Source organism: Notechis scutatus, chromosome Z (genome assembly GCF_049901735.1).
Source record: "Notechis scutatus isolate UNSWTSFEM ecotype Mainland chromosome Z, rNotScu1.2, whole genome shotgun sequence".
NCBI lineage: Eukaryota > Metazoa > Chordata > Lepidosauria > Squamata > Elapidae > Notechis > Notechis scutatus.
This window is the reverse complement of record NC_142025.1, coordinates 97,475,835-97,536,782: the sequence shown is the minus strand read 5'-3', so window position 1 is coordinate 97,536,782 and position 60,948 is coordinate 97,475,835. Positions and strand designations below refer to the sequence as shown.

At 38.2% G+C, this 60,948-nt stretch overlaps 1 protein-coding gene across 2 annotated transcripts; it reads right to left on the bottom strand.

Moving 5' to 3' along the window:
• Positions 1-745: 745 nt before the first annotated feature.
• On the bottom strand, positions 746-50,418 carry KPNB1 (karyopherin subunit beta 1). Of its 2 annotated transcripts, XM_026669805.2 has the most exons (22): positions 49,837-50,418; positions 48,369-48,427; positions 42,670-42,852; positions 42,165-42,365; positions 41,277-41,429; positions 30,335-30,394; positions 29,591-29,680; positions 29,078-29,188; positions 25,033-25,134; positions 23,474-23,698; positions 19,339-19,530; positions 18,521-18,651; positions 15,751-15,898; positions 15,196-15,267; positions 14,483-14,627; positions 11,589-11,671; positions 7,891-7,998; positions 6,079-6,222; positions 5,477-5,582; positions 4,234-4,348; positions 2,299-2,460; positions 746-1,928 (listed from the first exon to the last, which is right to left on the bottom strand). In XM_026669805.2, coding segments are annotated over exons 1-22 (2,631 nt in total). In that variant the 5' UTR covers positions 49,877-50,418; the 3' UTR covers positions 746-1,927. The 2 variants fall into 2 exon arrangements, with proteins under 2 accessions (XP_026525590.1, XP_087803999.1); XM_087947873.1 differs by lacking the exon at positions 746-1,928 and having other exon boundaries at positions 2,295-2,460; positions 49,837-50,052.
• Positions 50,419-60,948: the final 10,530 nt, after the last annotated feature.

The following is a 60,948-nucleotide window of genomic DNA, read 5'->3' as shown; positions in this document are numbered from 1 at the left end:
GAACTTTCTGCTTAACTACTTGGTCTTATATTTTGTTTTTGTTTTGTACACTGGTTCAAGAAATCGGCACTTGGGGCTACAATTCTGAACCTGGCACTGAAAGGCACAACATCAGATACCCTGTATAAGAAACTGGCTTATTTGCTTTCCAATGATGGGCAGCCAAAGAGAATCCCATGATGAGCCTGAGAAAGTACAGGGAAGTGAGGGTTTTTTTTTTTTTAGTTTTTTTTTAAAATGCTTGTTGAAAGGATTAGATTCCCTATTTTACAAGGCAAGCATGAAAAGCACCCATCTTTTAAAAGCCCCTAAGCATCAATAGCTGCATAGATAGAAGCTGGTGTGTCTCATTCTCTCTGCTTTTATGAATTCTTAATATCTAGAACAGTTGACTCTGTCCATTTGTTATAACACAACAGAATATTTTTTTAAAAATATTTGAAACTACAGGTTTTTAACTGATATAGTATAGATAGCATACAGCTGCTGAATTGCTTTTGGGAGTGAAAAGAGGATTTCCTACTACTGGAAAGAGTAATAGAAAAAATAGTTATTAGGGGAATGTTTGACACCATTTTTTATTAATCTTCAACTGCAGTGGAAAAATATAACCTTTTACAAGTGCCATCCTGTGTAAGCTCAAGTCAGTATATATATATATATATTTATATAATTTTTTCCTTTTTTGAAGTGTAGCAAGACTAACCCCATATCAGAACCAAATAAAGAGAACAAATAGGCCAAGCGGTTTCCAAATTGTACTTTTATCTTTTTTTTTTCCGTTGCTTTGTTTGAACATTGAATGTCAATCTCATTTTTGCAATCCAAAATATTTCCTGAAAGGTTTCTTGTTTGTTTAGGCTTTTTAAAAATTCTTTGGCACAATTATGTGTGGTTCGGGCTATTTTGTTCACACCAAAAGGGGTTTTGTCCCTTTTGGTTGTTTTTATTATTACGAATTAAAAGCAAAGTTATATTGTTTCAAAGCTTCACATCCCATTTGGAAAAACTGATCCTAATCTCTCCACTAACATGTGAGAGTCTTCTGGACACTACCCACCTCCCACCCCACCCAACCCTGGGTTTCTACATTCACAGTTGAACAAAATTCATGAAGGAAAGGCGCTTTTTAATAAACAAGATTGTGAAAAAAGTGTCACGACGGGAGCTTTGAACATCCCAGCTAGAATTCCCTAAAAAGAAGCCCTACATGGGGCAACTTCTCTTCCCCCCTCCCCCTTCAAATCTCTTGCTTTTCTGCCACTTCAAGTAGACTGAACTTGTTAGTTTATGAAATGCAACTGCTAATCTCTTCAGTGTTTCTTGTGGGAAAGATTAACTGCAATTGAGAATGTAGATACTGCCTCATTCACACACACTCATTCTTGAAATAAAATTCTTCACCCCTCCTATTTTTCTTGTGCACTGACAGCGTTGTGCAGCTAAAAACTCTCCTCCCTCCCAAGAGGTTAAAAGGTTATGGGTTGGGGACCCCCCCCCTTCTCCTCTCTAGCAACGAAAGCCAGACCTTATTATATGAGTACTCAAATTGAACCTGAAGCTAGCTTTTCTCTCTCCCAGACTAAGTAATCTTCCTCTTCACTGGCCAAGACACAGAATTAGTCCTTGTCTCTTGTCAGAAGAGACTGCACTGAAGTATAGAACTCAATCATTTTCTACTTCCTGGAGGCAAGCGATGACAAGGTTTTGTTGCTACGCAAGTCAGTGATTAGCTCCATTAACAGCGGTTCTGCCATTTGCCGTGGCTGGATTTTCACCGTGGTGTGTTTAAGCCTCTCACTCACTCATCCTCTCATTCCCAAACACTCAGCATCCGTGCACACTCCTCACTTCGGGTTGGGTTTTTTTCCTCAATAGATTGGAGAATTCCAGTGGGGGTCTCAGGTGTCATCCCAATGGTAACAGATCTGTAAGTGAAGAAGAATAAGACAATGTAGTGTAATATAAAAAGAGACACTTGCATTTTCTTCAGTAATAATAAGATTGCTTCATTACTAGTTTTTTTTCTCCCTATTAGAAAACTTCAATTTGTCGTATTCTGCATATTTCTTGCAATTTTTAAAAGAATTTAAAAACTTTTAAAAAGAATTTTTGAACTGGAGGACACTGAAGACAAAGGCCATGGAGATGACAATTCATATGCTAATTCTTGCACCATTTAGAAGCTTGTTCGGTGGGAATTAGCATGTATGTACCTTACATTAGTTCTCTGAACTTCTAATACAAACTGAATAGCTCAGTTTGCTTTAAAGAACAAGAAAGTTGGAGCCTTCTCACCAAGCTTGATTCTTCAATTTTCTCAACTCTTTAGTGGCCCAGGTAGAAAGGGTTTTTGTTTTGGTCGTCTTTGATCTCCTTCCTTCAGTTAGTAGTTCATGTATCATGGGCCTAGCTTCTACCATCTTGAGGACATCTTTCCCAAATGCTGTGCACAAATCCCTGTAAAAAACAAATATAGAGAAACTCGCAGTATGTGTTGTGGGTAGTTCAAAGTTTCTTGACTCTTTCAAATTACGAATGCTGCTCATTCCACCCCCCTGCAGTCACATTTCAGATGCTTGGCAATCAGCTCACATTTACAAGTAGTTGCAGGAACCTGCTGATCACAATTTGCATTTTTTTGCTATTTCCCAGCAGAAAGTACCTATTGAGTATGGTGGACTTGCTTAATTACCATGCAGTTTGCTTAAAAACTGCAGAGATTTGCTTTATGACTGTGTAAAAACAGTAGTAATACCATATCTGGTCTCAATGGTGCCTCAATCTGTGACCAAAGTTCTGGATCCATTGTGATAATAAATCAAAAATTATTTCCATCCACAAAGTAAATTACTGCAATGTACTTTATTTGGGGATTTCCTTGAAGACCCTCTGGAAGTTGCAACTGATCCAGAATGTATGCTCAATTACCCCAGAGACTCAGGCAAGGGAATGGTAAGACAAAAAAGGCACAGCCTGCAGCAGGATAGTAGGCAGGGCAAGATGCTCACGAGTAGGGCTCCTCCCTGGTTTCTTGGGTTGTAAAGGAGATTGGGGTGGTAGTAAGTACTGTACTTTCAGATTCTGTCAATGTAGCTTTACAATGAAGTAGCTCATCTGCTTGTTTCCCTACCTGCTTTGTTCTTCAAGGCCACTAGCCAGCTATATTGGCTTCTGGGTGGAATTCAGGATGCTGATTATCACCTCATGGCATGGGGCTGGGTTATTTGAAGGACTGCTCATCCAAGTAGACTTGATAGGAAGAACTCACTCTGAGTCTCATCAATTAAATAATGCATCTAATGGGACCTAGAATGTAGGTCTTGTTCAGCACATGAACTCTGAACAACACTGCTCTCCCCCAAGATTAGATTTGTGGTAACCTTGCAAGCCTTTTGGCAAAGCACTGAAAAGCTAGATGTTTTCCTGAGCATGAGGGTGGGAAACCAGGGTGACTGGAGCACTGCCACTGCTTGCATTTGACATACATACATCTGACATACATTATAGAATCTATAGCATATGAATCTCATAACAATGATATTGTTTTTATTGGTTTCATATGTTGTGAGCCACCAGTTTTATATCTGTGATATGTACAGCATATAAATTAATTGAATAAATAAGTGCAGGAGGGCCTTGATTGAAAACCACTTGTTCAGCAACTATTCAAACTTACAATAGCGCTGAATCAGTGGTAGGTATTATCAGTCCTCGAAATTCTGGCTGTCAAAGTGCCCCATGATAGTGTGATTATGATCTGGTTGCTCAATGGCTTGGATTTCCAAACATCATGGCATCTTGCGGTAATGTCAACATGATTTACTAACTTTCCTGTTGATTTCCCAGAAGCAAAGTCAATAGAGAAGCTGGCAGGAAACTGCAAGTCATGGTCACATTAACTCTTCACTTAATATACCCATAGTGATTCACTTAATGACTAGTGATTTGTTTAACTATGAGGGGATGCTAGAACTGTTTCTAAGCAGCAGTCACATGCCTCACTTTACAACCGTATCACTTAGTTACAAATCACAGTCCCATTACTAAACAAGGACAAAAAGAATTTAACAGAGTAGTGTTATGGCAATTTAACAGATTTAAATTTTGATAGTGGGCCAATATTAAATAGTGTTAGAGGTTTGATAAGGTTAAAAAAGCTCTTGGTAAAGTATATCATCTTCATAAGAGGCGAGACTGTGACCCAATACATCATAAATCTTCAGCATTTACCCTATCAGTCCTGCTGCACAGGCTACAACTCCATCACTATGATCTTCATCTGTAGCAATGTGGTCAATGAAAGACAAGATGAATTCTACTCTAGGCTGCACCAGCATCACATCCGCTGGAAAGAAAGCATAATTTAGTTTTATAGTGTTATATTATGGGCTTATTTATTTCTTCCTATCAATAACAACAATTCTGGAAGGTTTAAAATTCTGTTCAACGGATAGACCTAACTTGTATCCTACAAAAATTACATTCTTTTCTCCGACATTGCTTTCATACCTTCCTTCTACCTGCTATCTTAAAACTGTTTTAGTGCTCATATAAAAATTGATATATGTCTTACATAAGAAGTACTTGAGAGACAAGGGAGATACAGCTTTGTGACTGAAAACTCAAAAGCTTTTAACCACATAGAATATTTTCACTAACATTTATTGGTTAGTGCACTAGAACAGATGACATTCATAAATTTGTGGGGTATAGGAATATAGCACTGGGGTTTGGTTAGAAAACATGTTTCTTTTGCCTCTAACATTATCTATTTCACATTCACAACTCCTTATCTTATGTCAATTGATTTTAATGCAGGTTAACAGTTGAGGAAAAGAACCTTTTAATTTTTAAAAACCTGACATACCCTATTCCAAAAGTAACCGTCTAAAATTGTGTATTGTATGCCATTTTAAAGTAAATTGAAGAGAAAGGGGGAAAAACTCAAAGATATTAACCTCTACAAATCTCACAACTCTTGTTCACCCTGTAATATCTCATTTATTATTCTGAAAACTTCTGATTTCTTAGAATGGGCTGGGTACACATCAAACTATTCCTAAAATATATTCTTAAACAGGAAACATTAAAGGATGAACTCAGGCAGAGGTTCTAAATGAAACCTAAACTAAAAGTAACAACTGTGTATGTACATGTTTTATTTCAGAAAAGATTTGGTTTTTTTAAATAAAAATATAGATGCAAACAAAGGCCATCTGGTAACTAGGGCACCAGTTGTAAAAATATAGTTAAATGCCACCAAAACACCCTGAAACCTCATACAAGGAGCAATAAAGAATGCAACCATGTTTTCTAAGGTAATAGCTCAATCTTAAAACAAGGCAAAATATGAAGCCTTGCACTGACAATTTCCCATTATTATTAAGAGGAGTTAAACATTGGCAGAAATTGAACCTCATGCACAAAGTTTTGTATCTGTAGTACTCAAGGAAATTTTTAAAAAGGAACTTACGATGTACATTCTCTTGATCTCCTTTCAGACCTTGAACAATGCCTGTATATGCTTCCAGACAGGTTTCCCGCAATTCATTCAGGTACTCTACCATGTCATAATCAGACTAAGAACAAACATAAGAGTTACCTGGGGATTATTGTCCTCCCTCTGCCTGTCCATCATCTATCTCAAACATATAGGACCCAAATATTACTCCAAAGGTGCTTTTTCCCCTTCCCTCTCAGAAGAGGGGGAGGGATACCTATCTCCTGCTTACAGCACAGTCCTTTCAGTAGTCCTAAGAAGGTTCCATACCCGTTTATACTCTGCTTTAAATGATTCTGTGGATACAGATAAACCCACAAGTGGCCACAACAACTCTTTGGGTGTATGACTGGATGACTGCAAAAAATATAAATCCTTCCATTCCCCATTCAATTAGGTAGAACTGAATAAGCTTCTTGGATGAGAAGTGAAGCATTTTCAAAGGAAAAAACCCAAGAAAGTCCAGTTGCTTTTTGAATATAAAGAAAAAGAAAACAAAAGAAAGCACTTTTGGGACAACCATGACCTGGATGATTGAGAATTTCCATAGACATTTGATCCAAAAGATTGTTTACCTTATCAACATGGGCTTGAGAAGCTTGCTGTAGAGTATTTAGTACAACGTCTAAGTATTTTTTAAATTCTCCTCCAATTGCAAGAGCAATGTCTCCAAACACTGAGAGAATTTGTGGCTTAACAGACCGATGTACATTTTCATTCTGTAAAATTTTATTCACAGCCAACAGTTTAGCTTTTAGAAATTACATTAAGTTTGATACTTATATTCTATCAGATATTGCCCCCAAAGTGCGAAGGGCTTTTCCCATTTTGTATTAATGAAACTAAAAAGTATTTCAGTTCTCAGCATATTTCTTACTAATTCAATGGACCTCAATTGTCATATACAGATAGGACTGTACCCCCAAGTCTTAGCAACCCAGTATTAACCCATTACTTTAATCTCATTAAAGATTAGCCAACATAATCCATTTAGTGAGCCACAGATGAAAATACATTTTTTTAAAAAGGTAGTAAATGGCATTGCAGATTTCCATATTTATAATTCAAGTGAGAAAACAACACTCATTGGAAAGGTCTTAAGGGAAATCGTGACATTTTAATAATTTAATAATTTTCATAATCTATTTCAGTTTTATCTATACTGCTTCTTTACTTCTTTCTTTGTCAAAAACAAGTCATAAGGTCAAAATCAATGTTTACATTGTTAGGATTTTTTACATACCTTTTACTAATACCCTGTTTCTTTCGAACCCCAATATAAGCGCTTGGCCTTATTTTGGGGTGGTCTTATTCCCCCGTGGGGGAAAGCTGCTCCTCTTATTAGCACTTGGTCCGCGGAACCTCAAGCTGCCGCCTAAAAGAATCCTGGCCACTCTTGCAGCCAATTGAGGCTGCAAAAGCAACAGGAGACCCCACACACTTTGTGTCCCCTTCAAGAACAGTCTTACCTCAACCACTGGTGGTGGTGGGGGCACAGAGCTGCAACCATTGGAGCTGGAGAATGAGGCTGAGGTGGTGGCGGGACATGTCAGGCCAGCACTGGTCAGCCGCTCGTCAGCAGGCCATTCTCCTGGCCAGCTGTCTGGTTGTGAGCGGCACTGGCAGGCAATGAGATGCGCGGCTGGCATGAAGAACAGGGAGGAGGTGGCAGCAGGCAACAAGATGCATAGCCAGCACGAAGAACAGAGAGGCAGCGGGACAGCATGGTGCAGAGTCCTGGGAAGCGTGCATGAGCTTCCAACCATGCTTCACAGGACTCTGCACCATGGCTATGCCGCTGGAACTGGATGTCCCATCACTGCCTCCCTGTTCTTTGTGCAGGCCATGCACCTTGTTGCCTGCCGGTGCTGCTTGCAGCCAGACCCAGCCAGGAGAGCAGCTTGCTGACAAACAGCTGGCCGGCACTGTCCTGATGTGTACTGCTGCCACAGCCTTGCTCGTCATTGGATTTGCTAGTTCCGATGGTTGCAGCTTCGTGCCTCCCACCACCACCCCTAGGTATGGTGAGCCCCAGATCAGGACTCAACAAGGTTGCCTGGTGCCACAGTGCGGCTGGGGCTGGCAAGAGTGTACAAGAAACATCTCTAGGCACTCAGAGAGATAGAAGGAAAGGCAGCTCCCAATCAGCTCAGTTGATTTGCGCGTCCCAATTAAGGGCCCAGCTGCCATTAGCTGATTTGGGGAACAGCTGCCTCCTCCACTGGCCATACCCACCCCCTTCACTAGGGCTTATTTTGGGGGGAGGTTGTATTTAGGCCTACCCCAAAAATCAGGCTTGGCCTTATTTTCAGGACATGTTATTTTGGGGGGAAACACGGTAGATATGAAATTTTATTTTTCTTTTGCTTTTAGAAAAAATTACTCACCCCCAAATTTTCTAATAGAAGCTGCATAACCTCATCACAAAAGGGTAAAATGTTGGATTGCAAAGCCCGGCACAGGTCACCCACTAGTCCAACTGCAGCTAAACAGACCTGCAAAAACAAATATAGCCAATACTTTCATGAGTCATTTTTCACCTCACCTGAGACACCAATCATTATTTCCTTGCCCTATTACAATCCTAGTGGAGCCTACAAGGCAATTCCTCAATTGTGGCAGCATGCTTCAAAGATGCTACAATGTATCTATTACAGATTATGTTACCTTTGCTGACTATATTCTCCAATTTTAGTTTTTCAATTTTGTATGATTGGCAAAGTTTTTCTTTTCCAATATTGTATGCAAATTTTACATCATTTTCCCCTTGTGCAGTAAATTTTATTGGTCTTTCCCATATCTTTCCCAATCTTTTGTACTGTAATTACTATCTTGAAAAACTACTTGCTGTGGTTGCCCCTGAAATAAAAGGTGTTTGACTGAAGAGAATAGTGAAGTCACAATCTTTCTTTTAGAAGATTCCATATTAACTAATGTTATCTTATAATGTTATTTCAAATTATTTTCTTCTTACCATAATCCATTTGCTAATTTGGCTCCTTCTATGATGAATATTCTCCTATTCTGAGATTTTACACATTTTGTTATCCATGAGATATCTTACAGAATAATGTAATTTAAAATTATAAAATGCAAACCTGCTTCTTCCTTTTGAATCTGCAAAAGTTTGAATATTTTGGTTTTCTTCTACTCCAACTAAACCTTTTAATTATTCTTTGCCAACTCTCAGCTTTTGTCTTAAGAGTACAATTAACACTATTTGGAATAAGTTCATCTTGAGTAGAATATTCATTTTTACAATCCCTATCCAAGGAAGTTTTAGATTTCTGTATCAAGCTATTGTTTCATTCCCCCGCCCCACCCACTGCCCAATGATTTATTATAGATGTTCTGATATATTGCATCCTGTGTCAAATAGAGTCCCAAATATTTCACTGGATTTTTTTGTTATTTCATAGTCACACTATATCGTGTAACCCTCTTAGGTTATATATATCTTGTTATCATCTTTCTTTCTTCTCATTAATTCCCTATCGAGAATTACTGAAGTTTTTAGAACTCTTTGGAGCTCATAGACATCAATGACTAACTACATTACGTTTCCACATAACATTTCATTGTATTCCTCCGCTTGAATTTTGATCCTAAATATTTGCTTGTCTTTCCAGATTTTATCTGCAAACACTTCTAAAGCAAATAATAATGGAGAAAGTAGGAACCCTTTTTCTTGTACTTTATTGGAAAACTTGTGAGTGTTCCATCTGCTATAATTTGTCACCAATAAATACTCTCCTCCAAAATTTTAAATTCTAATGTATTCATTTTGTTTAAAAATGGTTGTAAGGACACCCCAAATTTATCAAAAGCTTCTTCTGCATCTAGAAATATTACTGCTGCCTTCCCATTTTGTTGTTGTTGAAATTGATTCTTTGAGCTCTTAAACTGTTATGGGTTTCCTTTTAATTCAGTAAATTCTTTAAACCTGACTCTCCAACTAATGTTCAAATCTTCTTTATCAATACTATATTTAGAATAGAATCTCTTATAAAAATTCTTCAAGTTTTGTCATTTCTGATCTCATGTATAACAATTTATTTCCTTATTTTCTGATTTATTGCAAACCTCATAAGAAGTTCCTTCTTGTAAGCTACTTTGTCTCTCATGTGGTTATCTTTAATAGACACAGAATCATATTTATTTTTAAAAGTAATTCTTTTTGGCATATTTGTAATATGTTTCGAGGCGTTGTTCAACAACCTCTCATTCATCCTCCATTTAAAAGGATCATGGTCCATGTATCTCTACTTCCTTGAGAAATGGTGTAAGAACTTTAGAGATCGAATAGTCAATTCTTGGAAATGTTTGATGACTTGCTCAAAATAACAGCCTCTTGCTTTATGATTTTGTAGTTGGTCTGCTTTGTAACTGTTTTTAACTGATATATATATATTTTGTATTGCTTGCACTCTGCCATATTCATAATTGCATTTTTAAAAGGTTAATATTTTAAACTCTGTTTATACTTCATTTTATTTAGTATTTTGTCTTGTGATTGTTGGGAATTTTTATTTAATACTTTTATTTGTGATGCAATTTTTAAAAACATTTGGTTAAGGATATCTGACTCCTGATTTTTCTTCCTCCTCTCCTCTCCCTTTTTTCTCTCTTGACATCAAGGTTTTCTCACTTTTTCAATATGTTGTGAAAATCTTTTCCAAACACAATCTCCTATTATTGCTTTGTTGTAACCAAACAATTCATTGTATTCAACTTATTCTAAATAATGGGTAATCAATGAGATGACCATTGTTTCTAACAATTTCTCCTATACCAACAGTTTTTTCACTTGCTTAAGCCCCTTAAGTTCTCTTTTCTTTAGCCGCCTTAAAATCTACGAAGAAACCATTCAGGGCATGTTTCCTCTGTCCCTTTAGCTACCTCTCAGATTTTATAAAATTATATAAACTAACTCCATTAAATTAGTGCCATTTAAGTCTGTATGGTATTTGTGATATTTGATTCATAGCTTTTTGTTAACTATTAAATGCAGAACTGTTAGAGTGTGTGTGGGGGGGGTTGCCCAAGGTGGACGGGACTATTATGTTTATAGTCACAAAGAAATATTACTTTATTTGTGCCTTTAAATCAGTGTTGATTCCTGCCAATTGCCTAGACAAGTACTTACAATTTTCTTGGCAAAATGTCAGAAGTGGTTTGCCATTTACTCTTTCTGAGGGCTGAAATAAAATGACTGTGCCTAAATCAATCAATTGGCTTAATGCCTAAAGTTGGACTGGAAGTCACTAGAGCAAACTGGTTCTCTTATTCTTTGACTTGTTCTGTAATAAAATAAAACTCCATTGTTAATATAAAAGACCTGATTTATCTGGGATCATGGAGCCCAAAAATAAAAGCTCTTTAATTGGAGAAGAATTTGTCATTTCAATTTGTCATCCAGGCCTAGACATTACCTCCTTTGATTCCTGGGCATAGGCATTAGATCTTCAGATGTGGAAGTGATCTTTCATGCCCAATATTCTACAACAAATAGGATGGTTTTGGATAACAAGTGATTGTAAAGAGTGTTTGCCAGTTAACCTGAGCAGATATCGGGCTTAGTATGGCAGGAAATTTTATGCTTGCTGTTACTACTGAAACTAAGCAATTTTAATGCTTATGTATAAATTATTATTAAAATTCTTGTCTGCTGAAGAATTGTTGTAAAATATTTTTATTAAAATGTTTATTTTATTGTAATTACATAAATATACTTGAAAATATATATATTGGGGAAAAAAGTATAAATTGAAAAAAATGAATGATTTATACTGCAGCCAGAGAGGGGAGAGGGAGGGAGGGAGGAAGAGACAGAGAAAGAGAAATGTTTCAGCTGCTAACAGCTTCAAGATTCAGTGGTGAGGTTATAGGTTAAAAGAACTTTGTTATATTGACAGCTGTCTATTTTCACAGATCCTAAAATAAAATGACTCCTAGATAGTGAAAACACTACAAGAATAAAAAAGAATGATACCACAATTCTGTCCAAATCCCAAAAATATATTAGAAAAATATATACCACATAATACCAACCAATTGCTTTTTAAGACAAGGAAAAGGGCCTTACCTGATATTCAGCATAATTTTTTAAACCAATATTCAGAAAAGGTTTGAAGGCCTCCATGTACTTGAGAAACTCCCCTCCTAATACTGAACAAAATGAAAAATATGAGATATCTAAAATTAATAAATTAGTACCCATAGCCTAGATGAATTTGTAGCTCTCAAAACTCTAGGGATGTTTATTCACCCATCCTTTTCTTCTTTTGGTAAACCTAGGACTACAACTGGTTATAACAGCAATATTCAGTAAATAGGGGTTAATATAGTTATTCCCATTCCACAACAGGGAAAACATATATAAATTTATTAACATCTCTCATTTTTCCATATCACAACACTAGCAATAATCGCTGCCTCAACCACAAAAATGTTGAAAATTCTACACTTATACCATGTTTCCCCCAAAATAAGACCCACCCAAAAAACAAGCCCTAGCCTGATTTTTTTTTGTGGTAGGCCTAATATAAGCCTTACCTTGAAAACAAGCCTGGGGGGTTGGGCATGGCCAGCATGAGAGGCATGAGCACATGGGGTCAACTGTCCAGCAGCAGTTGCAGCCTGCTGACCCCTTGACGCAACGCAAATACTGATAAGTCCGAGCATGGAGGCAAAGGTGGGAGGGGGAGAAGACAGATGATACAGATGTGCTGCATGGATGCCGGATTCACGGGAGACTCGCAGGAGGCTTGCGCGGAGGCACTAACAGCAGGCAGAGGCATGGGGGGAGGCAGGTGGCCATAGGCAAGCCGAGAGATGGTGGGACGGAGGGAGCGGCAAGTTGGGAACATCTCTGCCTGGCTCTAGTGTGCATTTTTCACTCACAGGGAGACAAAACTTCATGTACTTGCAAAGGGGATGCTTTGAAACAGACCTAATTGCTCCATCTCAAAATGTCCCCTTTGCAAGCACACAAATTTGAGTCTCTGTCCAGGCAAAAAAATGTTTGGTCGCCTATGGAGTGTCTGAGAAAGGAGAAAATTGCTCCGTTCCCAAGCATCCCATAAGTAACCAAACAGTTTTCCCCCAGACAGAAGAATAGCACTTAAGACTTATACACCACTTCACAGTGCTTTCCAAGCCTTTCTAAGCGCTCTACAGAGTCAGCATATTGCCCCCAATAATTTGGGTCCTCATTTTACCCACCTTGGAAGGATGGAAGACTGAGTCAACCTTGACAGACATGACAGAGATTCAAAGCTTTGTTGCTTGCAAAGGGAATGGCTTGAAACGAACAATTAGCTCCATTTGAAAGGGTCCTCTTTAACAAGGAAAGCTTCGTCTCCCTCTACTACTGGTCCCACCCTCTTTGTCCCACTGTCTGCCAGGAGGGCAAAGAGTCCCTGCGAGGTCAGCAGCAGCATGCACAGCCACTTGGCAGGCTGCAAGTTGTCTGCTGCAGCCAAGAGGTGTCCCGGCAGCAGCTAGATCAGCAGGCAGGGCAGATGGAGGCCGGGACATCCCAAGAGCTTGGCCCATTGCAGCCGCAGGAAAGCAGACACTGAGACAAAGAGGGCAGGGCCAGCAGTAGCTGAGCTCCCACTCCCACAGGCCACTGCACTAATAAAAGACCTCCCCTAAAATAAGCCAAAGTGCTTATTTCAAGGCCAAAAGAAAAGAAGACCTGGTCTTATTTTCGGGGAAACATGGTATTTACCAATAAAAACCAAATATACAATCAAGTTTTGACAATGACCTCCCAATGTGTTTTTTTCAAAAATCAACTGCACTTTATTGTTCTAAACATTGTAAGAAAATTGGGAGCAGGCTAATATTTCTTCTGCCTATATGTCAACAATTCCCTTCCCATATTCAACTAGTTTATTCCCAGTCAATGAGATTTGATCAGGTAAAAAGAATAAAAGATTAAGCTGAGATCCAAAACATATTTTCATATCCAGTTTCAGCTCCATCCATTTAAGCTTAGTTGTGTTTTATAGAATCTTTTGCAAGAGATCAAAAACTGCTGCAACTAAGTACCATCTTGGAGGAAAATACAGTAGAACCTCGGGTCACGAACGCTTCTGTTCACAACCAGATTGGGTGACTACCAGAATTTTTGCTTCTGGTCATGAACAGACCTTCGTTGGTGACCAACAAACCCGAAAATCGCCACAGCAATTTCCCCTGCCATGGCGATTTCCCCTTCAGCGCCAATTTTTTGGGGCTTTGGGGGGGATTTTTTTGGTCCGCGCATATGCTGACGGTCATGCTTCTGGTCAGGACCAAATCGGGTTGCGACCATTGTCCTGGAACGGATTACGGTCGCGACCTGAGGTAAATCATAAAGATGCACCTGAATGGTTAGTCAGAAATTTTACCCTCTTTCACAGTAAAGCTCTACTTCAAATCTTATCACTTCACATCTCTCTATTAACTATTCTAAAAAATAAAATTCAAAAATAAAACATGCGTTTTATGTCTTGTATTACTAAATTGCACTATTAGGGTAATAAAATAAGATACATAAATCATTTTCTATTCATTTACTTCACATAATAATCACAGCAAAACAATTGTTTGGCAAAGCCTTCTGACTGTTATTATGCCTAAAACACTACATAACATTATGAACATTTTAAAGTATTATCTATTAATAATCAAAAGAAAACTTTGAGTCTGTTCTATAACAGCCTTCGCTATATTTTTCACTACCTATATTGGAATCTAATCATTAAAATGTCCTTATAATTTTCTGATATCATCTGATGTCCCTCATCCAAACCTTAGCTCACAAATCTCTTTGACATTTGTTATGTCAAGACCAATATATAAATCCTAAATGTATAGAATATCCCAATTGTAACATAAAACAAGAATATGAACAACCCAAACACTTATGTATTCATAGAGACTTCAATGTTAAAAAAATCCCCTTGACTAGCAGAGCAAAACATTTACCTTCTACCAGAGTACTAACAGCCATGAGGGCATCCTCTTGGACACCTCCTGATCCTGCTGTACTTTGGAACATTCTCAAAAGAGATGCCATCACCACATCTGAAATCTGCAAAGCATCCTGGTGCTGGACTTTGCGAAGGACATTCTGTTTGATGAAAGTTAAAGTGAAATTTTATCTGCAAGTTTTCTTCTACTCCCTACATTTCACTTTTAATTACATTTTCGTCTTATCATGTGAATAGGTATGAATTATACAATTGGAAAAATCTATAAGCAAGTATTTAATAATAACTATCTCTTATCTGGATAGATATTCTCCTCTAGATGCTAATTTAGTCTAGAAATAGGTACTAATTTCTTTATACCTATTTAGCAAAATACAATGGAACAATGATAGTTAACTTTAGCTGGGCATCTGCTAAATTAGTAAGATTCCATCTCTTTCTTTGACAATACTACTTCTGGGACCAGTTGGTGAGATTATTTCTTGTCTTAAACAACGCACCAATGTATTACTTTCTTTTTCTATATACCATTGATTTTCAAAAATTGCAAAGAAAAATTCAAATTTGAACCAAGAGGGCACTTGATCTGTAAAAAATTCAATACAGATTTGTTTTCTCCTAAATATTACTTATAGTCCTTATACTGAATGCTTTACAGTTTAGAGCTGTAAACACTTATATAATCAGTAATAAATGTTAAGTTTTTACCTGCAACGTAGCACAAAGTAAAGATTGAAGATCATTAAACTGGATTCTGTCACTTGTGCTCTGGATATGAGACTGGAGAAAAAATAATGTTTAGCATTTGAAATATTCTTTAAAACTGTTATCTCTATTGAAGATCTGACATATAAGTTGATTGGGAATAATAAGACCTACAACCAGAACAAATTCTGATTGTAAGTGTGCATTTGAATAAGGATATTCATTGGCCATCTTTCAGTCTGAGAAGGTTTAAAAACTTATACTATGTTTAATTAGAATCTAACAATGATCACCAGATCATAGGCACGTGCATGCAATGGAAAACCCCAGTATAGATAACAGTGTCCCTCACCCAATCCTTAGCCCACAAATCTCTTATACAATCAATATTTTAATTTCAATTTTGACTCAGTCAGTCCATTTAACATGAATCATAGAAAACATGCAAAACTTCCATGAAATATATATATATATACAACTCCCCAAGTTAAGCTTTTCTTTTTAGAGATCACACATTTGGGGGAATACTATCACATTTTTTTAGATTTCCAAACTAACCTCCATTTGGAGCACTTGTTGCAGCCGTTCCATGATAACTAAAGTTGTCTTCTGAACAGCAGGATAACAGTCTTTGGCACTATTTTTCACAATTTCCATCAGCGCTTCATATGCAGCACTCCTTAAGTTGTTCTGATGTCCATCAGGCCTAAAAAAAATATACAAATAGGAATTGTGAGATTATATTAGTACACAGACACAATTAAATGCCAATGAACTATCCAACACAATCCATTCAGCAGTTCCAAGAAAGCTCCATACCCATTTGGACTATTCAAGTGACCCAGAGGACACAGACAAAGTGGCCTCAACAACTCCCTAAAACAATGCAAATGACCAGCTGTCCTTAAAGAATATAAATCCTTTCATTCCCCACCATCCAGTCAGAGCAGAAGCATGGATGACTCTTTAAAGAAAAATTAAGTCCAGTTGCCTCTTTAAAAAGCACCTTTGGGACAACCATAATCTGGATGACTGAGAATCTCCATAGACATTTGGAAAAAGTCCAATTTTTTCTTTAGCTGACACAAGAAATGTGTGCCTATTGTTTCAGAGTGATGTATTTTACGCTACAGCATCCCAATGTATCCAAACTAATTGTTATATGGAAATCTAACCACAGATCCAACATAGTAGTTCAATAGTTTATAAGACACTGAGTAGTAAGACAAGATCTAGAATATGAAGGATCTTCTACAGCAAAACAAGTTAATAGTACAGGCAGTTCTTGGGTTGACAGAAATCGCCATTATTAAGTGAGATGATGCAATGTGCAATGTGTTGCTTAGTAGAGCAGTCTTGGCAGTCACCATTGTCAAGTGAGGATTGCAGATAGTTAAATGAGCAGCTTATGTGTTTATGAATCAGGCACATGACACACATGCTGACTTTAATGGTGATCAAGTGATCAAAGGACACTGTAAAGGTCATAAACAGGCTGTATTTAGTGTTATGTGCTATTTTTTCACCACTGTTGTAAGTTTGAATGACTGATGAACAAAAATTTGGTAGGTGAAGGATACGTGTACAGTAATTGCATTTTAAAGTAACTTGAAAGCTAGCACAGAAATATAATAAAATCACATTAAATTGTTTATCTACAAACATTGCAGAATTGCTTGCAAAATGTCAAATAGTGATGGAATAAGAGTATTCTCAAAGGGCTGTCAGCTTATAGAATTAGATAACATAGGACAGAATCTGAATTACTTTGATTCAGTTTGGAGGCAGGGATATTACTGAAACAAAATTAGTTCTTGTTGCAATAACCAGGTATGTATAAATTTACAACCTATAAGCATTAAGTAATAATAAAACAAAATTCTCTTGACCAGGGCATGAATGCAGTCAAGTCAGGAAATATGTCAAGCAAATAAATAGCTTATGTCAAATAACTTACATAAGATTCAATAGTGATTTAAATAATTCTACATTGGATATGATAGTTTTTTTAAAAATAATTGTCCTGGTATTTTGTAAATGAGAAGTAAAACCTACCACCACATGTCATACCCTAGATTCAAAAGCATATATATCTGTTTTTCCCATGAAACCAAAGCTCATAATCAGGAACTTTCACTGCTTTGATCTATATTACTGATAGGTCGGGAGCGTGGAAAGGAACCAATGAAGAGGAGCCTTTTTTTTTTTTGGAAAGAAAATCATGAAATCTAGGCAAAATAAAAACCCTGCTACATATTTTATTCTAAACTGGTCTCTCAGTTTTAACCTATGATAGTTATTGGAGTTCGTAATAAAAAAGAGGACAAATCATCTTATAGATCGTTTTTAGATATAGATATTTTAAACTGAAATATAAAAGGGAAAGATTCCAAGAAGGTGCAAAGCTTGCTTAAAACATGAATTGTTTTAATACTACATAGCTCCATGCTCCATGCTCCATTTTGTTGCAAAATTTAGTCAAAAAATCAGCTAATTTTTTTGCAAAATTTAGTCATGTTGAAAGTCAGAGATTAAATGCAGATTTTTCAAAATGCTTATATTTTATTGTTCCATATGCTTGATCCTGAAAAAAAACAACACCAAAATTCTGTCCAAGTTCTATATTCTATTGGAAGAGGATCATAACCATGCAACCTAAGTAAATTATGTGTTAAATACACTTGCATGTTTTTTTTTAAATTTTCTCTTCTGTATAATGTTTTGCTTCTCTTGTTAAAGGCTTAGAACGGTGATGGCTAACCTTTTTCCACGTCACGTGCTGAAAGTGTGCGCGCTTACGTGCTGGCACCCATAATACAATGCGTGTGCAACCCCGTGCATGTGCGCATGACCCCCCATGTTTGCAGGATGCCTCTGCGCATGCACACATGGCCATCTCCCACACATACGTTCCCCCCGCTCATGTGCGGCAGATACCCAACAATCAGCTGGCTGGTGGAGAGCGCGTGCACATGCGCAGTGGGGCTCTTCCAGGCGACCTCTCGTATGCCATAGGTTTGCCATCACGGGCTTAGATCTTCCAAGTATATTCCAGAACTTTTTATTTCGACTCTACTGTTTTAGTGGATATTATTCATACACATTGCAACAATATGGCTTGTGCCAAAATTGCATGTCTGTAACTTTTCTGCAATTTTGTGGAATTATAATACATGTAAATGGTTCCCAATAATTACAAAACCAACCTAGTGATATTACACCTTACCCTTCAGAGGTTGTGGAGATTTTATTTTGAGGATAATAGATTTTGAGGATTTCGTGAAGTTCATTCAGACATGGTCGAATAGATAAAGAATTATTAAATTACCTGTCTGTGGTCTCTAAAAGTTTTTGAACAATTAATTCAAAGGATGAGGATAAGCAGTATGTTGCAGGCTCTTCTTGATCATCAGCCACATCAGCAGCTTCATAAGCAGCCTCTGCCAAACTAGAGAACGCCTGAAAGATATTAGGTGTCAGTAATTTAGAAGTTGACAATTTCAGGAAGTTTCCTATTTTGGTAAGTTACTGTTTTTCAGCCCAAGAAATTAAATTTTCTAATGTTGACTTCAACCTTGCACCTTTAACATCTTCTTACTCTATTATTTGATAAATTAAAAAGTCAAATAATAGGTCCAATCACATTTTTTTCCTTAGCACAATGGTTTTATCTGTAACTTTATACAGATTACCTTCCATTTATGACCATTCATATAACAACCATTTGAAGTTACGACGATGCTGAAAAACGTAGCATGACTATTATATGCCTCATGGTCACATAATCAAAATTTGCACACTTGGCAACCAGAATGTATTTACGATATTTGCATTGTTCTTAAATCACATGATCATCATATACAACCTTCCTAGACAGCTAGTGACAAGCAAAATAAATGGGAAAGCCAAATTTGCTTAATGACAGAGGGAGTTGGTTAATGACTAGTGATTTGCTTAACCATGGCAAAAAGAAAAATCATAAATACTTAATGACGTTGCTTAGTAATAGAATTCAGGTCCCAATTGTGGTCATAAGTCGAGGACTATCTGTACATTGAGAGCAAGTACAGATTCAAAACAACAAGCCTTATTTTTCTAATTTATCCAGCACCCAAATGTTTATTCAGAATAAGAATTCTCACTTACCCAGCATACATTGGAGGCCACTCTTGGCTCTGCACTCAAGCCTTCAATTAGACACTGCAGCAATGGTGCAAGATAAATATCATTTATGGCTGCCTCAGGTAATAGCTCACAGATCCGACCCACAGTCCAGGCGGTTGTATCTCTGACTACAACACTGGGATCCTTCATTAATTCTATAAGAGTAGGCATAGCCTAGGAGAAAAATGGTCCACTGTCAATCTGTCTAAAGTAGTTTTCAAAATCCTTGTATTTCCAACTGCCTCCTTCTGTTCTTCAATTAGATCCCAGGCCAGAAAAGTTGTAAATCAGGCTTATTTGGAAGCATAGTTACATAATTAGATACAGTTACTCCAAAATACTGAATAATATAACATTGTAGCTGAAATATATCACATAGATTTCAAGTTCATTGTTTGCCATTCAGTATTCAAATATTGAACAAGCAAACTTGAGCCAATTTAGCAAATCTTATGCACAATAAAACTAGCAGAGTATTTAATAAATCTTATACAATAAACAATAAAACATTGACAATATTAGCATGTAATACACAGGTACTGGGATTAATTATTAATAACCAAGCAAACTGAAAGCATATCTGGGGGCAAGTAGGGAGAGAAGACACTGGACATATTAAACATGAAAGCTTATAGGGGGGAAAAAGCTCTTACTATATGTTATGGACATTTATTTATTTCTCAAATTTAGGTACTGCCCAACTTACTTACCCAGAGAGAGTCTGGGCAGGATATAGTTAAAAACATAATATCCTATAACCTTAATAAAAGGAGATAGTAAAAACAAGGGTAAAGTAAGTTGAAAGTTAAATGGCAAAGGGAGGACTTTCAAGGTGCCGACCAATCTGCAGTTATTACTTACATACATACATGTGTATACACTACGTGCACAATTATTAGGCAAGAAAGTATTTTGACCATATCATTTTAATACATATTTCCACCTCTGAATGCTTAGTGGATATAAGCATATTAGGTGATGTATATTTGTATAATGAGGGTGTGGCCTAAGGAGATGAACACCCTATATTAAAGTATGCATAATTATTAGGCAGTATTTTTCCCTCAGGCAAAATGGGCCAAAAATCTGAATCTGAAAAGTCAAAAATTGCAAAATATCTTTCAGAAGGATGCAGCACTCTTGAAATTGTGAAGATATTGGGACATGGTCACAGAACCTTCACGCATTTTGTTGCAAATGGTCAACAGGGTTGCATAAAATGTGTTGAGAAAAAGGTGCATATTAAGTGCTAAAAATTGGAGAGGAATCAAATGTGAATCTACCAGGAATTATTATCCCTTAGTGCTATTGTATTCCAGAACTGCAACCTATCTGGAGTGCCCAGAAGTATAAGGTGTTCACTATTCAGAGACATGGCCAAGGTAAGGAATTCTGAAGCCCAATCACTACTGAATGACACACTTAAGTTGAAACGGCAAGATTGGGCCCAGAAATATCTGAAGACAGATTAGGTTTTATGGACTGATGAAATGATAGTGACTCTTGACAGGCCAGATGGATGGGCCCATGGCAGGATCAGTGATGGGCACAGAGCTCCATTTTGACACAGACGCCAACAAGGTGGAGGTGGGGTATTGGTATGGGCTGGTATTATTCAAGATGAGTAATAATTGGACCTTTTCAGGTTGAAGATGGACTCAAAATTGATTCCCAAACCTACTGCTAGTTTTTAGAAGACACTTTCTTCAAGAAGTGGTATGGGGAAAAAGTCTGCATCTTTCAAGATCATGTTTTAATGCAGGACAGTGCTTCATCGTATATATCAAAGTACTCCACTGAGTGGCTAGCCAATAAAAGCCTTAAAGATGAAAGAATAATGACATGGCCCCCTTCCTTACCTGACCTAAACTCTATTGAGAACTTGTGGGCCCTGCTTAAATGGGAAATTTAAGAAAATCGGTACACTTCTCTTAACAGTGCCTGGTAAGCTGTGGTTGCTACTGCACAAAAAATTGATCGTCAACAGATCAAGAAATTGACAGATTCCATGAATGGAAGGCTTATGACCGTTATTGAAAAGAAGGGTGGCTATGTTGGTCATTGATAAAGAATCTTGTACATTTTTATTTGTACATTTTGAGTTGTTTATTATTCTCAGATGCAAATAAATGAGATGGGAAAATTTTCATTTTCCATTTAGTTGCATAATAATTCTGCACATTAATAGTTGCCCAATAACTGTGCACATATATTCTCCTAAAAAAGCCAAAACTTCATTTTGATTTCTTAAATATTCAGTTTTGAGGTTTATTAAGATTTGGATTGACAAAGAGCACTGTAATTGTTCAATAATGAAATTAATCCTCTAAAACACAACTTATCTAATTGTGCAGTGTATGTATACATATATGAAATTACTTAAGTTCATTGTTGCAATGGCAAACTTAACATAGTACCAGAAAATGTTTATTTTCTGATATGTTACTGATATCAGACGTAATGTGCAGAATGTACAGTAATTGCAAAATTACCAGCATATATTCATAACAGAAATTTGACAATTTAAACAAGAATGGCTTCGATATATATTACATACTGCATTTTATTTAGCAACTGCAGTTAAGACTGGGAACTTGGTTGTTAAGCGAAGCAGTTACTAAGAGAAACTGAAATAGTCTTCAGCTTTCCTTTCCTTTATAGTAAATGCAAGGAGTTGGTAAAGTTGCTTTTTCATTACTGTGAATAGATCTAAATGAGGCAATGTAATTAGACAAATTTAAGCATTTGGAGTATATTCTTTAAAGTTTTTAGAGCACATTTTAAAAGGGAAAAAGAGGAGCTGAAATAAGAAGTACAAATATATACCAGAGTACAACAATGAAGTTAGAAATTAAATATTTATCTGTAATGTTTTAAATGGTGGAAACTCTGGCACTCTTCAAAAAGATCTCTAAAAATATTTTTGTTTATTGTTAAAAATTTCAAGTATTTTCTTTTTTCTGGTTAATTTGTCAGCACCAATGCACTGAGTACTAATTGTATAACTTTTGTAATTTCTTTGTCCACTTACAGATGCCAAGTCTTTGCATCATTTTGATTTAATTTTTTTTAAAAAGAAATCCTTTTCACAAATCTTAGGATGCAAACTGGATCACAAATGAAAACGGCTCTTTTCAGATCTTTGATTCAATTCAAGCCAATATAGTATTTTAAAGGCAATCACTAATCCCTTGAACTAGGCACAAAATTAACTGAAAATAACTGTAAAGTAAGTCTGATGTGCCAATGCCTTTCAGTTTAAATCACAGGATCTAGGAGAAATTTAATTGTATAGACTGTTTTGAATTACTGTACTGTATCACAAAAGTGCAGGAAAAATATAGTTCATCTATACTGCACCAATATTGCTTTGCGCTAGTTCTGAATCTTTTGTCCCTCAATTGGCAGTTGTCAAAATGAAAGACAAACACAGATTTTAGTCTTCTAACACAGAATATGTAAGAATTACTACAAGTAAGTTGTTCTGTATTTATAAAGTGATATCAGAATCTGATATGATTTGCCAATATTTCAGCCAATAAAAATATGTTCTTCAAATATGGTGCTTTGCTAGACATGGGATAAACTATCTCCCCATCACTTACTCCTCAAAATCACTGCAGAAGGCAGAGGAACCCATTCACTTTTCCGATCACAAGCAATTAAAGCAGAATATAATTATAACAGTTGTGTTTTCTTGTCATGGTGTCCTTTTCTAGAAGGAAAGTGGAATGGAGCCTTTCTTAAAGGCTCCTGTCACTTTGTAGTACCAGAGCAATATATTATGCTACAAGACTTTCAGACCTTTTGTACCAAACAATGGTTGCACCAACAGTATTGTGATTGTGGCACGTACTCATTTGATCAAAATGATACCAAATTAAATGTGTAGTATATTTAAGATAAATTCATTTTGGCCTTAGGGTCAATTCAACATAATGTCGAGTACATACCTGGTCTTTACTTTATTCCTAATGAAACTGATATTCTCAGAATATTATGAAATAATTTTAAATCAAAAAGAGACATAATTAATATAATTACAAATAGTTATCTAGTTTGCAAGCCTTCATTTCAAAAGAAATGGACTCATATTTTTAGCACAAGCCTCTCTCACCTGAATGACAAGAGGTTTTAACTGGTTTGGTTCTGGGCCTTCTAAAATACATCCGAATGCCATGACAGCAGCATCTCGATATCGCCAATCTATATTTTTAATGTGTTCTTTAATGAAGGGCAAAACATGAGGTACAATGTCATCCTCACAACAGGTTGCCAGAAGCATCAAGCAGACCCCAGCTGCTTTACAGGGATTCCAGTCATCATCATCATCATTCTCATCCTAAGTGGGGGGAAATGGGAAGAAATCGTATTCAGGATTATATTTTAAATGTCTAAATGTCATTTTATAATAAATTTGATTAGATTTCGGGTAGGAACATTGATTTGTCAAAGTATTTGACAATCTCATAACAATTCAATACTTTGCAAATTAGGAAAAAGTTGTCAGATTTTGAATACCATCCCAACATTTGCCAAAAACTCAGTAATAAGATAGTGATCTGAGAGACAATGTAATGACAGGTAGATAACTGAATAATTCCTTTAAAAGCAAAGTGATAAGAATGATACAATAGAGATGAATATAATTTGGCGCAAGATTAACAGAAACATCAACAGCTGCAGCTTCAGTGTAGCCACAATAGTATTAAATTGGTATAGTTTGTCAAAATAATGCTTTTTAAATTATAGAGAGTGATAAAAAAATAATTTCAAAGGGAATCAGGAAGGGAAACAGGAAACACCTTTTAGCTTTTTTCAGGGAAGAGTACTTCTTCAAGCACCTGTCTCCAATTGAACAACAGACAGTATGCAATAATTTTGGAATACTACATATGGCTATGAACAAAGGATTGCATTCATTCATAAATTGGAAGTGCGTAATTCTTATTATAATGCACTGTCAATGCATGAATGAATGCAATCTCTACAGGATTACCACAAATATTTCATAATCTTTTTGCATTAAAGTTATAGACTAAACCAAAAATTATCTGAAATTAGAACACGGTTTCTTTCTGCAGGACCAGGATATTTTAGGCTTGTTCTTAATTTTTTCACAATAATTACTATGCCAGTCTTCCCCAGCCCTGATGTCTTCCAAGATTTTAACTACCTATCTGTAAAACCAGACCAAACAATAAAATATACTAGATGATTTTCAATGCAGGATACCAAGCTGATGAAAACTATAGGCCTTGAAACTATAGATAGTACTTTAGTTAATGACATCATTAACACTGAAAAGGTAACTTTACCTTTCCTGGTATCACCTGATTGAAATTCAGATGCTTCATAACTGGCAAGTGTTTACAACTTTGCAGTTTCTCACAGTCAAATGGTTACCATATGCAGGCTTCACAACCAGCTTCCAACAGGCATAGTCAATGAAGAAGCAATCACATGAGGTCTTGCTTAACAACCATGGCAGAAGTGTGGCTGTAAATCTGTTATATATTGTGTGTTTGTTTGTATGCACACACACACACACACACACACACACACACACACACACTTGATGCATCACAAAGCAACAGACGTGCCAATCCCAAGGATGACCAGTATATTGGAGAAATATACATTATAATATACATTATATTCATATACATTATTTACCTGTTTTGTCAATGTTTGTGTCAGAATTGGGACTAGATACTGGAGAGCACCCTTGGCATAGAATTTACTAGTATGCTCTGGAGGTCGTCCTTGTTCTGCTGCCTATGAAAGAAGTAATACAAATGTCTTAATTTGAGCTAAACATGTATTTGTGCCCCTTCCCTATCTGAACTGAGATACGTACATTTTCCTTTGAAAATCTCATGAGAATAACGTTATACTGCAAGGTTGATTGCTAACGTATATTTAGTATATATGCAAATACATGAATAAATGGGTAATGGATAACATAAACAATTATTACATTAACTTGATTATTTACGATAGCATTATTGACCAAAGTTTCATGAATCGTTATCTCCATTTGATCACTAAGAATAAATTCAACCATTCTAATTCAAAGTCATAAACTTATCCCTATACGATTGAGAGAATTAGAGAAGAATATAAGGGTGGTACAAAAAATACAGAAAAAATAAAAATGGTTCCAATGTGTAAAGTTATGTTAATAGATAGTATAAAGAAGAATATTTGATGGAATTATGAAAGAGCCTGTAGATGAAGCGAAAAGGCATTAAACAAACAATTAGAAATTATATGCAGACAGTTGCAAACATATAGTCAAAGAAGAAACAACTAGGATTAAAATAAAATGTGTAATAAGCTTGATGAAAAAAATATTTTGATGGGAAAAGGGCTAAATACGATACATCTACCAAAGTAAATCAAACATTTAAATTATGAAATAGTTTAGATTAAAATGAATGTGACAGAATGGAGAAGTATGTTTATTTTATATATTTATTTATTCCATTTCTATAATCTCCTATATCAATCCAATTGATTCCGATCAATATCGCCTGGAACGGGCCAAAAATGGAATGTGTGGAGGCTGAAAAGAGGAAGTGTGGAAGCTGAATACAGGATGTGGAGGCTGAAAATGGGGCATGCGGATGCAGCAATAGGCGATGGCAATCCCTGCAGCCTGAAACAGTTGATCGTCAGGCCAATCCAACTGACAATCAGCTGCTTGTGCTAAAGCTGACCAGGCTGTTTGCTGTAAGGAGGCAAATTGCTCGGAGGCAGAGACCAAAGGGACCACCGGATGGGCGGGGCTTTGGCAACATTTGCTGTGTAAGACACAGACATTTCCACCCACTTTTGGGGGCGGGGGAAGAAGTGTGTCTTATACACCGAAAAATATGGTATGTAGTTGGGGATAAGAATATGAGCATGTATGGGGTTTCCGGTTTGTCGGCTTCGCGAGCGGCAGGGATTTGCGGCTGCGCGATCCCTGCCGCGCTAGCCGTTTTGGGGCTCCGACCCAGACGGGTACGGAGCTAGGCTGCCCTGCAGGGGCAGCTGAAGGTAGGGGATCCGGAGAAGGGTTTGGGGTGTTGCAGACCCCCTCCCGGCCGGCAGAACCCCCTTTTCCCAGGACGGTGTAGCGGCGGTCCGTAATGGCCGCCACAAAGAAGCTGGCAGCCGGGTAAGAATGCGCAGGAGGAAGTGGAGAAAGTGCTTGAGAGGAGAAAGTCTTTCTTGGTTCCTAGGACTCTAAGACATATTTAACAAAATTCCTGAAAAGTATGACTTTCTGAATGATACCTTCGAGAAGAGGAAAAAAGCGGCAATTTAATGGTGCTGAAAGGATAGCTTACTCTCTTTTTTTACGGAATAAAAAGTGAACATTAAGAAACCTATTTTTTTTAGGTGAAAACTGGCTCTAAGCGATGAGTGGGAAAAGAGAGGACTAAAAAAAAAATATTTGTATGCTAAGATCTTGTTGGAGGAGATGCCTTAAGGATTGAAAGACTAAAATATATTGCAATAAGATTTTAAGAAACAGATTTGGACTTTCTTTTTTTCTAATTGATACTACCCCAGGAGGAGAGAGTGGGAACTCTGTCCTGGTTTGGACTGACTGAAAACTTTGGGATTGTCTTATTTTTCCTTTGGAATATTCTGGCTGTTGTAAGAGAAAAGAAAAGAAAAGATTTATAATGGCTTCTTCTATCGAGGAACTGAGAAAAGATTATGAGCAAGCAAAACAAAATGGTAAAGCTGGTTTGAAAGAAGCCTTCCTTTTTTAGAAATGGCGCTTATTAACTATCAACAAACATTGCAACAGATGAAGACAGTAGAAGAAGAACAAAGAGAGGAAGCCATCTTTAATAAATCTCAGAACTCGACCAAGAGGGAAGGAAGAGGAAAAAGAAGAGAAATAAAGGACTTAAGATTTAAAAAAACATTTAAGAAAGGGAAAAACAAGGTGCAAAATCAATATAAGGATGGTAAACAAAAGGGAAGAGGAATACGACAGAGAAGGGAAGCCAGTAAGGCAGAGGCTAGAAGGGGGCTAGAAAGGTTTGTTGGGGGAAGAAAGAAAGAGAAAAGGTGGAGAAAAGCTACAAAGTTTTGAAATTAAATGAGAAAAAAGAAATTTTTTTTTAGGGATAAAGGATAAGTATAATTTCTTCAAAGAGATTTTGCAAGGTACATAAGATGATATTGTAATATTGTATCAGAAATAGAAAATTTAAATGGCCTGAGAGTTGATAAGAGATTAAAATGTTGGAATGTTAATAATGATTGGTTTGAAAATATAATATGAGGGGAGATTTAGAATATTAAACTTTAATTAAAGAGTTTATTAAGATTATGGTATTGATGTTATTATAAAACTTTCATTATAGTATTTTGTTTTTAATATTTAAATCTATTGTTTAACTATGTATTTAATTGTTTTAGATGTATTATTCAGTTAGAATGTACCAAGCAAAATCAGATTGGGTATTTTAAAGATTAATTTGATTAATTTAGTGGGGAGATAGAAAGGCATCATACTCTGATTAGTGATTTCAGGAGAAATTTCTTTCTTTTTAAAAAGGAATGAGACAAAGGTACAATAGAGAATGGACAAAAGATATAAATATAATGACTCAAATTAAGATGATTAATTAAGATAGAATTAAGAAGAGTGAAATATGTGGAGAAGTTAATATAGAAGACTTAGAATGGTAAATAAAATAAGTAATGATATGTAAGATGAGCCTGAATATAATTGAAGTCCATGAAAAGAGAGATACCTGGGTCCAAGTTACTTTCCAAAAGATCTTTTTATGTTTTGTGTGTTGTGTGTATATGTTGGTTTTTTTGGGGAGAATTAATAAAACCTTGTAGAAATATAGAATGAGAATAATGGTAACTAAGTCAGAAAGAAATAGATGAAATAATAATAATAAAATTGAATAAGAGTAAAGAGAAATAAAGGGAAATTGGATAAGAGGTTTTGTATGTTTATATGGAAATGGTTTAAAACAGAATTATAGTTTATCTGACTTGTTAAATTTATAATGGAAAAAGGTTTAAACGTGTAATGGATAATGATGACTTGTGTGTTTTGAAAATTAATAAAACTTGTTTAAAAAAAAAAAAAAAGAATATGAGCATGTATGTTTTGTGAGCAGGCAATACTATTCTGCTTGTTTGAAACCTAAATTATTTTTACTAAATCCTATATGAAGTACATGTTTGAAAAGTAATCTATCAAATATCATGAGTATGTTTGATTTTTTTAAAAATCAAGTGAACTGCAGCACGTAGCCAATAATTAAGATAATTTTGAATAAATATATGTTTACTGAAAACAAGAAATTGATTAAAATTTTTAAAGATTTGCAAACGCTGATACAAAGCTCCAGGTAGTATGTGCTGTGTTGCAAGAAATATTTGTAACGTAGCAACTGGTGCACAACTCTCAGATGTGAACCAATCAGGAGTAAAAGTTGAATACAGCAGAAATAGAGTGCTATTATATTGCTTACATATATAAAAGTATGTCTATAATTTTTTCAAATATACATCCCAATGCAAAAAAAAATTCTCTCAGTTAGCAACCTTGGGTCTCAAGTTTTATAGATGTATGCATCACTTAAGTCAGCGTGGTGCATGATGTTTCATCATAGACCAAAGATTTTTGTAAAACAGAATTGTCATAATTAGTAGAGTCAGAAAATACAATATTTGCAACTCTTTAACTTACTTCTGAAGCTTCTATAGCCAGGTCCATTTCTTCATCACAGACATTTGACCAGAACTCTATACCTTGTAGAGCCACTTCATCAATATCACTTTTCATGGCTTCAATTGTGATCTTTAGAAAAACAAAAGCAACATTAAACCAGTATTTTCTGCTCCACCAAAGAATAGTAATTTAAAGCACATAAATTTAAAAAGGTAAAGGTTTCCTCTGCTGACTCTAGTGGGCAATGCTTATGTCCGATTAACAGCCAAAGAGCCATCATTTCCATGGTCATGTGGTTGGCATGACTATATGCCAAAGGTGCATGGAACACTCTTACTTTCCCACTGAAGTGAGACTTATTTATCGACTTGCATTTACATGCTTTTTAACTGCTAAGTTGACAAGAGCTGGGGCAAGTAGAAGTCCATGATGTGGTACTTGGTGTCGAACCTGGTCTATGACTGTAATAAACTGAATTGAACTGAACTGAACATAAATATTTAATCTCAAATCCCACTTGTGAATACTCACAGCAAAAAGTGCAGGACCCATGTATGTTTCCATGTATTGATAATAAAGGGACATAATCTTCACCAAGTTCTGTAAGGCAGCTACTCGCACCTAAATATAAAAGCAAAAGAATAAGTTCTAGGCAAAGAGGAAAACACCAATGACTCATCTGCTACATGAATGAAATAAACCTAGTATTCAAATTACTTTAACCAAATATTTTAGAGTTTATTCCTAATTTTAAAATTACAGATAATGAAAAATGGGAAAAGAACTACAAAGCACTGAGCTCAGAAACAATACTATTTCTGACAATATTATAGCAACAAATCTATATTTTTACCTATAAAAAGCAAGTTCCTTTCTTATATTGTTTTTCTTTTACTAAACTAGCTTCACGCATCGCTTATCATGCCACCCCTTTTATTTGATTAAAGACCACCTCAAAACCCTAGCCACCTATGTAATGCACATAATTACTCATTTTTCACTCTGATTATAACTAAACTGAAGATACAAAACAAATCTCTTTACTTTCATATTGTGTCACTCCCTATGTCACTCCCTTTGTCTGATGTTAATCTTTTTGGGACAGACATCTATCGTTGGTTTTATTTTTATATAAATCCAGAAACCAACGAATGTATTGATAACATTGTATAAAACATTTGGTGAAGAATGTTTACAGCCTTTGTCATCCTATTTTTGGAAACAGCTTTATACTTTTCGTACATTGAAACCTCTGGAAAAGTATTTCAGGCTTACCCTTGTATCAGAACACTGTGTCGCTTCACAGACTACTTGCATGATAAAGTGCCTTTCAGACTGGAATTTTTGAATAGAAAGAAAAATACAATTAGGTCCAAAAGTTACAAAATATACTTCAAATTAAAATACAGGTAAATAAAATATAGTCATGCTAGAATCCTCTGGTAATCAATTATTTGATTTGGATTATGTGCTATCAAGCTGGTTTCGACTCCTAATAATCATACAGAATTTCTCAATGATTCAAATTTAACACACAACTTTATTTTACCAAGCAAATGCAATGTAAAATAACCTTTTCAAATATTTGATTGAGGAATACATGAAGCATCTTCCATATAAATCAGAATTGTGTGTGATCTTGGGTGGCTGGGGTGGGTGTGGCCAGGGTAGGTGTGGCCAACATGACATCAGTCAGGTGTGCCTCCCAGTGCAAACAGGCTCCTGAGCTCCATTTTCAGCTGTGTTGGCCTCTTGCAACCCTCTGCCAGCAAAAATGGAGCTCAGGGGGACATGCACATTCCTTGCAAGATGTTTTAGGCTGGGATACTTGCCACCCTCTGCCAACAAAAACAGAGCTCAGGAGGGCCACATGTGGCCCTCCCGAGCTCCAGTTTCGCTGGCAGAGGCACCACGGACCAGTCTTTCGCTTTTTCCAAGCTGGCCCCTTGGGCCAGATCTTAGCATCTGCGGGCCCCCAGGCCTTAAGTTTGACAACCTTGCATTAGACAGTCAAGATATTTTATTTCATCTTTCATTTACTTGAACATTTGTTTTCATTCATATTTTTGTTTCCTTAGCAGTATATTAATGATAAAACAGAAACTAAATCCAAAAGGAAGACAACAACTGAAATTCCCTGCAACTCAAAACAACCTGCTTATCTTGGGGATTTCCGGTTTGTCGGCTTTCGCGAGCGGCAGGATTTGCGAAGCTGCGCGATCCCTGCCGCGCTAGCCGCTTCTGGGGCTCCGACCCAGACGGGTACGGGAGCTAGCTGCCCTGCAGGGGCAGCTGAAGGTAGGGGATCCGGAGAAGGGTGTGGGGTGTTGCAGACCCCTCCCGGCCGGCAGAACCCCCTTTTCCCAGGACGGTGCAGCGGCGGTCCGTAATGGCCGCCACAAAGAAGCTGGCAGCCGGGTAAGAATGCGCAGGAGGAAGTGGAGAAAGTGCTTGAGAGGAGAAAGTTTTTCTTGGCTCCTAGGACTCTAAGACATATTTAATAAAATTCCTGAAAAGTATGACTTTCTGAATAATACCTGCCAGAAGAGGGAAAAAGCGGCTGTTTGATGGTGCTGAAAGGATAGCTTTCCCTCTTTTCCTCACGGAATAAATAACTGGATATTAAGAAACCTATTTTTTTAGGTGAAAATTGGTTTTAAGCGATGAGTGGGAAGAGAGAGGATTAAAAAGAAAATATTTGTATGCTAAGACTTTGTTGGAGCAGATGCCTTAAGGATTTGAAGACTAGAAGATATTGCAATAAGATTTTAAACAGATTTGGACTTTCTTTCTCTTTGATTGATATTACCCCAGAAGGAGAAAGTGAGAACTCTGCCTTGGTTTGGACTGACTGATAACTTTGGGACTGTTTTATTTTTTTTATTTTCTTTTGAATATTCTGGTTGTTGTAAGAAGAAAGAAGGGGAAAAGAAAAGAAAAGATTTATAATGGCTCTTTCTGTTGAGGAACTAAGAAAAGAATATGAACAAGCAAAAAAAAATGGTAAAGATGGTGTGGAAGAAGCTTTCCTTTTTTTTAGAAATGGCGCTTACTAACTATCAACAAACATTACAACAGATGAAGACAGCAGAGGAACAAGAAAGAAAGGAAGGAGCCATTTTTAATGAATCTCAGAATTTGATCAAGAAAGAAGGAAGAGAGAAAAGAAGAAAACTAAAGGACTTAAGATCTAAAAAACATTTAAGAAAGGGAAAAATAAGGTGCAAAACCAATATGATGATAGTAAACAAAAGGGAAAAGGAATACGACAGAGAAGGGAAGCCGGTAAGGCAGAGGTTAGAAGAAGGGGGGTAGAAAGGTTTGTTGGGAGAAGAAAGAAAGGGAAAAGGTGGAGAAAAGCTACAATGTTTTGAAATTAAATGGAAAAAAGAAATTTTTATGGATAACGGATAAAGTATAATTTTTTTAAAAAAAAAAAGATTTTGCAAGGTACATAAGATGAGATGGTAGTATTGTAATGGTTTAAGAGTTGATAAGAGATTAAAATGTTAAAATGTTTAAAAATGATTGGCTTTAAAATTTAATAATAGGGGAGGTTTAGAATACTGTTTTAATTAAAGAGTTTAATAAGATTATGGTATTGATGTTATTATAAAATTTTTATTATAGTATCTTTTTTTAATATTTGGATTTATCGTCTAATTACGGTATGTACTTAATTATTTTGGATGTATTAGTTAGATAGAATGTACCAAGCAAAATCGGATTGGGTATTGGATATTATTTTAAAGATTAATTTGACTAACTTAGGGGGGAGATAGAAAGGCATCATACTCTGATTAATGATTTCAGGAGAAATTTATTTTCTTCTTTTTTATAAGGAATGAGACAAAGGGATGATAAAAAATGGACAAAAGATACAAATATAATGATTTAAACTAAGATGATTAATTAAGATAGAATTAAGAAGGGTGAAATATGTGGAGAAGTTAATATAGAAGGCTTAGAATGGTAAATAAAATAAGTAATGATATGTAAGATGAGCATGAATATAATTGAAGTCCATGAAGAGAGAGACACCTGGGTCCAAGTTACTTTCCAAAAAGATTTTTTTTATGTTTTGTGTGTTGTGTGTATATGTTTTTTTGGGGGAGAATTAGTAAAAACTTGTAGAAATATAGAATGAGAATAATGGTAACTAAGTCAGAAAGAAATAGATGAAATAATAATAATGATATTGAATAAGAGTAAAGAGAAGTAAAGATAAATTGAATAAGAGGTTTTGGTATGTTATATGGAAATGGTTTAAAACAGAATCATAATTTATCTGACTTGTTAAATTTACAATGAAAAAAGGTTTAAACATGTAATGAATAATGATAATTTGTGTGTTTTAAAAATTAATAAAACTTGTTTAAAAAAAAAAAACCAACAACAATAACTCATAGTTGCACAGGACAAAAATAAAAGGGGAGCGATGAGTTAAAAAAAAAAAAAACAACCTGCTTATCTTATCAACATTTCTTCCTAGACTTGTAAATTATACTGTGGTAAATATATCTTCATAAACTTTCAGAAAGAAGCACACAATGCCTCTCACTGCAAGATCAGAACCATTTTTATATAGGTTCAGGTTCATTTGATAGATTCATGACATGATTTTAAAAAATATCTTACTAGAAGCAAACCTAGAGAAAGGCTTGTAAGTGTCTCATAAAATGTTCTGTCTTTATCTGTAACAATAGTTAGTGAAAAAGTATTCATTCCTTTTTTTAGTGTTTCTGGTGTTTTGCATATTTTTATCAATGAGCCATGTAACTATATCATGTAGGTTTTGAGTGAATAAAATAACACGTTTTGGAGCCCTGTTTCACTTATTTCATCAACCATTTCATCCAATAAATAATGTATCAATATAAAAAAGTAAAGCCAAATACTTGGAAGCAAACACTTCCCATTAATGGTGTTCATATTACTGTATAGGAACTGTGACCCACTCTTCCGTGGCAAATTGCTTCAATTTACTAATGCTTAGGAGTTTTTTTTAGCACAAACTTGTTTTAGGCTCGAGAGTGGGGGTTAGCAATGTGTGGCTCCAGAGCCGCATGCTGCTCTTTGGGCCCTCTCCTGAGGCTTCCTGTTGGATGAGCTCATCACTGGCTGGCCCCACCCCTCCCACCCACTCCTTGCCTGCCCTGAGAAGGGAAGGGCGAAGGCGGCGGATGGAGACCTGCTCTGTATTCCAGAGCGGGACCTCTACATGCCTCTTTTTTCGGCTCTTGTTGGTGCTGTGTGCACCTCGGCCGCTGGGGGAGACGCGTGACTTTTCTCCACCCCAAGATACTAGCTGGGCTGGCTGCAGCCAATGCGCTGCATTGTAATGGGCTCCAAGAGGAGTGGACGCCGTCTCCCCATTGTGAAGCGTGCTAAGTTTAAGTGTGCTGCGCAGGATGCTGCAAAAGCAACGCGCAGGCCATGGAGGCGGCGAGAGCAGCAGCATCAGTGTCTTGGGGCAGAAAGACACGCATCTCCCCATATTCCTCTCATTGCCTCCATGGCCTGCTCACTTGAGCTATTGCAGCACCTTGTGCAACACACTTAAACTTAGCAAATTTCACAATGAGGAGACAGCATCCCCCCTCCTCCTCCTGGAGCCCATTACGATGCAGAGCATTGGCTGCAGCCAGCCCAGCCAATGTCTCGGGGTGGAAAGTCATGCGTCTCCCCCAGCGGCCGAGGTGTACACAAAACCAACAAGGATCAAAGAAGAGACAAGTAGAGGGGCACTTTGCTCCCGCTCTGGAATACAGAGCAAGTCTCCATCCGCTGCTGTTGCTCTTCCCTTCTCTTCTCAAAGAGTGGGAGGTGAGGGCGAGGGGCGGGGCCAGCCAGTGGTGGATTCAGCAGACAAGAAGCCACAGCAGGGGGATGAAAGAGCTTCATTTATCTGGGAACCTGAAATAACTCGATTTAAATCATATGGTAAAAAACAATCAAAGAAGAAAGAACATCAGGGGGGGGGAAACAACAACCCCAACCTTGCCTGTTTTTGGAAATGGTTCAAGAGGGAACACACACACACACAAATACAAAAGAGTGATGGGGGAAGAAAGAGAGGGAGAAAGAGAGAGACAGAAAGAGAAAGGGAGAAAGAGATGAGGAAGAGAAACAAAGAGATGAGAGGGGAGAGGGAGGGGGAGGGAGGGAGGGAGAGAGCGAGCGAGAGAGTTGTTTCCCAGAAAAAAGAAAATACCAGGAGCCACAAAACCTGGGTAGGCATGGCTTGGGGGGGTGTTGTATGACTGGGAGTGACATTGAGTTGGCCACGCCCACTGGGGTCTTGTGGCTTCCAGTGTTTTCTTTTCTGTGGGAAACAGGTCCAAATGGCTTTTTGAGTGTTTAAGGTTGCAGCCCCCTGCTCTAGGGTGATCCTGACACACTACAGGTAGTCCTTGACTAGTCCTGGTCATAAGTCATTCCAGTAAGAGGGTCATCACATGACTGACTCAATTTTATGACCTTTTTTGTGATGGTTAAGCGAATCACCGTGATCATCAAGTAACAATGGTCCCAACAAAAGACATAACTCAGTTACATGACCGCAGGACACTGCAGTTATAAATACAGGCCAGTTGTTAAAAGTCCAAAATGTGATCACATGACTATAGCGTAGATGAGATGCCTGGCTGTCAGAACTTCAATTCTGGGTCATAAGTATCTTTTTGGGGGTCTGTCATTCAAAAGTCATTAAATGACAGCTCATAAGTCAAGGACTATCTGTATTCCAAAATAATACATTTATTTTTCTTCAATCATTCTTCTATAGATTTGCTAGTATGTTCTGGATAATTATTTTGCTGCATCATCCATGTGTACTTGAGAATAAGCTGATGGATAGTCTGATATTCTTCTGTAGAATTCATACTTTTTATCTTCCCACAAATATAACATAAAGAACTCCATTTGTGGCATATGTATTTATAGAACATTCCTCCAAGTGCTTGCTAGCAAATTTGATATAAGCATTAATAATCCCTTTAGTAAACAATAGCTTCAATCTTGCTAGATTTCCACGATTCTATTTTTATTCTATATTGGTAGTCATCAAAACCTGCTTTTATTTATTTATTTATTATTGATTTGATTTGATTTGTCAATTGTTTACAAGATAATAAGTATAAGTGTATACATAGTTATGAATACATGAAATGGGTACATATAAGAAAAATAAAAGAAACAATAGGACAGGGACGGTAGGCACGTTGGTGCGCTTATGCACGCCCCCTAGAGACCTCTTAGGAAAGGGTAGTAGACGGTCTAAGGTTAAAGTTTTTGGGGTTTGGGGAAGAAACTACAGAGTCGGGTAGAGTATTCCAGACATTGATCACTGTTGCTGAAGTCGTATTTCCTGCAATCAAGTTTGGTGCGGTTAACCTTGAGTTTGTATCTATTGTGTGCTCTTGTGTTGTTATGGTTGAAGCTGAAGTATTCATTGACAGGAAGGACATTGCAATGTATGATTTTATATACCATGCTTAAATCAGACCGAAGACGGCATAATTCAAGGTTTTCTAGTTCTAGAATTTCAAGTCTGGTGGCATAAGGTATTCTACAATGAGTAGAGGAGTGGAGAACTCTTCTTGTGAAATATTTCTGGACTTTCTCAATTGTGCTAATATCAGATACGTAATGTGGGTTCCAGACTGATGAGCTGTATTCGAGTATTGGTCTAGCAAATGTTTTGTATGCTCTGGTTAGTAGTGTGATATTACCAGAGAAAAAGCTACGTAGGATTAGGTTAACAACTCTTAATGCCTTTTTGGCTATGTAGTTGCAGTGGGCTCTAGCACTTAGATCATTAGAGGTGAGTATTCCAAGGTCCTTTACAGAGCTTGGATCATCAACAAGATCTTGACTATTCAGCTTGTATTTTATTTTCTGATTTTTTTTTGCCAATATGTAAGACAGAGCATTTATTTGTTGAGATTTGAAGTTGCCATTTGTTTGACCATTCTGATACATAGTCAAGATCTTTTTGAAGGGTAGCAGTATTGTCTGTGGTATTGAACAGCTTTACATCATCAGCGAAAAGAACGCAGTTGCTCTTAATATGATCACAGAGGTCATTTATGTAGAGTATGAAGAGAGTTGGTCCTAGAACACTGCCTTGGGGGACACCACTGTTGACAGGTACAGAATTTGATAGGACACTCCCAATTTTGACCATTTGTTGTCTGTTTGCCAGGAATGCTTCTATCCAGTTATGCAGTTGTCCAGAGATACCATAGGATTTTATTTTTAGGAGTAGTTTGTCGTGTACCACTGAATCAAAGGCTTTACAGAAGTCTATGTAGATTGCGTCTATTGCTTTGCCCTGATCGAGTTGTGTCGTCCATATGTTTTTGCAGTGTAAGAGTTGCAGGTTACAGGATAGTTTTTTTCTGAAACCAAATTGTTTATTGGAAAGTAGGTTGTTAGTCTCTAAGTGGAGGATGATGGATTGGTTAATAATTGATTCCATGACTTTACAGGTGACGCAGCATAAGGAGATTGGTCTGTAATTTTCAACTAGGCTGGGGTCTCCCTTTTTGAAGATGGGGATGACCGCGGCTTGTGACCATAGGTTAGGCAAGGAGCTGGTCCTGAAAGATTTTTCAAAGATTATGCTTAGAGGTTTGGCTATGGCAGTGGATAGCTTTTTTAAGAAGTAGGCACATATTCCATCCGGTCCAATAGATAGAGATGGTTTTAGATTGCGTAGTGCTTTTTCAACATTGTCTTCTGTAAAATCGATATGTATTAGATCATTATAGTTATCTGTGGTTCGACTAGGAAATACTGGGCATGATCCATTGCTGTTTACAAATACTGAGCCGAAGAATGTGTTAAAGATGTTGGCTTTAATGGTGTCATCGTTCAAACTAAAAGATCTGAAGATCCCAAAATTTTGTTTTTATTTTCTTTGTGACTTGCTGCTCAAGGGCAATTCTGACTAGATGGCTATTTCGGAGAAGATTCACTATTGTCCCAAGTATTTTAATTTCAAGATGAAGGCTTCTGACAGATTAATAAACCCCCCAGAAATTATAACTCTCCACATTAAACAGATTTAATGACTTTTTTGACTAAGAATACCTACATCTTTATTATTTTGATTGAAGAAAAAAAATCAAGAGAAAGCAGAAGAAAAGAAGAAAAAAAAGAAAAGAAAAGAAAGAAGAGATGTTAGGTTGTTATCCCTATTTTTAATACTATTTAGTCATCAGTAGGTCTAAAGATGCAAAGAGCTGGTGATGTTGAGGCTGTATCTCCCAAATAAGCAAATGGTATCTAAATGTGGGAACCTTAGTACACTCTGAGCTTGATTGTTTTCTTGCAGACATTTTATTACCAAACCAGATAACGTCATCAGTGATTTATGTACTAGTGGCTTGCTCTCGCAGTGTTGGTAGAAATATCTTAGTGGTTCCTTTATTGGACTGTTGTTTACTATTAGTTTGCTTGTCTGAATTGATGATTCCTTGATTGCAATATTGTTGGCACATTGTTATTTTAAGTGCCTGTTGATGATCAATTTATCTTAGTTCTAGGTATCTGGAAATTCTCTAGGGCTTTTGGACTTTGCTTGATCTAGGATGCTCGGTTTCTTTGTTGAAAATGTGGTTAAGTCTATCTATATAAGATGAGCTTTCTTCAGTCTTTAAATAAGTTTCTATAGAGTAGTTAAAGTTCATAATTTAAAGTTAATAATTTGGTCTATAAGTGTTGTATTTTCTTTTTCAGAATGCCAATGCAAAAGTATGCATTATGCATGGTCATTAAGCAAACATTTCTCTTTCTGAGTTGTTCTTATGGACAGACAGTCCAATTAAAATAAAACTTTGCTACTCTGTTTCTTAAACTTTTCAGGCACTTTGCCTAACACATTAAAGTTATGTTGCTATGCTACTGAACTGTTAAATGTCAAATTATTCACTGTGCAATTATATGTATTAGGAAAAAGCATCTAACCAATAATCAAAGTAGTATGTTTGCAATTAAGCTATTTATGGCAGCTTTGAAATAAAGCCATAGCTTCAGTTTTGTTTATAAAGGCACATCAGCTTCTGAGTACAAAAAGTGTGCTTAACTGTTGTTTTATCCTATGTTGAATAATAAAGAAACAAAAAACTTAGCAGATATAAAATTATGTACCTTATGGCAGAAAATGGAGCATTTCACTGAATAGAAATGTGCACAAAGTTATGTTTGTTTCCACCAAAAATAAACATTTAAGTTGTTCTGGATTTTGGTAAAACAAAACCTGAAGAAATTCTAGCTTGTTTTCATGGGGTAAGTAGAATAAGGCTGATAAGCATAGCTCACAGGGTTTCCCCTTCGTCTACTGTTGATCTGTTTGTACCAGCTTCCCAGCATTTTTGGTGCCTTATTTCTACAATCATGCCTATTCTTCAGGGAATCATATTCCACCTTTCCCCCATTTTCCAATTGTTTCATTACTTGTCCAACTCCACCATTTCAGCCTGAAATAATCATATTGCCACACTTGGAAAAACTCTGAAGCGTGCTAAGAGGCGAGGGAGCAAAAATGGCTTTAAGTTAGACAAAATGAGTTCATTTTGTATGCAATTCTAATTAATCCTTATATAATTAAAAATTGCTGCAGAGAAAAAAAACTTCCAGGCTTAAACTGTAAGGGTTACTTTATAAAATAATAGAATTAACATGAAATGTTATTATCAATTGAAACATTTACTAAAAGCTACTTGTGGAACATAAATAGCATTTAGTATGTGTAACTAAATGATTTTACAGCACAAGATTAAACCCTTGTTGCCAAAAAAAGTATCCATTGTTAGACAAACTCTATAAAGATCACCAATGTTTCATCAGACTTTAGCACAATCAGTTATGAGACTTATAGTAGTTTACATCTTACTATCTTCTCATTTATAAATTAGAATCTGACTGCACTAGTTACATATCAGAAGTTTTACAAATAATACACTGTCTAACATAACATTACTATTTTAATTTTAGATAATGCAAAATGTTTGGGTCTTGCTTTAAAAGGAAATCTTAAAAGTCTAACACTACCAAATAAATGGTAAAGAAATGGTTGTATTCATTTTACTTTTGAATGCTTTCATCCTTTTGTAAACAAGTAGAAATTAACCTATAAGTATTGCTTCTAATTAGAGAAAAAGACCTAGAGTGTTATCAGAATTTCAGAGAAAACAATGAAGCTGAATCCTCATAAAATTATTCTCATAATGCACATTGATTTTATGACATCTGACACATACTGATTCACTATCATAGACTGTTCATTGGACAGTTGTGCAAATTCTGATTTACAAGGACAATATAGTTGGATGGAAATTAGAAAAAAACTATGAAGCCAATTGAATAGGCTATGCATATTACAAGCAGGAACTGATATATTATTAATATCAAATTCAAAGATTCAAAAAAAAACATATATACTTGGTATAAGAAATATTACCCAGGAAGCCAACTGCTGACTCTATAAACCAGGGGTCCCCAACTGCCGGTCCGCGGACCCGTGCCGAACCACGGAACAAGCCTTACCGGGCCGCTGGTTGCTGGGCGCCGCCATCTTTTTGTAAAAAGCGCTTCCGGTGAGCTTTTTGGGTAGAAAGCTCACCGGAGCGCTTTCGTCATAAAAGATGGCGGCGCTGCCTTCGGTGAGCTTTTCTGGGTAGAAAGCCATTTCTAGCCGAAAAAGCTCACCGGAAGCGCTGGCGCTGCCATCTTTTGACGAAACAGCGCTTCCGGTGACGTCACCGGAAGCGCCTTTCGTCATAAAAAGATGGCGGCGCCCAGTTGACGCCGGTACCGGGCCGCGGCGCCCAGCTGATGCCGGAACCGGGCCGCGGCGTCGTAAAGGTTGGGGATCCCTGCTATAAACCTTAAAATTTAATTGTCTACATATTAAATTGATCTTCAAACAAGAGCATACAAGCATACAGGTTATGCTGTCATAATCCTTTTTTATTCACATTAAGGCCTGTTTATGTGTATGTCACTTTAATTGATTTACTGTTGTTGCTTGAATAAATGTAAAAGGAATAAATTTTTCAAAACAAGTTCTAAACATGTACAAATCCAAGTCTCAGTCAAAATAGGAATGCATCAGAACTCAGAGTGGTGCATGGTTGCTCATCCTAGACCATGGATTTCACTGGCATCCTTTTCAACCCTTTTTTCATCATACTCCAACATGGTCACTTACCTCTTTGTCAAAGTTTGCTTTGGTGAATTCCAAAGAGTTCAAGAGTGCATTTGTAGCCGCTAATTTCACATTATTACTTGGCTCTTCTTTCCTCATGCCCTGGATGATAGCAGTCAAAATTTCATTGGATTTATCCTGAAGCTGTTCTGGATCCTGAAAAAGAAAGAATATTGTAAACTATGCTTGTATTGCTATACAACCAGCTAAAACGATAACATACCATATTGTCTAAATTGAGATGTCTAAATTGAGATGCCCAGGTATTTCCAAGTTAGAATGGAGGCCACACTTCACATTAGTCACCAAGTACTTTACTTTCTGGAGATTTGCACCTTATTCAGACACAAAAAGATGAATTATAGGGCTAACTTAAATTGAATCCTCTGATCTAGCCTCCAGCAAAGAGGCAGCTAAATGGAACCTGCCAATGTCCCACTGAATCTTTAAATCTGCCCCATAAGTAGCTGCACAATTAATGAAATTAATTTTCATCTATCACAGACAGAATACAAACAAATTATAGAAAAATTGGACAACAAAACTGTTGCTTTATTTTTCTTGGTTTGCACATGTTTTGTCCATAAAGTTGCAAGACTTAATAATCTGCTTTGTTCCTTCAAACGATTACATAGTTATAGAGAATAAATATTAGGATTTTCAGTTGGCTTGATCTTTCAAGCCTACAATGCACAATTTGGAATAAGCTGTAATAATGTAAGAAAAATTTAAAACATATTCAGAAACTTATTGTGCACTACACCTTTACTCAGTTAACAAAACATAGGAATGAGCTTTTGATTAAAATTAAGTCAGAGAGTAGGTAATTAATAATAAGCACAAGAGGAAAAAATAGCATAATTTGAAAAACATGTTGAAAGAAACACTTACAATATCCTGACAAATATAGCCAATGGCTTCCAATGTTGATTCTTTCATATGCTCTGTGCTAAGTTGATTTGTAACATTGGCTACTAGCTGAGGAATAAGTTCAGGCCACTGATTCATAGGGATCTCTGCACAGGCGATGCCAGCAACGCACTGTGATGCTGAGCTCGGCCTGTAGGTTTCTGTACCCAAGGTTTGCAAAACCTGTGAATATAAGAGGATCATCATCAGTAGGCAAAATCACAAAGCTGCAATACTGTTAGCACTAAACAATGGACTGCTGTTTTCCTGTATCATTTTTAAAGTTGAGCAAAAATAAAGCATGCCTCCCTGCCTTTTTATTAGAGGTCGTAAGACATATTTTTCTCAACTTGGGAACAAACAAGAGCATAGTGAATTGAAGAAACAGTATTCAACTAAAGATATGTAGTAGCTTTACTACTAAAAACATTTATACTGATAAAAAAGGACTACAAAATAAAATTTTAAATGCTAAGGTTTAACATACATAATTTTTGACTTCTCTGCGAGCATTGGCATCGATTGCAAGCCATCTCTGTTGATGTTGTGCCTTTACATCAGGATCTTTAGATGTCAGAGAGTTCTTGATCTGTAAACCAGCTGCAACTCTTGCAACTTGGCTGTTTCCTGGATTTGCCAGCACTCTGGACAGTTCCACAAGGAAAGTAGGCTGGTAACGAAAAAAAATTCAATAATCAAAACTTGTTATATCTTTTTGATCAGTGCAGACATATAAAACTATGACAATCTAAATCAAAACATGTTTCAATTTTTCAATGATCCAAGTAGCACATCTCATCCACATGTAACCAGGCAACACTAAATTCCTTATGTTTGTATACTACTTACAGGTCTCTATTATAATACTCTGTCCTCTACATCAGAGGTCCCCAACCCTGAGACCACACAAGTCAGCAAAACTCTACCCGCACACATATGGGATCCAGACAGCATATGAAACCACCCAGTCCACAGAAAAAAATGCCCTCTATAGAACCAATCCTGGGTGCCCAAAAGATTGGAGCCACTGCTCTACATCTTTTTTATATATACATCTCTTTTTATTAATATATAAATTCATTTGTATAGAATTAAATTTTGTTTTAAATTGAAGGTATTCTGCATTTGTTTTCAAAGATTTGAACTTTAAAATGATATACAATTATAGGATATAGAAAAGGCTGAGTTTTTAACTTACTGGTAATAATGGTATTGAAATCCAATTGTTGTATATTAATTTAGACCATAGCAGCATACTGAGTTTTTATTAAAGTTCATGGTTAGCAGCAAACTAAGACTATTAAATATGTAACCGATCTGACTGCTGGGCAGGAGGAATAAGATACTTAAATTTTTGCTCTGTTATAAAAGATGGGAAATCTTAGGGCTAGAAATTACTAATACCATTTTTATAGCAAATTACGTAAGAGAAGTATTCATGTGCAAAAATGAGTTCTCAATAAAGAAAATCAGTATGATCATCAAATGATATTTCAGTACTGAAATAAACAAAATATAGGACTGCTTTTCAAAATATATAGCCAAATATAGCAACATATCCCCAGAAGCAATTTGCTACAATATTAAAAGTAAAAAATAAATTTAAAATCCCTCTTTTCTAAGCTATGATGGTCATCAAGTAAATATTATTATCAATGGTTGTAGAAAGCTTGATGAAAACATAAGAGTGATACTAAATTTGGAGTAAGTTTTATTATCATATTAAAAGCAGTTAAGAAGTATAAAATATAGAAAAGAATTACATAATTAAATAATACCTAAAACATATCCATTAATTTTTGATGGAAATAGAAAGTACAGCAAGATATAAACGTTTCATTAAATTTGAAACATTATTTTCTGAAAGATTGATATATTTAAGAAACAGATTTGCCAGGATTTTTAAAGCTTCAAATAAAAGTTATAAAGCAGTAATTCTATTGCTGTATCTTTGGGTCTTTCCTCAGATTTAATAAATTATTTTGTGAAAATGTTTAACCATTTTTCTAGCTTTTCCCAACACAACATTCTTTTCCCAGGGCTTATTCACAAATAATTAAATATAACCAGTCCTTCCTTCCAAAACATGTTATGACTATTATCAACTTCATTTCAATCAGATCACTTTCTTCATACTATTTAATAAAATCCATATTCTTCTTCTTACATCTTGTCCTTTTATCTTCCCCTATAGCATACCCCAAGGATAAACCTTGGACAAATAGTAAGATACTATTTAGATCATGCTAATTGCAGGACCATTATCTCTTCTTTCTTCCCATGCTGATCAATGAATTGAAATAAAAAGCATGGAAAACAGAAAAATTGTACAGAAAAATATAAAAATATGTATGTGGTAATTAAGTAATCTAGGAGTTTTCCTGGACTCACGACTCCTGTTCGAAGAGCAGGTGGCGGTCATGGCCAGGAGGGCCTTTGCGCAACTGCGGGTTGTGCAACAGTTACACCCTTTCCTGGATCAGTGGTCCCTACTCACAGTCACTCATGCCCTGGTCACTTCCCGTCTTGATTATTGCAACGCGCTCGACATGGGGCCGCCCTTGAAGAGCATCCGGAAGCTCGAGTTGGTACAAAATGCAGCAGCCCGCATGGTTTTATGCAGACTCCGGTGTGCACATGTATCATCTTTCCTGCAGGAGCTGCATTGGTTGCCAATTTGCTTCCGGGTGCAATTCAAGGTGCTGGTTGTCACCTTTAAAGTCGTTCATGGCTTGGGTCCATGTTATCTCAGGAAACATCTCTTGCCAGTGACATCTACCCGATCCATTAGAGCGGAGGCAGGGAATGCTGCATGTCCCAACCCTGAGGGAGATACACCTGGTGGAACCTAGAAGAAAGGCCTTCTCTGTAGTGGCTCCATCTCCCTGGAACATCATTCCCCCAGAGATTAGAATGGCCCCCTCATTAATACTATTCCGAAAGGCACTGAAGACCCGCTTTTGCCAGCAGGCCTGGGGAACCCAGAGAGGGATAGAACCCATAAAATGGCTAATGTGTCCGCTGTCGTCGGGGTGGGGGGTGGGAGTTGGTTTTTGTTTTTGTTTTTCCAAATTTTGTTCTATTGTACTTTACTAATTTATTTCTTTTTGTTACTTATTGTTTTTATTTTTATTTTTTGTTTTAAATATGATTTTACATTGTGTAAGCTGCCTTGAGTCGCCATGGGCAAATAGGCAGCAATATAAATAAAATGAAATAATAAAATAAGTTAATCAGGGTGCACTTTAAACCTTTTACAGCATAGAGGTAGCAGATTTCATTTTATAATTCCTGCACTGTTTTCCTATCCAATCATAATGTATTTTGTAAATTTGATTTTTTTTAACATGGATATAATCTCTGGATTAAAAGACAAGGAATGTAATTGTGAAGTTTATCTTTTTCTTACGAAGATAAGTAACAAGCCATGAAGAGTAAGCAACTTGTCAAGATCCCAAACCTTAATTTAGCAGTCTGTTATGCAGAGAGTAAATAAGTGTTATAGCACTTTTTCACAGTTTTATTTCAAAACTGTTCTGCTACCAAGGAACAAAAGTGAGAATTGCACCTTAACAAGTCAAAGCACATTCTGAAATTAATATCTACCAAAGAAAGGGGTGAAATAAATGTTTATCTGTTCCCTATTCTTTTCTATGAATCTCATACATGATTATTCATCTCAAGACACAATGTAATGAAAAAATAGGATAAGCATAATAGTGGAACACTTAATCAATATTTCAGCGTTTACTTTACAAAATATTGTTCTCCAGAAATCTTTATAACCCCAGTCTATCTTAAATTCATATTTATTATAAAATAATCTCTAATCCAAGACATTACAATATCAATCAATATAGTTTTTCTGTTTTCTGATCAAGGCTGATTCTTAATTGAGGATGTCATTTGAAAACATATATTCAAATATGTTTATTTTTTTAGGCCTCACAGAAAGAGTTTGACCCTGCTGGCCAGAAATAGGAACTGTTGTCTAGGACTTCTAGAGGGCATAAGTTTGAAGAAAAAAAACAGATACTTTGCACAGTTATTGGAACTGAACCATGGAAATTAAATTTTCAAATCTCAGTTTAGCCACAAAGAATCCTACCTGGCCTAGGCCCATTAATTGCTCCCAATATATTTTGAAGAGCTACTATAAATATATGCATTTTCTTTTAAAGGGATACATTTTCTTTTAAAAGGTGGACTGAATACAAAGTTGATCTCTTTTTCAAAATTTGATGCCAGCACCTTAAGAATCTATGGATGTTTTGCATCTTTCTGAACAACCTGAGAAGTGTATCTTTGTTGATAATTCACATTATTTAAAATGTGTGATTTTCACAAAGAAGGATATATTTCACATAGTAAAAATTAATTTCACATTTGGCTAGTAACATTATCACCAATACAATTTAGTTATTTGATACAGACTCTCTGAAACACAACAATCTAACTGTAAAAAGAACCCTGCCTATCAACCAGCGAATAGTATGAATAATACTGAGACAGCTTGGTCTGGTGGTTAAGCCACCAGGATAAAAAATGGGAGTTTGTTAGTTCTAGCACTGCCTTAGCATGAAAGCCTGCTGTGTAAACTTGAACCAGTCACTCTCAGCCCAATTCACTTCATAGAGTTGTTGTGTAGAAAATTGTTCAGTAGTTGATTTTTAACTGATCACATATTCTAGAGATAAGTTTTCAGACTATAAGATTGAGGCTTGTTTACTAAATTTATTTTATTTCATTGGCAATGTTGGCAGAGTACATATATTATCAGCAATTGATGTCTTAGTTTTATACAGGTACTTAGAACATTTTCTTTTTCTTAACACTAAAATTGCAAATCAACTAATTTTTAAAGGGTTAGGGTTACACTTTCTCGGCACTGCAATAAGTAAATCTATGACAATTGTACATTTATTACTGAACAGCTTATTACTTTCATTGCTAATGCAATAATTAATATTAACACTTTTATATAGTATGATTGTTTTTTTCCCTAAAAACCTACACAAAAATTCTGGAATACTTTCATAGGATATTTGTTTATTTGTATACCACCTTTATTATTTTTACAAATAACTTCAAGACAGAGCATGCTGCCTTTCTCTTATTCTCTTTGGATGAATGCCATGCAAAAAATTCATCCCCAATAGTTTTGATACTACACTATTTTATTATCTTCTACTTCTTTCTTTTTTAATTATCAACTGCAAAGGCTCAGTATCATAATCAATTACACTTAATTTTTATTCCTATTCTCGTTTAAGGCTTTACAATGAATATATCTTAATTGTGATTCAGTAAATGTAATAGTTACCTAAATAGCTTCCTTATAAATTGTGAATTAGACTTAATTCACTGTTCAGGACTAGACTTATAATACATTATTCTGGTACTTTTATCAACTAATGGGTGAAATGCTTAGTACTTTCATTTGGCTACTAATATTGCTCTGAATCAATCCTTTCCAAAATAGGGATGAATGAGGTATTTCACAAATAATCTGTATTATAATAATCTGTATTCAGAGACTGAAACAGGTCAAGTCTGTTTTCAAACTAAATAACAAATAATTGTGTGAGTCTAGCAAAACGCCTGGTAAAAAAAATATTCACATCTATGAAAAACACTACAAAAACACGAGGAAATGAACAAAAATGGAAGAGCAGGAAAAGTATAGAAAATGGGGGACGATCCGCAGGCAGAACAAGAGAATCTTTAGACTAGGGAAGAAGAAAAAAACGAAACCTAGTAGGCCTGATTATGAGCTCAACGGCTCTTTCAAGACAACCTCCTGCGCACTCCCTTAGCTGACGATACACGCCGGCTTCCCCACATGGCCGGCCCCGCAGGCCTAATCTAACCACCCTCCCCCTCACTTTCCCTCCATGCATGCAGCGCGGTAGGTCCAAGCTGCCCTCCCCTTCCTTTTCCCTCCCGCGGGTCAGGATCGCGTTTATGATTGGATGGCGCGACTCTCGAGAGCTTTGCCATTGGCTGCTTCATGCTTGCCTCCCCCCACACCCGCGAGAGAGAGAGAGAGAAGAAAAAGCCTACGGTTAGGCTGCGCCCCTCTAAGGCGGCTCGGCCTGCTCTGATCTGTGTCTTTTTACACAGGGAAAATATTCCACTTTCGCAAACCCCACCCAAACTCAGTTCAACTCTTGCGTTTTTCCTTACCAGGTTCTCGATGGCTGCCTGCTCCAGGAACTTCTGAGCCGCTTCAAGCTCGGTGCAGTCTGCAGAAGATGGTTGGGGGGGAGAAAAATGCATCTAGGAGTGTCAGTGGGGACCCTAAAGCTCAATTTCAACCCAACAGTAGCACCCGGATCCCCTCGCTTTTTTCCAGCAATCGCTCTTCTTTCTGCATTTTCACTGCATTCTGAATATGAAGGTTTTCAACACCTCTCGGAGCCCCCACCAAAGACAGAGGTCCCGGACGCATCATGGTTCTTTCTACTCAAACTTCATTTTCCATCAATCAGTACCGTACAGAAGTTGGGGTTCAAATGAGAAACGCCTCTTAGGGAACGTTACAAGTACAGTATAACCGTAACCTCACTCCTCCACAGCTAATAATTTTGTTTGTATGATGTTTTATTCATGTTGAGTATTAATGATCGCATGACTTCTATAGATGCTGTATGCTAAATAAAAATTAAAAACTTATTCACAAGGAATGCCTTTTTAAAGATTTCGGGGAGAAATGCATTAGAGGTTTTTTTAAAAAACACCAGTCCGTCTCTAGCCCCATTGTCACAACTCTCCCAATTATCATAGCCGATCTCGGCCCAGAGATTTTGGCCTACACCGGACCTGAACTAACAGATAAATATCGGGCCTCAACCTCATTGCGGACGCGGCTTTCAGTGCCACCCTACCTTAAACCTCATGGGGGCATTGGTATTACGGTTGACCCGAGGTGAGGCCATCGCCTATTCTCCCGGCAGCTTCCGTCTCCCCATGTTCCCCAGCGCATCTAAGCAGCCGCTCTCGGACGAGAAGACTTACCCCACAGTCATATGCTAAGGAATCCCCACCCCACCCTTAACCCATATGCCACGCAAAGCACTCTCATTCCCACCCTCAAGACCCTTTCCTCCTATACCATTCAGCGAATTCATTAACTTGCGTCCAAAGCTACCTTCTTCCATACACGTGCACCATTACCCTCGTGTTCTGACCCTACTAATATGTATGTGTGTGTGTGTGTATGTGTCCGAGCCAGTCTAACTAGGGGATTCGCAATCCCCCCCCCCATCGCACAAATGATAAAATTCACGCTTGCCCCTCCTTTTCCCTCCAACCACGGGGCCCAAAGCAAGCCTTTTTCTTTTATCCCCAAGGCCAGAGACGGAAGCCGACTCTTCCAACGGCCCCGAATCCTCAAAGGGAGGGTAGCTGCTTCCTCCTTTACCCCTTTTCCCACACCTTCTCCCTTAAACCATTTCCTCCCTTCAAACAACGGCTAACGCCTTCCCCACAGCCACATATACGCTATGCCTAGATGCCCTTCCCTGCCCCCAATCCCCCCCCCCCTCTTGAAGAGGGGAGATGTTTTCAATCCTACCCGTTCCTCCCTCTGCAGCACATCTAGAAACAAGGGAAGCGGGGAAAGGGGGGCTGTAGGAGTTTCTTTCTCCTTTACCTGGGGAAACCGTCTTCTCCAAAATCGTAATGAGCTCCATGGTGTTGGCGGCGGCGGTGAGGTGAAGCTAGGAAGGAAAGGGGGAAAGGGAAAAGGATCGGAGTCGGTGATCGCCGCCGCTGCGCCCTCCGCCTGCCCGCTCAGTCGGCCGGTCGGTCTCCCTTCGCGCGCTCTTCACTTCTCCCTCAGCTGCGGGGCGGCCGCACCCCCGGCGGAAGCGACTGGAGTCTCCCCTACAACTTCCCCTCCCCCTCCTCATACACAACTCCTTCTGGCGGCGGAAGGAGGGGAGAAAAAAGGAAGAGGGGAGGAGAAAGCGCGCGCTCTCTCGCTCTCTCTCTCTCTCTCTAAACGACCTAAAATGAAGCTTTCCAGCGAGTGCGACTCAGACAAGCGGGGGAGGGAGGAAATTAAAACACAAATCAACGTGCCTTCCCGCAGCCACCCTGTTAGGGACGCTAATTCATTGCCCTGCTTTCTGGCCGATTAACTGGGCAGGCCTGCCAGGCCTTAAGTCTGCCTTCAGGCACGTAACGTTCGTGCGTATGCAGCGTGCGCACGCAAGCCAATTCTTGCCAAGGCGCATGAATATCTCCACTTTTCAACCGGCCAACGCCCGCCTTCCCGCCTTCCCACGCTGATTGGCCATTATGGCTCGCACGTCATGAGGCTGACAGGTCGAAAAGAACGCACGGTTTCAAAAACTTTGTATTTAAAATAAGCTACGTAGGGTTAATTAAACCAGAAAGCCTATGCCCTTATATTAGGGAAGAGATCAAAGTATTAGGGATTTATGTCTCAGTACACAAATATAGTGAAGCATTTCTAGCTTTTTCTTGATTTATAGTGAACGAAAACCTTCACCTGTTTTGCAAATATGTAATACTAGTAATACTATTTTATATTGCCTGGTGTTCATATTACTCTGCAAAGTATGCGATAGTTTGAGTTTTAGCGATATTGCCTTTCAGAAACAAAGGGCTGATTTGAGTTCTTCAGAATATAACCTAGACCAAAATACCTAGATTTAATGCAGATGTAGATTATAGTTAGCAGAAATTATTCAAGAATAAAGAATGTTGCGCGCGCGGTTCTGTTCAGTAAACACCCAGGATTGTTCTCATGCAAATTGTGTTGGATAGGAAACACATCAGTTACAAGATAAATTGTAGATCCGTTGTGCTCTCTGAGCTTGCTTGCTCCACTCCCCAATCCCTTCTACAGTAGCAACACAGATGTTACTGTTATGAACTAATAAAAACTATTTAATAAAACTTATCAACCGCATGATAAGCAGGCTTGTAATCCTGCACCTTTGATTGGCCCATGGATAGCAAACAGGAATTGGTCCTTACGGAGCAGCCTGATTGGCTATTAGTTGAACATCTCTCATTGGGCAAAAGTTAAGCATTTGGACACAAGTCATTGGTTAACGGGTCAGCAGCCAGCTCTATAAAAGAGCTGCTGCTGCCCAAGGTTTTTACGCTCTGTTCCTAATCCTTAATAAAGAGTTGAAGTTCACTTGTTCTCTGACTCGTCTCCGTTCCTTGCACCCATGCCCAGAATCTAACACTGGCGACGAGGATGGGATGCGGAGACGATAGAGCTGACTGAACACTAAAGAGCGCCAAACAGAGCACGTGGCTGAACGCGCACCAACAACGGCAATATGGCCAGCGGTGCTATACCACCCGCTCCATTTGACCCGGCAAACGAAGACTGGGACTCGTATATGGATCAATTCCAAATGTTTCTGGAGACCAATAATTTAAAGGACGCTACAACCGGCAAGAAACGAGCAATATTCCTGACCCATTGCGGGCCGGCCATATTTAAGATGGCGAAATCACTTGCAAAACCGGCTGAGGTGAAATCGATGGATTGGGACACCCTCGCGCCCCTCTACGGGCCCACTATGCACTCACAGTGCCAACACTTGTCCGAAGGCACGAATTTTACCAGAGGGACCAACGGAAAAGCGAAAGTCTTGCAGACTACATCGCTGACCTCCGGAACTTGGGAGGCCTCTGTGGGTTTTCCAACCTCGAAGAAGCTTTGCGAGACCGCATAGTTCTGGGATTAGATGACCAGACGGTACAGAGCAAGATCATGGCCAAAGGGGACATCGATCTTGCCGATGCCATCGCAGATGCTACCGCAGCAGAAGCAACCAGGAAGTCGGCCGCTCAAATGCGCCGCACCAACGCACCGCTCCGTCAACTCGCGAATGACACCTCGCCTCGCCCTGAGAGGCACTCAACAACGGCGCACCATGAAGACCTGGAATCCCCATCAGAAAGTGATGAGGAAGAGGTCAACCGACTCCGGTCCGAACGAGACCAACAAAACCAACGATTCCCGCGACAATGCGCGGGTTGTGGGGCAAACCACTCACGATCCGATTGCAAATTCCTCGACGCACTCTGCCGTTCCTGTGGGAAAAGAGGCCACATTGCAAAGGTCTGCAGAAGCAAGCGAGGATCCAGTCCAAACTGCGGTCAGTCTTCGGGATTCGCTCCTGCGAATCGAAACCACCAGAACCACCAATGGAACAACCACTCCTACAGAAATCAAACACCTGCCACTTCAACGAGACGAGAAGAGGCACACCAAACCATTACCATCGGCCACGCTACATCCTTAGATGCAAGAAAGATCCAAGTGAAGGTCGCCATCGAGAACCAACCATGCGTGATGGAAGTCGACTTGGGGTCGTCTCTCTCAATGGTTTCCTGGAAGACCTTCAAACAACTAATCCCGGCCATCCGTCGTCAGGACCTCAGCCCCCAAAGGATCATACTCAAGGATTACCAGGGCAACAGAATCCCGGTCGTCGGTTCCAGCCAAGTCCAAGTCTCCTTCAAGAATCGTATTGCATCACTACCGCTGACCGTTGTCGACCGTGACCGGCCTAGCTTATTAGGCCTACAATGGTTCGCCCCACTCGGGATCGAGGTAGCCGGCGTCCACCGAGCTGAGAGCAACGACTGGGAGGAGTCTCTCGTCCAAGAATTCCAGGACGTTTTTTCAGACGAGCTAGGCAAGTACAAGGGGACCCCAATATGGTTTAACCTCAATCCTGAAGTAGCTCCCATCCACCTTAAGCCTCGTCGGGTGCCTTTTGCACTTAAACCAAAGATCGACGAGCAACTCAATAAATTAATAGCCCAGGGCGTTTTAGAACCAACCGACCACGCCCGTTGGGAATCCCCAATTGTAACACCCATTAAACCAGATGGATCGTTAAGAATTTGTGGGGACTATCGGGCCACTTTGAACCACGCACTTCAGCAGAGTGCTTACCCGGTGCCGGTGGTTCAACACCTTCTCCACTCCCTGGGTGGTGGGAAGATATTCACTAAATTGGATTTAGCACAAGCGTACCAACAGTTGCCCGTAGATGCGGAAACTGCGGAAGCACAAACTATCGTTACGCATAGAGGCGCTTTTAAGTGCAATAGACTCCAATTCGGAGTGAGCGTAGCTCCGGGAATTTTTCAAAGTTTAATGGAGAGACTCTTACAAGGAATAAAAGGGGTTGTGCCATATTTTGATGATGTTTTAATTGCCGCCCCTAATAGAGACATCTTAGAAAAGCGTCTCAGAATGGTTCTAAGGAAATTTAAAGACGCCGGCCTGAAGGTTAAAAAAAAAAAATGTCAACTGTGTACTGAGAGGGTGGAGTTCCTGGGATACCTTCTCGATAGTCAAGGAATCCATCCCACTGATAACAAGCTAAAAGCGATTAAAAACGCCCCCAGCGCCTAAAAAATAGAACAGACCTCCAAGCCTTTCTGGGGCTCATTAACTTCTACAACATTTTCTTGCCCCAGAAGGCGACTGTAGCGGAGCCCTTACACAGACTTCTTGATAAAAGAGCAACCTGGGTCTGGGGACATCGAGAGGAACGCGCCTTCCAACAAGTGAAAGACTTACTAACCTCCGACGCTGTTTTGATGCAGTACAACGAGACTTTACCCTTAACTATTACTTGCAACGCTTCACCGTTTGGAGTGGGAGCAATCTTAAGCCATGTACTACCAAACGGAAATGAAGCACCTATTGCGTTTTTTCTCACGAACATTATCAAAGGCTGAAAGGAACTATAGCCAACTCGATAAAGAGGCCCTTGCTGTTGTGTCTGCTGTGAAGCGCTTTCACGAATACGTGTATGGACGAGCATTTACGATAGTCACAGATCACAAACCATTGCTTGGTATTATAGCGGGAGACAAGCCAACCCCCCCTATATATTATCGCCAAGAATGACTCGTTGGTCTGAGTTCCTAGCTGCCTACAATTATCTGTTGCAACATCGCCCGGGGAAAGCCATTCCCCACGCTGATGCGTTAAGCCATTCCCCACTTCCGGAAACCGTCAACGACCCAGCTCCAACCCTCACGACGCTCCAAATCGAGGCGCTGCACTCGCCACCACTAACAGCAAGAGACATCGCCATTGAGACGAAACGGGATCCTGTCCTGGCACGAGTTCTCAGCTGGGTCGAACGAGGATGGCCAGTTGACCAACTCCATGACAATTTCGCACCATTCAAGAATCAGCAAACAGAGCTTTTCTCCCAGAGAGGCTGCGTTCTCTGGGGGGATAGAGTAGTCGTCCCAGAGAGGCTACAACAGACAGTTTTAAAAGTATTACACGAGGGACATCCTGGCATCGTGCGCATGAAGGCGCTCACCCGAAGCTACGCGTGGTGGCCGGGCATCGATAAGCAGATCGCAGCCTGGGTAACCACGTGCCAGAAGTGCCAAGACGTTAGCAATGCCCCACCTAAAGCGACGCCAACTGAGTGGGAAACCCCTCGGGGTCCGTGGTCCCGTATCCACGTTGATTTTGCGGGATCCACCAAAGGACACACGTTTTTATTAACAGTTGACGCCTATTCAAACTGGCTAGAAATCCAGAAGATGAAGACAACCACAACAGAGTCAGTCATTAATAAACTGAATAAATTATTCACAACGCATGGGTTACCAGTCGTTTTAGTTTCCGATAACGGGCCCCAGTTCACTGCCCTAGCTTTTGAACAGTACCTAGCGGACCGGGGCATCCGCCACGTGCTCACCTCGCCAGCGCACCCTGCGGCTAACGGAAGGGCGGAGCGAATGGTACAATTCGTCAAAAAAACCTTACATAAAATGGACTATGGGGACATCGACGACAAGCTCAACCGAATACTCCTGCTCCAACACATCACCCCACACAGCATCACGAATAAGATGCCTGCCGAACTGCTAATGGGGCGGAAACTTCGCTCTCACCTTGACCGTCTCCATCCTTCTTATTCACCAGAAAAACCTTTCAGATCTAGCGGAAAGTGCCGCGAATTCAAGGTAGGCGACTTGGTGTTTGCTAAAAACTTTTCTGGTGACCCATTATGGGTTCCTGCAACTATTACCCAACCCACCGGCCCCAGATCCTATCGCCTACAGACTAATGACGGGAGAGCATGGAAACGCCATATAGATCAGCTTCGATCCAGATTGGCACCCACCTCCCGTGACTTCCCTAATTCACAAACTAAGGGGGAGGGGATATCGAGGAGGCTGAAAATGGAATAGATGATGACGTAATCACGGGGACCCAGCAACCTAACCGAAGAAACGCGCAACCTAAAGAAGAATCAGGGAGCGGGGTGGCATCACCGCCCAGAAATAGCACGAGGGAGGCAAGCCCACGGGACCCGGAAGTAAACCTAGGAGACTGGGATAACAACAACGAGAGCCGCGCCGAGTCCTCCCGCACGGAAACGGAACTAGCCGTACCAGAAAACCTTGAAAGAGTTCCATCGGAATCGGACTGCAGACAAAAACCGGTGGAACTGCGGGAATCAAACAGGCAGGTGAAACGACCTGCATATCTACGCGAGTATGTTACCGCACCCCTCAAACGGAACCTAGGGAGGAGGGGTGTTATGAACTAATAAAAACTATTTAATAAAACTTATCAACCGCATGATAAGCAGGCTTGTAATCCTGCACCTTTGATTGGCCCATGGATAGCGAACAGGGATTGGTCCTTACGGAGCAGCCTGATTGGCTATTAGTTGAACATCTCTCATTGGGCAAAAGTTAAGCATTTGGACACAAGTCATTGGTTAACGGGTCAGCAGCCAGCTCTATAAAAGAGCTGCTGCTGCCCAAGGCTTTTACGCTCTGTTCCTAATCCTTAATAAAAAGTTGAAGTTCACTTGTTCTCTGACTCGTCTCCGTTCCTTGCACCCATGCCCAGAATCTAACAGTTACCAAGTCATAACAAAGCAGCAAACAACCAAATTCAAAGAGCATGAAAGTCCCCAGACACAACAATGTTCTATCTAGTTCCTATTTTTTCCTTCCATCTTTTATTTTTTAAAGAAGCAAAGCACTGCTAGTTATCAACATTATTTTGAAGAAAGTATCAGTCTTACATTGACATATTTTTAAAAAATATTGTGGTTATAGCACATTCTTTTATTTGGACGTATGCTTTTGCACAAAGGAATAGATAAATTTGTAGTAATAAAAAGCATAACTGGAAATATTACATGGAATTAGTTTTGTCTTCTGAAAAATAGACCTTTTGTGATAGATTATCTTCTTGGCACTTGATGTCCAAAGAGACAGTTTCTCACTTCCATAGAAGCAATGTGACAATGCCCACAATAAGCTGACAAAATTCCAAAGATGTTCACTACTCTGAAATGAGTTCTTATCCTTGCCTCATAAAGGCCAAATGAAATGATGGTCTGTCACATCTTATTAGTGCCTTTGTTATAACTGCATCTTATCATTAACTAAACTTTGTAACATGCAATTATTTCAAGCCTTTTTCTTATGTCAGGGAAAACTGTAGTTTCTCAACCGTTTTCTGTAAATATTTGCTCAAAAAACAAGAAAAAATAACAAGTATTAGGAAGAATTTTTTTGTATTACCATGGCAAATTTCATAAAACTCTGTTAATCTATTTTTGTCAAAAAAGTTTTAAATACAATAGTTTCTTATAAGGCAGTTTCTACAGTCTCTTTGTTTTTGGACTCTTCAATATCTTTTTTGTAATAATTACAAAATTATTATATAATTAGACAGCATTCCATATATAGTTTCATCATTAATTTATATAATAGCCTTGTGATACTTAAAAATTTAGTTTCAATTCCTTTTTTAATTATTTCCAAAATATAATTGCTTTTTTCACAGGAAGTTACATGTTGGTCAATATTTTTATTTAATTGGACTACTATAAATAATCATTAGCAAACTTGGATATTTCACTGTTTATCCATAACTTTTGTTTCATACGGTTTCAAGAAATATTCAATTATTTCTAACCCTATTTTTTCTTTAAGTAATAATCATATAATAATTTATATTTGATGATTAATCTTTGATATTTTGCCAAAGACTTTATCAACAGATAGGGCACATACCTTTTCTCTCTTCTATAAAGACACATGATAGGATAATTTTTAGCTAAAAGGTCTTCAATAATTTTAAACAAAGCTGGCAACATTGTGTTCCTGTGTTGGAGGCCTTTAGTGAAGCTTGGCTCCAGGTAGATGGATGGCTATCATTTGTTAGGAAGCTAGGTTTCATCTGGGTGCCTGGTTGGGGTGTGTTTGAGGTGGAGGTATCAGGGGGGATCTGTTTGTGCCCAGGTGTTTGCCTGGCTTGTGTGGAGATTTTTTTTTTTTTTTTTGTGAGTGCAGGCTTCCAAATGATTGACAGTCTGGTGGAATCATCTCTTCTATTCATGCTTTCAGGTCTTTTTTCAATCTCTATGGCTTCTCTGATAATTCTGTGGCTGGGGTTTTCTATAGTGGCTAGGGTTTTGGTGCCATTGAAGTTGATGCTAGGACCTGTGGCTTTCATGTGTTGGACTAGTGAGGAAGTGTGTTCCAGCTTTTTTACTGCATTTTTGTGTTCATCCAAGTGGGTACTTATTCTTCTATTGGTCTATCCAATGTATGTGGCCGGGCATGATGCACAGGGGACTTCGTATATGCCTTGGTTTTCCAGGTCAATTTTATCTTTGGGGTTTCTTAGGATGGCTGCTATTTTTCTGTCTGTTTTGAAGGCAGTCTTGATGTGATGCCTGTGTAGTATCTTACTGATTTTGTCTGTAGTACCTCTTATGTAGGGCAGGACAGCTGTTCCATAGGTCTGTTCATCTTCTAGGTCTCCATTATGTCTCAGTGTGTTTTTGTGGATCAAGCGGTGATTTTGCTTTTGTGGAAGCCGTTGGCTGTCAGTACTTTAGTCAGGGTGCATAGTTCAGTCTTTATGTGTGTCTTGTCTGCCAGGCGTTTGGTTCTAGCAATTAGTGTTTTAGCCACGGAGTTTATCTGTGCTGGGTGGTGGTGGGATTGGGCATTGAGGTAGCGGTTAGTATGTGTTTTCTTCTGGTATATGGTGTGTCCTAGTGTGCCATCTGTTTTTTTGTAGATTAGTACATCTAGGAATGGTAGTTGTTTGTTTGTTTCTGTTTCCATTGTGAACTTGATTTTGGGGTGTGTGCTGTTTAGGTGTGTTAGGAAATTGTTTAGGTTTTCTTTTCCATGGGGCCAAATCACGAATGTGTCATCGATGTATCTTAACCATAGTTTGGGTTTGTGGGTGGCATTAGCCAGGGCTCTGGATTCGAATTCTTCCATGAACAGGTTTGCAATGACGGGTGACAGTGGTGATCCCATAGGGGCTCCTTCTATTTGTTTGTATCTTTGTCCTTTGTATATGAAATATGTGTTGGTTAAGCAGTGTTCTGTTAGTTCCATGAGGTGTTTAGCTGGTTGGTATTTATTTTTGATGATTTCAAGAGTTTCTTTTATCGGGACTTGAGTGAATAGTGAAACCACGTCAAAACTTACAAGCAGATCTTCTTGCTCCATGTGTAGATCTTTGATCATTTCCAAGAAGTGGTATGAGTTTTGTACACGTGAAGCTGCTGTTTCAGCATGGGGCTATAGCTGTTTTGCTAAGTGTTTAGCTAGGTTTTGTAGTGGTGCTCCTCTGGAGCTGACTATGGGTCTGAGAGGTATGCCTTCTTTGTGTATTTTTGGGAGGCCATATAGTTTGGGGCATCTGGAAGATTTTTCTCTTGGGATGATCGTCTGTTGGATCTCTTTGCTCATGTGGCTGGTTATAATTTTCTTCTTGGTTAATTTTTCCAGATATGTGGTTGGGTCCGTGTTTATGGGTTTGTATGTGGAGTCTTGGAGTAGGTCTGTCAATTTTGTTTCGTAGTCTTTTCTATCCATTACTACTGTGGCATTCCCTTTGTCTGCTGGAAGTATGATTATGCTGCTATCTTTTTTCAGGGCTTGCAGCGCCTTGAGTTCTTCTTTCTGCAAGTTGCTTTTGGGTGGTTTGCTTGTGCATAGGATGTTGGTAACTTGGTGTCTTATTCTATCAGCTTCATCTGTATTTAATTTAGTTAGGCTGGATTCTACTGCACATATGATGGATTCTGTGGGGATTTTTTGGGTGCTATAGCATAATTGAATCCTTTGGTTAGGACATCTGTTTCTGTTTTGGTGAGTTCTCTGTTGGAAACGTTATATACTAATTGTTTCAGGTGTTGTTGTGAGTTGTTGGGGCTTTCTTGTCATGGTCTAATTTCTTTAGTTTCTTCAAGAGTTTGTCATTTTTGTAAGTGGTTTCAGTTTCAGCTCTCCAAGTTGTAAGTTGTTTTATCTTGTCCCAAAGTAGAGGGTGGATTTTGCTGCTCAATTCCAGGTGTAGTGCTAGCAAATCTTTGTTTAACTGATCCAATTGGAATCTCTTTCTGTGGAGCTCATTCCTGAGTAGAGCCATTTCAGTTCTTTTCAGGATACGTTTAGTAGCTGCTGTGCTGTGCTGAAATGTTAATTTGAAGCAGGTTGGTGTTGCATTGTTGTCTCTGCAGCTGCGTAGGAATTTGAGGTCACATAGTATTCCTGCTCTTTTAACTTCCAGCTTCTCATAGGTTTTGGTCTGGCTGTTTATTTCCTCCCCGTAGAGGTCTGATATTTGTTTTCTTAAGTTTTCACAGGTACTTACATGTATGGTATTCAGCTTTGTTCGGGTATTTTCCCACGTCATTGTAGTTGTGCTTTTAAAGTTGTAGCAACGTTTCGGCAGAATCTCATCTGCCATCATCAGGCTTCTGTATTGTGTTTGTCTGTGAGTCAGACTTTTACAAATGATAGCCGTCCATTTACCCGGAGCCAAGCTGCACTAAAGGCCTCCAATACAGGAACACAATGTTGCCAGCCAATCAAGACACAAAAAGAGCCACAAAACACACAGAAGATATTAGAAACATCAATCAAGCAGAACACAGCAAACCCCAAGACCAATAAACACAGACCAAGACTCCCAACCAATCAGGATGAAGAAAAAACCATTCTGGCACAGCAATAGGCTAGCCCCAAATTTTAAACTGAAACCACTGTAAAAGTCTGACTCACAGATGAACACAATACAGAAGCCTGATGATGGCAGATGAGATTCTGCCGAAACGTTGCTACAACTTTAAAAGCACAACTACAATGACATGGGAAAATACCCGAACAAAGCTGAATACCATATACATATATACATAAATATGGGAATTGGATATCTGCCTCAGTAAGACGGAGGGAGAAGCTGGGGAGAAGCTGCTGTGTAATTTTTACATTGTAGGAAGTTAGCACCCACCCCTCTCCTAGAAAATTGAAATATCCTAGGAAATATTAAAAAGGCAGAATATTTCCTCTAAAAAGAGTAGAAACTCTGAAGCAGAAAATCACCTCAGAAGCAGAAACTCACCTCCACCTTTGTTAGTGGGTGGGCCATCAAGGCCTGGGCCAGAATACTTTACATAATAAAGATCTGCAAGTAAAACTATAGCAATTGCCAAAAGCCCTTTCAGTGCATCATCCAGCAAGGCTCAACCAAGCCTGGAACTCAGGACAGCCTACAGAGTTGCCCCTGCATGGACCCATGGGGGTCTGACAACCAATCAGAATACAAGCTCCAATTCAAATCCCAATAGAGGGTATAAAACCCAGGCACTCTCAGCACCTCAGCCCTTTTTCTTGATCTCCTCCTTCACCTTGAAGCATGTGATCATCCTTCCTTTTCACTCTGGAGCTC

What these genes read in the sequence shown, in the direction of transcription:
- KPNB1 (XM_087947873.1), bottom strand. Translation starts at nt 49,876, where the DNA reads ATGGAGCTCATTACGATTTTGGAGAAGACGGTTTCCCCAG. An exon ending in CACAAACATTGACAAAACAG is followed by an intron (nt 23,699 to 25,032) that starts GTAAATAATGTA and finishes CCCCCCACTTAG; the next exon opens with GATGAGAATGATGATGATGA. An exon ending in CTCAAGCCCATGTTGATAAG is followed by an intron (nt 5,583 to 6,078) that starts GTAAACAATCTT and finishes GTTTGTTCTTAG; the next exon opens with TCTGATTATGACATGGTAGA.